The 72,089-nt window shown below is 36.8% G+C and overlaps 4 protein-coding genes, 1 long non-coding RNA gene and 1 pseudogene across 12 annotated transcripts in view; 4 read left to right on the top strand and 2 right to left on the bottom strand.

Annotated features, from left to right (window-relative positions):
* Positions 1 to 2,628, top strand: part of LOC18431986 (ABC transporter A family member 7) — a 12,907-nt gene extending 10,279 nt beyond the window's left edge. For 2 of the 4 annotated variants that reach the window (XM_088868261.1, XM_006842097.4), the window contains 6 exons: positions 308 to 417; positions 663 to 747; positions 888 to 1,016; positions 1,379 to 1,484; positions 1,685 to 1,773; positions 2,103 to 2,628. In XM_088868261.1, coding sequence (XP_088724387.1) covers positions 308 to 417; positions 663 to 747; positions 888 to 1,016; positions 1,379 to 1,484; positions 1,685 to 1,773; positions 2,103 to 2,402 — 819 coding nt within the window. In that variant the 3' untranslated portion in view covers positions 2,403 to 2,628. Of the gene's footprint in view, positions 22 to 307; positions 418 to 662; positions 748 to 887; positions 1,017 to 1,378; positions 1,485 to 1,684; positions 1,774 to 2,102 lie in introns of all 4 variants that reach the window. The other 2 variants (XR_016056444.1, XR_016056443.1) reach the window with 2 other exon arrangements.
* An 11,121-nt stretch (positions 2,629 to 13,749) lies between these two features.
* Positions 13,750 to 17,144, top strand: LOC18431987 (amidophosphoribosyltransferase, chloroplastic). 2 transcript variants are annotated; one of them, XM_020665853.2, is made up of 2 exons: positions 13,750 to 16,007; positions 16,488 to 17,144. In XM_020665853.2, exon 1 carries the CDS (start codon positions 13,886 to 13,888, stop codon positions 15,695 to 15,697), a length of 1,812 nt encoding a protein of 603 aa, XP_020521512.1. In that variant the 5' UTR covers positions 13,750 to 13,885; the 3' UTR covers positions 15,698 to 16,007; positions 16,488 to 17,144. The 2 variants fall into 2 exon arrangements, with proteins under 2 accessions (XP_020521512.1, XP_020521511.1); XM_020665852.2 differs by having other exon boundaries at positions 13,750 to 16,043.
* A 2,885-nt stretch (positions 17,145 to 20,029) lies between these two features.
* On the top strand, positions 20,030 to 23,667 carry LOC148782146 (uncharacterized). Its single transcript, XR_016056442.1, has 2 exons — positions 20,030 to 23,374; positions 23,483 to 23,667. It is a non-coding gene; the product is annotated as an uncharacterized LOC148782146 (long non-coding RNA).
* A 6,855-nt stretch (positions 23,668 to 30,522) lies between these two features.
* Positions 30,523 to 59,108, bottom strand: LOC105420473 (large ribosomal subunit protein uL2-like; annotated as a pseudogene). Its single transcript, XR_016056441.1, has 2 exons — positions 58,621 to 59,108; positions 30,523 to 31,386 (listed from the first exon to the last, which is right to left on the bottom strand). The product of XR_016056441.1 is annotated as a large ribosomal subunit protein uL2-like (transcript).
* A 488-nt stretch (positions 59,109 to 59,596) lies between these two features.
* On the top strand, positions 59,597 to 64,720 carry LOC105420474 (WD repeat protein). The gene is made up of 2 exons (XM_011624217.3): positions 59,597 to 60,205; positions 64,218 to 64,720. Exons 1-2 carry the CDS (start codon positions 59,801 to 59,803, stop codon positions 64,428 to 64,430), a joined length of 618 nt encoding a protein of 205 aa, XP_011622519.1. The 5' UTR covers positions 59,597 to 59,800; the 3' UTR covers positions 64,431 to 64,720.
* A 434-nt stretch (positions 64,721 to 65,154) lies between these two features.
* LOC18431988 (uncharacterized) lies at positions 65,155 to 69,060 on the bottom strand. 3 transcript variants are annotated; one of them, XM_011624258.3, is made up of 4 exons: positions 68,918 to 69,060; positions 68,498 to 68,668; positions 66,454 to 67,756; positions 65,155 to 65,580 (listed from the first exon to the last, which is right to left on the bottom strand). In XM_011624258.3, exons 3-4 carry the CDS (start codon positions 67,552 to 67,554, stop codon positions 65,215 to 65,217), a joined length of 1,467 nt encoding a protein of 488 aa, XP_011622560.2. In that variant the 5' UTR covers positions 67,555 to 67,756; positions 68,498 to 68,668; positions 68,918 to 69,060; the 3' UTR covers positions 65,155 to 65,214. The 3 variants fall into 3 exon arrangements, with proteins under 3 accessions (XP_011622560.2, XP_088724385.1, XP_088724386.1); XM_088868259.1 differs by lacking the exon at positions 68,498 to 68,668; XM_088868260.1 differs by lacking the exon at positions 68,498 to 68,668 and having other exon boundaries at positions 67,655 to 67,756.
* Positions 69,061 to 72,089: the final 3,029 nt, after the last annotated feature.

Here is a 72,089-nt window from a genome sequence, read left to right as displayed (position 1 = left end):
TTAAATCATCCAAACTTATGGGTGAGTGGTTCCTTAAATATTTAATCGCATCCAACAGACCAAATTAGTGGGAAAGTCCAGAGATTTCAAAATTGCACGGTTTTATAGGCCATCTGAAATGTGGCTTTGAGTTCCTTTTAGTGCTCTGCTATCTATTCTTTTGAATGTCATGGGCTTACAGCTCAGTTGCTGTATTTATCATATTCATATCTCTACATTGTAAGCTTAATGTTGTAATAATTTCATATTGTTTTTCATTTTAGTTTGTTTATTATCAAAGGTTCTGATGAAGGCTACATGACTACAGATGATTGGGCTTATGTCACCTAGTTCTGGCCATGCTTATGTGGAGGGTCTGGACATACGTACTGATATGGATAAAATATATACAAGCATGGGTGTATGTCCACAGCATGAGTAAGCATGACTATCCCTAGACTCTTAGTATGGAGAATGTAAAAGGGATGAAATGCTGTGTGTGTGCGTGCGTGCGTGTGTGTGTGTGTGTGTGTGATAGAACTGGGGAATATGATAAAATCAATTGAATGAACTATTTGTAAAACTTGGATGATCCTTTTGAGTTTACTCTGATTTGGGTTTTTTGCTTGACTGATCAGAGTCTCTTTTCTTTCTTGAGTTCTAATGGTTTACTTGTGATACAGCTTGCTCTGGGAAACACTAAGTGGTAGGGAGCATCTGTTGTTCTATGGTAGACTAAAGAACCTCAAGGGTGCCACCTTAAAAACTGTAGGAACCCAGTCCGTTGTACTGATTTATGGTTCTATCACTTGGGATGTATGTTTAATTCTTGCAAAGTATGAGTACATATGTGCATGTGCATGTGCATGAATTCACATTTGGATATATGATATTCTTTCTTGTTACAGAATGTGGAAGAATCATTGAAGAGTGTAAATCTTTATAATGGAGGTGTTGGGGACAAGCAAGCTGGTAAATATAGTGGGGGTATGAAGAGGAGGCTGAGTGTTGCTATTTCACTTATTGGAGATCCTCAGGTATGCATAATTGTCTTAGTAAGAGGAATGGCATGTTTCTTGACATTCATGACGTGGTCCTTGCCTTGTCATACTCTATTCACTTTCAGAAATTTCTCTCATTTTCACAAAAGGAACATTTATTTCAGACATAAATACTCAGATTGCAATTAAATTATTGCTAAGGTTTAGGGCATTTGGGAAATAGATGTTTTCATGCTGATAAATATGTACATGTTTTTATCTTTCTATTGTCCTCACCCCGTTTCTTTCTTCCTTTTTTGTAGTCCATTTGATTTTTGAATAATGTCTTGGCGACGAAGCTTTCTATCATTTATAAGAAGAAAGTGAAATAAAATCTTTGTGACGTCTTATATTATCAGGTTGTATATATGGATGAGCCGAGCACAGGACTAGACCCAGCTTCACGAAACAACTTATGGAGTGTAGTCAAACGTGCAAAGCGAGATCGGGCAATCATTCTTACAAGTAATATGCTTATCTACCACTCTTTCCTTTGTCTTAGCATTGCATATCCATTTTTAAAAATTCTTTTCTGATACTCCTCTCATAGGTTGTCTCTTACAGATGAAGTGTGGCATCCTCCTCTCTCTCTCTTTCTCTCTCTCTCTCTCTCTCTCTCTCTCTCTCAATCCCAGTAATACTTACTCTTGGACATGTAATTACAGCACATTCCATGGAAGAGGCGGAGGTTCTCTGTGATCGACTGGGCATCTTTGTTGATGGCTGTTTCCAGTGCCTAGGAAACGCCAAAGAGGTAAATTCATGTGCCTCTTTCCATATGCACATATTCATTACACCTAGTATATATCACTTTAAAAACTACCAATTTAAGTGAACTTTTGGGATATCTAAAAGAATGTGGTTTAATCAGATATTAGAAAAGAACCCAAAGAATTAATAGCATCTTTGACTAGCTAGTATTACACGTATATATTTTGTCTTGTATAATCATTTGTTTTGTTGTAGAGTTATGTCATGGATATTGGTTTGTATGAAGTCATTTGTGCACAGTTCCATGAAAACTCTCTCTCTCTCTCTCTCTCTCTCTCTCTCACATACACATCTCTACCTTTTATGAAACAGCTGAAAGCTAGATATGGCGGGTCATACATATTTACGATGACAACATCTGCTAGTGAAGAGAAGGAAGTGGAGAATTTGGTGAGCCGTCTCTCTCCTAATGTAAACAAAATATACCATCTCTCTGGGACCCAAAAATTTGAATTGCCAAAGCAAGAGGTTCGGATTGCCGACGTGTTCCAAGCTGTAGAAATTGCAAAGAAAAAATTCACAATCCAAGCTTGGGGATTGGCTGACACCACCCTTGAAGATGTCTTCATCGATGTTGCTCGTAGTGCACAAGCTTTTAATGTTCTCTCATGATAATGCCACTACAATCACAAATTAATGCATGGACTTTTTTCAAATTTTTATGTATTTTATTTCAATTTTGGGTGGTGAGATCTGATGATTGTTAGTCTATAATTAGCAATGGGTGGGTTCCCATAAATCGAAAATATCATTGTATGTTATTGGACTTGTGGTCATAATGCTTGTATACAGTACTGTTTATTATGTTTTGTGAAAATGAAATACCTAATTTCATGCAGTCTTTAAGGGGTTTATGTACGCCTGAACATATAATATGGTGCCATATCATTATTCTGTCACTAGGTTTTCAGTGGAAGAGTGGGAACTTGCCCGGGTTGAAAAGGATTGACTGTTAAAAATCTAATATCTTTGTAAGCCAAAGGGCTTATACTGTATCATAGGCCAGATGACCTAGATTTAAGGAGAGGAGGCGTTCTAGGGAGTCATGAACCGGATACATTTTGCCTCACATTTTCTGTGTATTTATTTTTTTAATTTTTAGGAAACTTCTTGTAAATATCTCCTTAATTTTGCAAAATTTTGAAAGTGCCCCCCAATATTTCATATTTTACGCTCTTGTTCCCACTTTTTTAGGGCATATATTGCATTTTGCATTTATTTTTTTTATGCTTTATATTATGCTTTAATTTTGATTATTCATACTTCTCATCATCATGCAACATAAAAATTTAGAAAATGACAATTCGAAATAAATAAACTGACCAAAATGATGAAAATACCCCTAAAATTTTTATACATATTGATATTGTAGTCATTTTATTTTATTGAATCATTTTTTATATTTTTTACATGTTGCACATGTATGCCAAATTTGTGGTCTGGCACGCTTTACCCTTGGTTCATTTATCGATCCTTCAATCTGTAGATTGTCGGACTTATAGTACACCATTTTCCAACCTTTTCTTCTTTTTTTTTTGGAAATTGTGGTTAACTAGGACTTTCTTGGATGAATGGGTTAGGAAGATTGGGATATACTAAAGGGCCGTTTGGTTCCCTGAAAAGAGAAAAAAAAAATGAAATGTGAAGAGTAAGGCCTTTTCATAGAGCAAGTTCTTTATCAATCATTTTTTGTGGGTAAGTCAGTAGGAGAGAAGGTCCTACTTGTTTTTCATTAGTAGAAAAAAAGGTCAAATATTCATAGTTTAACAACCCTATAAGGAATTTGTGCAACATCAAGAAGTAAATGAAGGGTAAGAAAATCTCGCGTCTTGCATGCCAAATAATGGCATTAAAGAAAACCGTAGCTTTTTTGGCAAGAGTCTTGGCCACCATATTGGCCTCACAAAAGATGTGTGAAAAAGATTGCACACGGTTAGTGAGCTTATGTTGGTAGTTGGCAACAACAATGTGGAGCAACTATGGCGCCCTACACCCTACAACGACTATAAATAACATCAACCAACATAGACGAGTCAATCTCTGCAGTGGGAAACAGTCAAGCTGTATGGCTAGGTCCTGCTTTCAGGGCATAGAAATCTGCATAATTATTAGATGCCTAACCAAGGGGATGCGCAAATGCTGCAAGAAAAAATCCATCATCACCGTGATAACTCCGCCTCCACCTACGAGCCTTGGATTATGGAGAGAAGCACCATCGACATTAAGTTTGAAGTGATGAGGGAGAGGGAAAGACCATGCAATTGGGAATCATGTTTTAGTTTGTTGCTGACACCCATGTAATATGAAGGTTGTTTGCCATGACCTTTTCTGATAAATGAAAAGATCAAGACTTAAGATCCGCAAGCTCATTAACATGGGAAATAATTATTTTGAGAAGATGCTCATGTTCCCCATGAAAATGCTATGGTTATGTTCTTCCCATAGTAACCAAACAATGGTGACAAAAGTGGGAAAGCCCAACTGATTTGAACCTATATGCAGTGCATCTCCTTTATATAGCTGCCATGGAGGGGTTTAACTGAAATCTCTTACCACATCACCAGTTGATTTCTAAAGCCTCTTCGAGAAAGTACATTGACGGAGACCAAATGTTGTCATCATTGTTAGGACAAAAAGGGCATATGGAATCTAAGACGGCCCCTCTCTACAGTAATAAAAAATAAGTAGGGAGACGTTGATGAAGGGCCAACCAAAAAAACCATTTTGTTCTTGAATGAAAGCGTGAAGACCATAGCACTCTAAAGACGCCTGTGGGATACTCCCATGTCTAATAAATTCCCATGGCATCTTTAACTGAGAAGATATCATTGCTAGAGCGAGTCCAAACTAGAAAATCTCTCTCAGGTTTTGAGTGGAAGTGAATAACCTTCACCTATATCAGTCCATGCATGAAGGAATAATCATGAAACAGTATTCAAAAACTTGTATTTAAATCATCATTCACATGAGAAATTCTATAGTACTTATACTGTTTTTTTTTCTTTTTTTTTTGTGTTTTTCGTATTTGTGTCATCATCTTGCAACAAGGCCCTAGCTTTTAGAAATTTTCTATATGTAATAGAGTTCAAAATATTAAGGTTTTCTTAAATGTCACATTTTATACTAAGTCATATAATTTAAATGATATGCTTCTTGGACATAAAAAAATTGCTTAAAGAGGTAAAAAAGGAGTAATTTAGCCAAGGGATTGTATACAATGAGACAATTTATCTTTGATACAAGAAGGTCACAATTATTATTGGGAGACATAAGGTATGATTTTGTTCATGTCCAAGTATATGGCATCACTACTAGCTGACTTTTAGGACGCATTCGGCTTCATATGTTACACTGGATTTTTCCAGCACCAATATAATATGGATATGTACGTTTATAGTCTATGTATTTTTTAACACATTAAGGACACAACACTTGTGTTTGACACTTATAGATTTAAACATTTCTTAATTTTTATTATTAAAAACTCATTAAAAAATTGCTCATGCCAAATAAAATCACACATCCCCCTCTTTATGGTACACTAATATGTTGTGTCGGATGATTAATAAATTTGAAATTAGCTTTTCTAACATTCATATATGTGTCAAATGCTGATATTTGTATCTGTAGCTATGTAACATGGTGAACAACCTAATTTTATAGATTTTTTATTTTTATTTAGTCTAAGTTGTATTATTATTATCTATACAATATAGTGCCCTATTGGATTGTGTAAACTTTGCTATTCATTATTGGACACCACCCGTTGCACCCAGCAAATCATCTCCACCATCTACGGTGGGGATTCAGCGTGAATACTAGTTGCATGGATCGTGTAGGTTCCAACGTTCAGGATGATTTGCCTTAATTTTCATGTCCACTTGAGATCGCAAAATGTATCTTGGTGATTTTTTTAATGTAACAATGGGGCTGACAACAGGCTGGGCCTAACCCGTCCCAAGCCCCTAGAGACCTGGGCGGACCGGGGCTAAAGGAGCCCTTGGCTTAGGCTTCACCTGGGGCCCTTGCTAGGTAACCTGACCTAGCCTTGGCCTTATTCAGGCTCCAATGGAAGCTTTGCAATAAATAAATAAATAAATAAAAAGTAACATAAGTAGAAGACTAGGCTGAGCTAGGATTAGGGGTGGCAACGGGTTGGGTCCAGTTGGGCTAGGACCCAAGTCCAAGTTTTGGATTCAGATCCGACCTTTCAGATCCAAATTTGGACCCATACCCAGACCCCAGGTCCGGTCTACTCGTCGGGTCCTGGATTTTGTCATGTCCATTGCCATCTTATAACTATGAGCTTTTTCTTTTTATATATTTTTATATAGCCAAGGCTCTAAACAATCAAATTAGAGCCCACCTAAAAAATTTGATTAGAGGAGGTTGTTTTGCTGTTCAAATATCTTCAAATTGATAGTCTCAACATCAAGATGCATGAACATGAGAAAAAAATGGATTTCAAGTTTTGGAAATAATGTATCTTGTAACGCATTGTTGAACTGTCAATTTCCAAGATTTTCAAGTTTTCATAGATTTGCTTGATCTACACTAATTTTCAAGCTTTTAACTTTTATAATTAAAAATACAAATATATTTTAAGGCTATCTCAAAAATTTCTAGTATTGAAACCACATTTCTTAATACTATTTGAAGGTGCGCTTTACTTTTTTTTTGCCCTTTTTTTACCATAATATACCTATATTATTGGCAACATTTGCAGTATTGCACGACATTTATGAATACCCACATATTATATATACTCACATTTCTTATTGTTTTAGGTAATAACTGGAAATTACTAAAAACAAACGTATTGGCAACATTTATGAATACCCACATATTAACCCTGTTATCCAGCTGGAGCATAAAAGTATTCGGGTCCAGTTTTTTACCCGAACCGACTTTTTGAGTCCAAAATTTGGACCCATACCTACACCCAAGGTCGTGTTTGCCTATTGGGTCTCGAGTCTAGTCGGGTCCATTGCCAGCCCTAGCTAGGATGAGGTCTAAATGAACTTTTGTAATTAAAAAAAAAAAGAAAAAGAAAAAAAGAATAGGCATGACGGGGCCTGGATAGGCCAGCCATGGCCCCTGACCTTTGGACATGCCAGGGCCGTGGGCCAAATTTTGTGCCCATGCCCTATTGTCAGCTCTATGCTGTGACCAAAACATATTTTCTTGAGCCCCAGTTCCTAGAATGAGCAGGATTTTACCAATCCTTTCATCTACTTTAATTGCCTCAAAAAGCACACGAAGTGGATTAGGTGGTCCCAAGGGTCCAAACCCTTCCTTCAGATTTTATGCAAACCATGTTTATAACTCTCTAGATAAATTAAAAAAAAAGAAGAAAAAACATTTAATGCGTCCACATCAAAGACTGTTTCAAGGCTGAATCTGCACCACATATTTTGATGGATGTGGGATCTATGATATTTTGATCTCAATTTTAACATTTCCAGCAATCTTGGGACATCTTTCAACTTTCTATGACATTTCAAGTGTTTTGGCATGTACAAGTTGGTCCCGTTGGACCACCATATATGCCCCTCCTGGTGAACAACGTCCACTTTAGAATATTCAGTTCATCAGTTTGCCAAAGTGTGGGCCATGGCAATACAGATTCTGAATTTCCATGCATTTTATTACGTGGTATAAGATGAATCCCACTGGGGACATAGTTTTTTATAAAATGTATATCATAATATTTTGGTATAAGAAGGTTACAATTGTTTACAACTATTAGATGTGACTAACCGAACGTAAAACCAAAAATAAAATTTTTTGCATATTGTGATACACTTCAATCTATTACATAAAAGTGGCAATGAGTCGGGTCTAGTTGAATTTTTATGGATCAGGTCTGGCTGGATATGTAATTTACACATCTAATAGCTAAAAGTGATTATGACTTCGTTGTACCAAATTTGCATGGTCGGCTACAATTACAGCATTTATCTATAAGATTTGAGCTAAAGCCTTAGGACGTCTTAGCCTTACACTGAGTTTTTCGTTAAAAAATACTATTACATTAATTTATGATAAAATCTATTACAAGCTAGATTTTCTCAAAGAAAAAGAAAAATATCCTCATGATTCTAACCTCAAGGATATAAAAATGAACTAAGATCCAAAACAACAAGAAACAAGCCTATCATTATATTGTGTTGGAGTTCGAATGTCATTGAACATTTAGCACCATGAAAAATGGGAGGCTCTCTACATTGCAATGGATAAGGTCAAACGTATCCTTGCTTGAAATAGAGAAACCTATAAATACCAATCTCTAATAAATCATGTTTCTTTTATACAATAAATAATCGGAAAATATCTCCTTTATCACCTACCACGTTCCCCTTCCCCCCAAAAAAAAAATTCTCCTTATCTCTAAATCCCAAAATTTGATTATTTTAAACCAAAAATAAACATTTACTGTATTTCTGGTTTTGGATCAATTACCTATTAGAAAGATTGTTAGAGGTTTTCATAGACATATAATTTATAATATTTGATATTAGTTGGTGTTTGGTATTAATTAATCAAATGGTTATTACTCAGTCGAGAACAATGTTCCAATTAACTCCAATTGTTCTTGTTAAGACCACTAGTTTTTTGTTATATTATAGTCGGCACATTGAGAGCCATGTAAACAAAAATCGAACAATAGTCAATTATAAATTATATGTATATAAAGACACATCAAAAACTTGTGCACTAGGTACCATTTAGGGGGGAGAATTTACTAGTCCAAATTTGACACCCTAAATTTGGATCCTATTCGGTTCCGGGTATGGATTCAAGATTTGGATCTAAAATTTAGATCCAGATACAAATAGTAATACGGGTTAGATCTGGGTATAGGTGGACCCGACGCGGTTTATTAAAATAACACATACTATTTTGAGTAAGGATCTTATGAGACCTTCCTACACCATGTGTGTAGGAACCCAAAGGATCAGCATTAAATTTGGCACAGATATCTAAAAAATTATCACATAGGTGTGGGACGTGATTTTCTAGAGATCTGTGTCAAATTGAATAGTAATCCTTTGGGGTCCTACACACATGAGTATGGGAAGGTCTTATAGGATCATTATTCTACTTTTATATATATATATATATATATATATATATATATATATATGAAGATACTACAAAACACATATAGGCGAAAATAAACAGTGATTTCGCCTACTTTAATCACCATTCAAAGTTCATCGCATAGTTATGCTTGTCCGGTAGTGTTTCATTTTTTTTACAAATTGGAAATACCTGAAATTTCGAGTGTATGTTCATAAAAAATAGGCGAATCTCAGAAAAATATCAAAAAAATATTTTATATGAAACAAATTAACCAAAATACCCCTGAAAAGTTTCGGGGGTATTTTGGTCAATGTGGCTTTCCACAAATTACTATTTTTATATTTTTATTAGATGTACCTCACTAAGATGTACACATGCTCCAAATTTCAAGTCATTCCGATTTGTAGAAAAAAAAATGAAAAATGAAAAATGAAACACTTTTTTAATCGTGACAGTGCGATAAACTTTGGACGGTGATAATAGTAGGCAAAATCAATGTTTATTTTCACCTATAGGAGTTGGAAAAACTTTTCCATATATATATATATATATATATATATATATATATATATATATATATGGAGCAATGATATCATGCAACGATTGTATGGTAATATGATGCAACAAGCTCAAAAAACTATTTTATAACCATTTGTTTTATCCAACTTTTGAAATATACAATCTTTTTATTCTAATGAACTATCACAAAAAAAAAAAAAAAAATTGAAAACACAACCTAGAAAGTATTTTATTAGCCCAATTAACATAGGCCGTTCATTTTGGTTAGATGCTTAGATCTAGGCCTTAGAAGGAATTTTTTATTTCTAATTTTTTTGGATGGCTTTATTATCATTAGATGAACAATGATAAAAAAGAAAAAAAAATGATTTTGAGTTTATAAAGGCTAAGATCTTGAAATTTATAAAATGAATGTTCTAGATTCATTTTTGGAGGGGACTCATTTTGACCATATCTAGGGTTCAAATTGAAATTTTTTTTTCGGCAATTGATTATTGCGACGAAGAAAGTGTGTGCGCAAATTTTGGGGTGATACAAATATCACAAACATGGTTTTCTAGAAGTGCCGTTGCATTATACTATAATACAACTGTTGCATTGGATCATTGCTATATATATATATATATATATATATATATATATATATATATATATATATATATATATATATATATATATATATATATATATATATATATATATATAGGAAAAAGCTGGGGTTAGCTTACTAGCTCATATGAACATATTAGCCCAACGGCCCAGATTTATCTAACGATCACGGATGTCCGGTAGTTTTTGAATTTTATTTATTTTTCTAAAAATCTAAATCATTTAAAGTTTTAGGCGTATGTTCATAAAAAATAGGCGAATCTTTGAAAAATATCAAAACAATATTTTACATGAAATAAATTGATCAAAATACCCCTAAAAAGATTTGAGAGGTATTTTTGTTATTTTTTTCGAAAATAATTTTTTTAAAATATTTTTATTAGGTGCGCATTGATGAGAAGAACACATACCTAAAATTTCAAATGATTTGGATTAGTAGAAAAATAAATAAAATTCAAATACTACCAGACATCCGTGATCGTCATATTGGCCCAGATTCAATCTGGGCCGTTGGGCTCCTATGTCCATATGAGCTAGTCGGCTAACCCCAGCTTTTTCCATATATATATATATATATATATATATATATATATATTAGAATTTATATATTTATTAACTTATATAGATACTATATAATTATTATAACTTTCACAATTATATTTTAACTTTATCATATACAAAATTGGAACTGATTTGGATCCGAATTTAGATCCAGATCCTAGATATAGTTTCAGATGTGGATCCAAATCCGAATATTCTTGATCCGAGTGGATCTGGATCGGATGTATATTTTTGGATCTGAAATTGGATTTGGGTGGATCCGAACCTGATCCAAAAAATTCTCAAGTCCTAGTACCATTGGAATTCATCTTATTTTTCTTATTTTTTTGAAGGTTGAACTAGAGTTTCCCCAAGTTGCTTCCTAGATGTAGAGATGAGGGGTTATGAAGGTTTAGAAAATATTATAATGTAACGGATTGGGGCTGGCCCGTTACCATTTTATAGTGGTAACGACCATTATAAAGGAGGGTCCCCTACCCAAGCAGTATCAATTATCTTCATATAACTTCTTATTTAAGTTATAACGGCCAGTTTTTGATCCTAGGTTTGATTCCTCAAGTTTGACCAAGAAATAAATAAGGTAACTTTCCCAATAAGGAAATACTTTTTTCAAAAGAAAAACAAACCATGTCAATAGGAAAAAAATATGAGTTATTATGAGAAAATGACTTTTTTTTTTTATACAAAAAGTTAAACAATACATTTTCTTGTTTTCTTTTATTCAACGTCATTCGTAGTCCTGTGTGATTTTCCTTAATTTATCGGTTTTTTCCTTGGAGAAATTTTAGCTAATATCCTGTATAATTAGTGGTATTTAATAATAGGGATGGTCCTATAGGGAAAAGTTTATATAGAGCCGAGGCTCTAACTATCGCATTAGAGCTCACCTTAAAAATTTCACTACAAGATGTTGTTCTGATACTCAAATATCATCAAATTGATCATCTGGACATCAAAATGCACAAGTTTTGGAAATAGTGTGTCTTCTAATGTATTTTTGGACCGTCAACTTTCAAGCTTTTTAAGTTTTCATAGATCTGCTCGATCTACACTATTTTTTAAGCTTTAAATTTTATAATGAAGGATGGAAAGATATTTTAATGCTATCACATAGATTTCCAGTATTGAAACCACATTTATTGATACTATTTGAGGGTGCGTTTTACTTTAATGGTTTAGAGCCTTGGCTCTATACAAACCACGCCCTTGTCTATAAAGAGACCATTTGTTTATTTAACATAGAGGTTATAATCGCTTCCCACTCATTAGATGTCAAATTGGATAGGTTGGAATGAGTCACAAAGTTCGAGAATTTTTTTTTGGAACTTTATATCTATTCAATAACACTCTTATAACCACCCATTTTGAAATTCAAGGGACAAGAATGATTGTGACTTCTATGTATAAAAGATAAAAAAAAATTGTTTCATGCTAGCTGGATTGCATTTCTACAATATGCAGTCCCAAGGTATAAAGCATATATCTTAAAGATGGATGCAAATAGGTGGTCCATATTAAAACAATTGAAATTAACAGTTCAAATATTTTCTTAATAGAATTATTATTTATACTTTTCAAATTTTATTTATTTTTTCATATTCATGATCTCTATGTTAGAGATTACATGCCCTTAAAAATTAAGTTAAAAAATCCATCTCAAAAATAAATTTTACGAGGTGGCTCATTTCTACATGGACTCATATAAACTGTGTAAAAAAAAAAAATGTTCTCTTTGTAGACAATCCCGTAAAAATGATCACCATATTCTATATTTTACCATGGCGTCCATTTTTATTGTGTTTTTTTAATTTTTCCAAAATAGGACATGGTCTCTATAAGTCCATGTAAAAATGAGTCACCTCTTAAAAGTTTATTTTTGATATGGATTTTTGGATTTAATTTTTAGAGAGATGTAATTTCTAACATGAAGATCATGAATATGAAAAAATAAATAAATTTGAAAATTAAAAATAATAATCCTATTAATAAAACATATGCACTCTTAGTTTTAATTATGTTTAGATGGATCACCTATTTGCATCCTTCCTTAAAATGGATGCTTTATACCTCGGGTACACAAATGTAGAAATGTGGTTCCCCCCTCATGAAACAACTTCCCCCCTCCCCCCAAATATCCTCATTTTGGAATTACAAGTTCTAAAACGTGGGATTTTTTATTTTAATTTATTTTTCTTTAGTTTTCCTTTTTCCCGTCTATTGTTTCTCACACTTGAAACTCCGATTTTCAGAATATACCGGTTACAACCGTTATAAAACAGAAATGAAATGGGCCTCCCGTTTCGTTATGTTCTCGAAAAGTCTAAAAAGGCGGAGCCTTTTTGGCCTTTCGGGAAAAATTTGGCTGAAACTGCCTTTCAACCCTAAAGGAGCTCAACTTTTTCGTTTTCTATAGCGCATGGCATACTCCCAAACGAGCACATTGTATACTTACTCACTATCACAAAAATTAGATTTTCTTCATATGAAATTTTGAGATCCTCTTTAATCATGATATATAAATTTTTTTTATTATTAGATTTTTGTGTTCGGCTAGACTTAGGTGTAACCCTTGGATGTGTATATTTGTTTTTATAAAAACTAGATTGAGTTCATAAATATTTAAATCCGACTATCCAAAAGTTGGGGTATCGAATCCAAGACATTATTTATTTATTGGAAAAGTATATAAAGATTTATTTACTTTTAGTAGAGACAAAACACCGTCATTCTTGTCTTTTAGATTTCAAATTACGTGGTTGTCAACATGTTATTGACTAATTTCAAAATTTTAAAAATATATTCTCGTAATTCGTAACACACCCCAAGCCATGCAATTGAACATCTAAAGGCTTTCAAAAATATAAAATTAAAGTATTATTTCTAATGGGGGTAATTGTGACCACTTTATATAAAAGGTAAGTGGTCTCATATCTCAATTTCATACGCATAATTCTTTCTTGGTTCAGTAGTATAAAATTGAGTTATCATTTCTTTTTGTTTTTGCCTCATTTCAGTAATAAATCATGTGCGCTTGCCTTTTTCACCCCCATTTTCTTTTTGTTTTTGGAGGAGCTTACGTTTCCAAATATTGATATACAGAGTTTTACTACACAGGGTTATTACGAGTACTATATGCTCCCGCGGGATCATATATTAGTTTGGCTCCTAAAAGTATACTCTGGTTTTTTCCTTTGCCTCCACCGTTTGGCGCGCCTCTGTCGCTCTCTAAAAACGGGCAAAAATCTCTGGTTCTCTCTCTCTCTCTCTAAAAGGCGAAGACCTCTCGTTTCCTGTACTCGGGCAAGAATCAATAAACAGAAATGGCTGGCGTTTTCTGTCCTCTCTCATCATCCAAATTCCGCTCTCTCTCCTCAACTAACCCCACCTTGCATCTCTCTAAACCTCACCTTCCTGCAACTGCTTTCCCGTGTTCTTCTCCCTCTCTCTCTAAAACTTGCCCTCCAGCTCTTCATCCCTCTAAAGCCCATCTCTCTTCTGCAACTCTGTCTAGAACCCACAAAGCAAACCCATCAAGAATCCGGGCGTTGAGTCAAAACCCATTAGAGGAGCCCGAAAATCCATCATACTTCTGTGAAACTGAAAACCCATCTCCAAAATCCTCTTCTCCCAACAACCCATCTCATGATTCCTCTCAAAACCCATTTTTGCAGAGACAGCTTGTGGAAGATGATCACCCGAGAGAAGAATGTGGTGTTGTGGGCATCTATGGCGACCCTGAAGCATCGAGACTTTGTTACTTGGCTCTCCATGCTCTTCAGCACAGAGGCCAAGAGGGAGCAGGCATAGTTTCAGTCAACAACAATGTTCTCCACTCGGTTACTGGTACTGGTTTGGTTTCTGATGTCTTCAGTCAATCAAAGCTTGCTCAGTTACCGGGTTCATCAGCCATTGGCCATGTTCGATACTCCACAGCTGGTTCCTCCATGCTCAAGAACGTCCAGCCCTTTGTTGCAGGCTATCGCTTCGGCTCAGTTGGGGTAGCCCACAACGGAAATCTCGTCAACTACCGAACCCTTCGAGATACTCTCGAGGACCAAGGTTCCATCTTTAACACTTCGTCTGATACAGAGGTAGTTCTCCATTTAATTGCCATCTCTAAAGAAAGGCCCTTCTTTTTGCGCATTGTTAATGCCTGTAAACAATTAGAAGGAGCTTACTCCATGGTTTTTATAACAGAGGATAAATTAGTAGCTGTTAGGGATCCCCATGGTTTTCGCCCCCTTGTTATGGGCAGGCGCGAAAATGGGGCAGTTGTGTTTGCCTCTGAAACCTGCGCTCTGGACCTCATAGAGGCGAAATATGAGAGAGAAGTGAATCCTGGTGAAGTTATAATAGTCGATAATGCTGAAGGAGTGAGTTCCCTATGTCTCCTCCCCCATAGAGAACCCAAGCCTTGTGTTTTCGAGCATATCTATTTCTCTCTCCCCAATTCAGTAGTTTTTGGAAAATCGGTCTATAAATCTCGATATACAATTGGCCAAATTCTAGCTAAAGAGGCACCAGTTGAATGTGATGTTGTTATAGCAGTTCCTGACTCTGGTGTGGTTGCTGCATTGGGCTATGCAGCCATGGCTGGTGTCCCATTCCAACAAGGCCTAATTCGATCTCATTATGTTGGTCGCACGTTTATCGAGCCCTCTCAGAGGATTCGGGATTTTGGGGTCAAGCTAAAATTAGCGCCGGTTCGAGATGTGTTAGAGGGGAAGAGAGTGGTGGTCGTTGATGACTCAATAGTGAGAGGAACCACAAGCTCTAAGATTGTTAGGTTGATCAAGGAAGCAGGGGCTAAGGAGGTTCATATGAGAATTGCAAGCCCACCCATCATTGGATCTTGCTTTTATGGGGTTGATACGCCGAGCCCTGATGAGTTGATTTCTAATAAGATGAATGTTGAAAAGGTTAGAGAGTTTATTGGGTCTGATTCTCTTGCATTTTTGCCATTGGAGAGCTTGAAGAAATTCATGGGGGGGTCAGAGTTTTGCTATGCTTGCTTTTCTGGGGATTATCCGGTTCCTCCAAGGGATGTGAAGATAAAGCATTTAGGCGACTTTGTTGATGATGGATTGAGTGGTAAAGTAGATGAGGGGTGGACTCATGCTCCAAGTAATTAGATAATTGGATTGATGGGCTGGTTTAGAGTTTTATTAATTGATTCTTTATTTGGGATGAAGTTTATTTATGAATTCGCTATGGTTGATGAAGTTATAAAACATGGTGAAAGTTCAATACCTTAAGATATAAGATTTGGTAATGGATGGATGACTCTCAATTATCAAAGGAGGAAAAGAAATGGAAGAAAATAAGGGAATGCAGATCGTAGCGCTCAGTTTTTCTATCATGGGATCAGTACATGCATTTATAGTGGCAGTTCATGCATGTTTTTATCAAGTGGACTGCAGCATATGAAGTTTCCTCATTAAGGTGGTTTCTTACAGCATATGAAGTTTCCTCATTAAGGTGGTTTCTTACAGTTTCATTTTGTGTTCCTTTTTGCTTTCTGGATAAGCTCTTACTGACGGTTTTGTTTTGAGTTTTTTTCCCGTTAACAGCAGATATCCTGGTTATTTTGTTCTTGTTGAGAGAGAATAGTGCAAGCTTGATTTGGAAGAATTAAATGTTTTGTGGCATCCTGCTTTAGGGAGTTATTGATGTATCTAGCTAGGGTTGTTTGCTGCTACTTGAATTTATTGAGTTCAAGTTTAACCTTGTGTAGTTAACCGAGGTCTTTGGTCTAATGGTGAGGCACCCTGTTTGCATGAGAGAGGTCTAGGTTCGAACCTCCCTCTTGCAAACAAGCAGACCTACCAAAAAGACAGTTGCAAATTTTAGCCTTATACTGGGATGTAATTATGTTAGATATTTGGTATATACTGCAATGCTGATTATTGATGTCCTCAACAGATTCTTTGTCTTGCATGTTACCTATGATGAGCTTGGTGTCCATAAAGTTATACCTGATTCCACCTTCTTCAAAAGATGGAGCCACAAAATTGAAGCAGTTATAACACATGGTCATGAAGATCACATCGGTGCATTACGTTGGGTAAAGTTTTCCACCTCTTCCTAACCCGAGCCAGACCCAAATTGTTCAAATTTGTTTTCTTTTGCTTCCCTTGATACATGAATGAAATTCTAATATACAAATCATACAAAAATAATTAATCACAGAAAAATTATCTCTGAGTCTCTATGGGTTGATTGAGATCTCTCTCTGTGAACGTATCAGTGATTACCTCATGATAGCCAGGCCTTCATATTCATTGGTCAAAATATGATATAAAGATCTTTGTTTGCTTTAGGCCTTCTAGCATCTCTTGGCCAAACAAGGGTCCTCTATAACTCTTTAGGGCAACCCCTTTTGCAATTCTAATAATTTAGCCATGACAGTCGGGACCAGGGTTACCTTTGGCTGTGTACTGAAAACTCATTTAAATGGTACACTTGGTGAGTGGCTTCCAATCTGCTTGTGATTGAGGTTCAGTTTTATGCTCGTGTTATTGTGATTTGTGATGATTTTAGGTCTTCTATCCAACTTTCCAATTTATGTCTTTATGAGTGCAAGATATGCTGTGCCACCTTATAATATCGATCAGAGTTTATTTCTCCCGTGCTTTGCATCGGGAGACATGATTGTTTATTTTTCTCCAAATACAACAAGAAAGTCTTCCAACTTGAAAATTTCCCGTTCTTATTCCACCTCATGCCTTTTGAGGCCTGTAAAACACAAGATTCCCAGACATATACTGAGGTCATAGTTTTTCATTTATATTCTCCACAATTTTGGTCTATTTCAGAAGAAAATTTTAAGTTCTTTCCTGAGGTGGCCAACCAAAACAAGTATTCTTTATTGCTTGATAATAGAATAAAAGAACTACTTTCATTAGTTTCTTTGGTCTTGATGGATTCATATATGAAGGATGTACCATATGTGTATACTGTTTTTCAGAAGTCAATTTGTAGCATTTCATTGGTTTATATTCAGAGTTCAATGCTTAGTACTTTGGTTTTCACGTAAAAAAAAAGAGCGAAAAGTAAAAAGGGAAAAACATCGTATTGATTTCTGATATTTCTTTTTGTTTTTTCTGTTCTTTTTTGCAATGGATCAGTCTGGGAAATTTCTTCATTGGTATATACCGAGAGGTGAATGGGTTTGCATTTACTCAGTTCGATTCACTGTTGCTTGTTAAAACATTAAGCCAACAACGTAGATTAACCAAACAATGGGGTCTCCTACCAATATGGTGGTCCAGTTGTACAAAGGGAGGGAATGGCTCAGAGGAAGTGTGTTGTTGTGATTTTTAATACGGGTTGAGAAGCATAAAAGCGAATGCAGTGCAGTTGGTTAGTTGGGGGGAGGCATGATTTTGAATTCTCAAATTCATTTTTCATGAATTATGAGTTTCCAATGATTAATGTATAGTTAATATGGGTTTTTTGTATTAACAAAGCTGAGAATAAGTCTCTCCCTAATAGGGTTACATGTTTTACTAGATGAGCCAGTGTTTGGAGGAAGTGTATGGCTCTGTAATACTCACATGAAGAGTTAAGCGTACAAAGTGAAAAGTTGGAAGTAGGTGTCTAGTTTATTATTTTTTTTTTAAAAAAAAGTACATTAGGTTTTTTCTTTTGTTCTTTTCTCTCTGTTTTTTTTGTTTGGTGGTTTTGGGGGGTGGGGGTGGAGATTACAAAAACCTAAATTTTTGTCTGGAGATGAATATCATATGGTATATTGAGTTTTGGAAAGCTACTAGGTGCGGGAGCGGTCCTTAAATGGTTAAGATCATATTATTTTGAAATTTTCTTAGGAAATCAAGATCATTATCTGTGTGTTGCAAGAAGAATAAGTTGGATCTGTGTGTTGCAGGAATTTTGTATATGGGTTGTATTCTCACTCCCAGAATTAACACCTCCTTCCAGATATTAATAATAATACAAATAACTTTTGGTAATTTCTTAAAATTTCATAGTTGACAAGCTTTATTGAAAGGAAAAAAAAAACTTCCTAGATGATAGAATTCTCTTGTCTTGATTCTATTCCCGCTGCCTGGGCATTATTGATATCCAAGGCTATATGCTACCAATTAGAGATAACATTAGGAAATTCAGTAATCTTAATTAGTCTTATCAAGTAAAACTTCGATGTTCTCTAGAATATTCTGTTTCTCTTACTGACTCTTGTAAGACTTCAGACTTGCAAGAGTCATGCAAGAAAAATTAGGAGTATCCGTGCTTCACAGACTCGCATTACTGGATACTTGTGTATTGCGTACTAAAAATGAGGTACATAAAAGAAAGGAGAAGTATACAATAAGATGAAGTATACAATAAGACCATTTACTTTTAGTATACGGAGGTCACAAATCTTGCTGACTATTAGATATGAAATTGGACGGTTGATGCTAATGTCACTGAATGGGTACAAAGTACAAAATAAAATTCTTTGAACTTTGTGATACACTCCAACCCATCAAGTTTTACATCCAATGGCTAGAATTGATTGTATACTTCTTGTACTAAAAGTCAATGGTTTTGTTGGGAGTCATTGTAATCGAAGTTGTTTATGACTCAGGCAGTGAGAACTAATTAGGCTGGGAACGTAATATCTAATTATTTGGGGTGTTAACTTATAAATGATAATGAGGGAGTCTCCTCTCTTGACTTCAAGACTGTTCTTTCTTAGCAAATCTGTGTGATGAACTGATATGTCTCTGAAATAGGAAAAATAAGAAACAAACTCAAGATGGTAGTTTGGATGACTCAAGACTGCTCCATGACTTATGGTGTTGGCTAGAGAATCTCAAGGAATTAAGAAGGGACCAAATTGTCAGAAATTATGAAATATAGGGAAAAGGTGTAAGTACCTCACTGACATCTTGGGTAATCACCTCAATTTTGTTATATATCCATATGAATTCTGATCTTGGTACAGACGTACAATTAATCTAATGTGTCAATCTATTACCACCTACTGATATTATAGATACTTATCAATACTGGTATGAACAGATATTAGTATATACTTAACAAATTCTGGTTCTATTATCAGATTAACATATATATATACACACACGCACACACACTACACAACGCCTATGGGTGAAAATGAACAGTGTTTTCGTCCATAGGCTCATCACTGTCCGAAAAAATCAGGCGGCGTGCTTTTTTCGATTGCCACGAACCTAGTATATCCATGGTCGTACCATCACTGATATACTAGGTCCGTGACAGTCAAAAAATCACACAGAACCGCAAAGGGCGGCGCGCCGTCTGTTGCGGGTCCGTTCAATAAACTGTCATGGACATAGCAAGTCCGTGGCGGTCGCAAAATACTGTAGCACTTTGCCTATAGCCAATTTTAAGGTTTTTCCTATATATATATATATATATATATATATATATATACATATATATATATATATATATATATATATATATATATATATATATATATATATATATCAATTCGGTTTTATGCCAAATAGGTCAACAACTGTGGCTATTTTCCTACTTAGGCAATTGATTGAGAAGTTCAGGGAGAAGAAGAAAGATTTCCACATGGTCTTTATTGATTGAGAGAGAGCATATGATATGTTATCTAGAGAGCTAATTTGGTGGATGTTGGAAAAGAAAGGAGTATCTAGAGGATATATTGACATGGTTAGAGATATGCATGAGGGAATGCTAACTAGCATGAGGAGAATTAGTGGAGAGGCGAGTGAATTTTTAGTGGGAGTAGGCCTACATCAAAGGTCAACATTGAGCCCATATCTCCTTGTTTTGGTTATTGACAAGTTAACTAGGCATCAACAGGATGAGGTACCGTGGTGTGTTTTATTTGCGAATGATATAGCTTTGATTAATGAGACTAGGGACGACATCATCGTAAAGTTAGATCTTTGGAGTGATGCTCCAGAATCTAAATGTTTTAAAATTGAAAAAAGTTTATATGAGGTTGACACCTTAAAATGTAAAATTAAGGTGCACCTCTATAATCCTTCTCAAAAGGTTGTTTTGATGTTGGAAAAAAGAGATTTCAAGTCCCAAAAATAATATATCTTGCAACACATCATCTGGATTGTCTATTTTCAAGATTTTCATGCTTTTTTAGATCTGCTTGATTTGAACCATTTTTGGAGTTTAAAGTTTATAATTATAGGTAAAAATAAGTTCTTGGGCCATCCTAAGAATTTTAAACACCAAAATTGCATCTTATGACAAAGTTTGGAGGTGCACCTTTCTTTGATTGTTTAAGGTTGCAACCTTATGCAAACCACGCCCTTTAAAATTAATTGTACTAAGACAATATATAGAATACAAGTTTAGTATTAGTATGAGAAGAAACGAGAAATTAGTTAAGATTGATGGCCAAGAAGTACCTAAAAGAGATTATTTCTATATCTTAAGTAATAATCCATGAGAATAGAGAGATTGAGGAATATGTCGATCATAGAATTAGAGCTGGGTGGACGAAGTGGAGAAGTGCTTTTGGAGTCTTATGTGATCATCGTATACAAATGAAACTGAAGGGGAAGTTCTATAGGACGGCTGTAAGACTAGCCATGCTTTATGGGGCAGAATGTTGGGTGGTCAAGAAACAACATATCCATAGAATGAATGCAGCTGATATTAGGATATTGAGATGGATGAGTGGCAAGACAAAAATTATAAAATTTGAAATGAATACATGCGAGAACTTAGGGGTGGCTCCCATAGGATGAGAGAAAGTAGACTTAGGTAGTATGGTCTTGTGCAGTGTCGACCTAGAACATAACCGGTTAGGAGGGGTGATTTTCTTTAAGTGGAAGACTATAAAAGGGCAAAAGGGAGACTCAGAAGGACATGGATACAGTGAAAAGAGATATGGCGACTAATAGTCTGACTAAGAGTATGGCCCTTGGTAGAGTGGAATGACGAAACATGATTTGTATAGTTGACCCCAACTAGTTGGAATAAGGCTTGATGATGATGATGACGGCCACATATATAGGGCATTTCTATGCTTGACAACCTAAAATGCATAGGTTAGTTAGAATCGCTTATGAACCGAACCACCTTTTTACCCCCATTGCCCTCATATTACTAGAAGACTAAAGTCTACATGCAAGGGCAGTTTGGACCAGTTCAAAAATTGAAAAAATGAGGGGGTTTTGAATTTTGAGGGTCTTTCCCTTCCATCATCTCTCTCTCTCTATCTCTCTTATCCCACTGTCCCCCTCTCTCTCTCTCATGCATTTTGTTGGAGGATTTCTCTCACACCTTGCTCACCCCCATCCTCTCTCTGTGTGATGCATTTATTGGAGGATTTCTCTCATAGGTGGATCAAGAGAAGGCCTATCCCATTGCCCCTCTCTAGCACACTTTACCCTCCCTCATCTCCTCTCTCTCTCTCACTCAGAGAATGGAGATCCTATGGGGTGTATTGGTTGCAAGCTGTTCTTATAGTCCATTGTAGTTATAATAGTTACCTAGATGCTTCTGAGAAAGCTCGTTTACCCAGATGACGCAATAGTTGGAGGCTATTGGTTGCAAGGTGTTCTCATAATCCCATTGTAGTTATAATATTTACCTAGATGACTTCTGAGAAAGCTTGCTTACCCAGATGACGCAATAGTTGGAGGCATTGCCTATTGCCTTCCCGAAAGAGATTACCTCTTTGAAAACCCATTATTTGATGACAAGGCCGTTCTCAAGATCTGGATTTTGAAACAACAATATGTCCTCTCACAATGATTTGGGGCTATTTTAGAAGATTATTTATTGGGGAGCACAGATGTTCCAAATTTACTAAAATTCGAAGCTATCAAAGCTTGATGAACATGGAATGATGGTGATTTTTTATGGGAAGATGGTTTTTTGGGTTGTAGAGATATAGGGATAATCCATAGATGGTGGTATGTGTTACAATGGAGGGGAGCCCAAGGCCTATTAAGGCCATAGCTAGAATGGGGCAAATAGTGGATGAAACCATAAAGAACATTGTTGATAGATAGAATAAGGCCGTTGTTCGACAAGACTGCTCTCAAGATTTGCATTTTGAATAAAATATGAATTAGTACTAAGGACTTAGGAGACAGTTACATATGGTGAAGAATTAGCAGGTTAGTACTCTCTCTCTCTCTCTCTCTTCTTCTCCTCTGAATCACTCTCTCTCTGGGCAGTGGCCCGCATGACAAAGCCCTGCTAACTTTTTCTAGTGCGTTGTTTATGTGATTTTTGGGAAAAACTTATGATCTAAGCTTTGTATTTACTTTTTTCAATGTTGTATTTACTTTTATGTTTACTTTAGCTGCAATTCTAGACCTTGGAACTGGTTCCTGATAGCCCACACAAGAAAATATCTCCCTTTGTGTATTTTGAAATGAATTTCATTGGGACATTTTCATTCTTGCTTATTGGTTTCTGATGACCCATTAAAACTTTATTATTTAAGTGGCCTTGTGCATTGCCATTTTCATTTTTCATGTATCATTTATGTAAATGGCCTGGTTATTGGTTTCTGATGACCCATTAGAAAATTTTATTATCTATGTAAGTTTTTATCCCCACTAATGCATCCTGCTGATAAAAATCCTGAAAATTGTCTTGGGCATACGAACTCTTTTTGCTTGACTTACTGTGAAGGTTTGAATCTTTATGTGGTCAAGTTTTTCTTCAGAGTACTTCACTTTTCTGGATTTTTTTTGTTTGTCTAGTTCATGGGTTTATTATATCTGTGATATTCTGCGCGCGATTCATTTAAGCGTGTTTACCACGTTGACAATTCTCAGAGCAGCCGTTGACGTGTTGTGGTAAGTCTACTGTTATGGGCATGCTTAATATATTAAATTTGTTTTTATGGAACTCGGATGATATTATCGAACAAAGATTCTTAACTCGGATTATATTATCGAACTCAGATTCTTTTACGAGCTTAACCATGGAAGATGATGGAGTTGAGATTTTGTCAATGCTAGTGGGAGAAGGATAAAGAGAGTTGGGATTTGCAGGCATGAAGAGTGCACTGGATAAGATTTCAGTCCCAAAAGTGGGAGAGAGAGAGAAGTTGCTAAAATAAGGAGAGAGAGGTCGCTAAAAATAAAAATAAGAAGGTTTAATGAAAAGAAATGTATATAATAAAGTTATTTATTTTTTATACAAGGAGGTCACAATCAGTGATAGTTAGATTTGAAAATAGGCGATCGATAATATTATGTCATTAATTGGGCATGAAGTCTAAAATAATATTTTTCAAATATTGTGGTACATTTTTATTTATTGGATTTTACATCCAATAATTACAAATGATTGTGACGTTTTGTATAAAAAATAAACGGTCTCATAATATACAATTTTTAAATGAAATACTAAGATCGATACACGGTAAAAGAAAGGTTGAAAAAAACTAATACACCAAGTATTGAAAATCTGTTGGATCGCTTACCCATATTTCCTTCCTGATTTTTTTAAGAGGGAATTATCTATGAATTGAACATGAGTAATTTTAGCCCAACCATTGGATTTCGAGATCAAGCCTCCCCTTGATCCAAAATTTTCCTGATGCTGGACGCACAAAAATTCAAATACCTGTACTTTCTCCCCCTATTTTTTTTCATGGTCTCTCTCTTGATTTCAATCTCTTTACCCGTTTAAATTTTCGTTTTATTCTATTAAGAGCATACAGGCTGTGGTCTTCTCCTCCCCCCCTTCTCTCTCTCTCTCTCTCTCTCTCTCTCTCTCTCTATATATATATATATATATATATATATATATATATATATATATATATATATATATATATATATATTGAGATTCGTTCATTAATTCATATGAATATGAATCCAAAGGCTCAGATTGAATATGAGTCGATTTGACAATCACAATTTTATTTCGTTTTTTAATTTTAATTTTTTTATAAATTCAAATAATTTGAAATTTTAAGCGTTTATTCTTCTCATCAAGGTGCATTTAATAAAAGTATTTTAAAAATAATTTATAAAAAATAAATTGATTAAAATACCCTCGAAATATTTTAGGGGTATTTTGATCAATTTATTTCTTGCAAATTGCTTTATGATATTTTTATTAGATTCTTCTATTTTTGCACTATCTCGATGTTGAGATGATCAATTAGAGGGTTTTTAATATTAAAACAACATTTTCTGATAGATTTTTGAGGTGCATCTTTTATTATAAGGTTGCAATCTTATATAAACTTTTTCTCTATCTTTATATATATATATATATATATATATATATATATATATATATATGGGTGTGGTTGTAAGGTTGCAACATTAAACAATCCAATTAAGGCGTGCCTCCAAATTTTAACATAACATATAATTTTGACGTCAAAAATTCTTAGAATTATCTCAAAATCTATTTTTATTTTTAATTATAAAATTTTAAATTCCAAAAATGGATTATTAAACATATGAAAATCTTGAAAATGGATAGTCCAGATAATGTGTTACAAGATGTATTATTTATGAAACTTATTATTATTATTATTATTATTATTATTATTTTGATATTTATACATCTCGATGTTGAGATGATCAATTAAAAGGTTTTCTAACATTAAAATAACTTTTTTCGATAGATTTTTCAGATGCATTTGTATTTCTACATTTTACAGTAGCAACTTTATATAAATCTTTTCTTTTATATATATATATATATATATATATATATATATATATATATATATATATATATATATATATATATATATATATATATATATATATTCTATCTCCTTATCTCCTCTCAATTTTCGATTTATTCTGTTAGGCTTTGGACAATAATCAGTGACTATGACTGGAACCTAGGCTTTCAAAACAGTGGGAGACAATTCACCCTGTATATATGTGTCGGATTGTTTTATCAGATATCGGTGATCCAGATTTGTCTAAATCAATGATCTAAAAAATATTTAAAAATAAAAATAAAGTAGGGGTTTGCAGGTGGGGATTTAAAGGGACTTAAGAGAACATTAGATAAACTTAAAAGCATAAAAAAGTAAAAAAAAAATGCTAAAGGACTTTAGGGGGAAACCGACTGGGACTGATGCTTCTTACACTCGGTCCGATCTTGATGAATTCCCAGTTTGGATAGGTGATTCCCGATCTAGATTGCTAGGTTGCTTAAAACAATGGTAGCCATAGAAGCTCATCACCCTTCCTAGTTAAAAATGAGGTTGCATCTCGTAAACCTTGAGGTATCTATTCTTAGCTTTGGGGTCTCTATTCTCACACTTGGGCTTCGTTGTTGTTTTTTTTTTTTTTTTTGGTTTTGACATTTATGTTTGAAAACAATCTATATAGGGTGTTAACCTTATCACGTAGAAGTAAGGTCCACTTTAAAAATCTACCCAAAAAGGTTGTTCGAATACTGATCATCTCAGCTTCAAGATGTATGCATATGAAAGAACAATGATTTTAAGTTCTACAAATAGTGTATCTTGTAACATATTATTTAGACTATCTATTTTAAAATTTTAAGTGTTTATAGATCTGTTCATACTGCATAATTTTAGAGTTTTAACTTTCAAAATTTGGAGTCAAAATATATTTTAAGGTCATCATAAACAATTTTTTGGGTAAGTAAAGTAGTAAGTCAGTGGGGATTGTGGCCCTTTTAGTAAGAATGGAGTCAGAGATCTCACCACGGGACTTGGCAATACTACCGCCAAGGCCCATGCCATTCTCGCCATCATAAACATTTCCAACACAACAACTGCATCTTTTAGTAAAATTTAAGGAAAATTACAACCCCCCCCTTAAAATGTACTATTTATGCAACTTACCCCCTAACTAACCTTTCCTCTCACTTTTTTCCCCACAACAAGTTTTCCTCACAAAAACCCCTCAAGGTAAAAAGTTGTTATTTTTTGGACAAAAATGTTCTTCTCATACAAAAAAATTCAACTGGTGATCCCAAGTTGCGTATTGCTGAAGCGTAGAATAACACTGTCAGAGTGTTTTGTAATGATTACCGGATCGGAATAGGTACTGTTGGAGTGCTGAAAACCTTGTCGAAGTGTTGTGGCTCTAGCTACCCTATTGCCAGAGTGTATTCATAGAGTGCCGGAGCGAAATGTCTCCAAAAGGTGTACTGCCAGAGCAAGATCACGTAATGCTGGAGCAAATTCGTCTACTGTCGAAGCGAACTACCACACTGTCGGAGCGTTGTGGCTCCAGAAGGTGTACTGCCGGAGCGAATGTCTGCATCGCCGGAGCGCATTTTTGTACCACCGGAGCGATGTAATCAACCGCTGGAGTGCACTGGCTCCAGAAGGTCTACTGCCAGCGCGAGTTTTCGTATCGCTGGAGCCCGTTGTCTTCGTTGCCAAAGCGAGAGAGAAAGAGAAGGCGTGTGAAAAAAGGAATTTTAGACTTTTTCTTAGTTCTTTTTGGGTTGAGGGGGTGTTTTTCGAAGATAAGTTGTTTGTGGTAAAATGTGAGAATAATTTTGGATGGAGGTTAGTTGACTAGATAGTATATGTTGGGGGGTTTATGTAATTTGCACTAAAATTTGAAAGTGCACCGTACTTGGATCGTTTAAAGGCGACACCTTATACAAACTACACCTTTCAAGTCTTTTAGTTTTCTTCCTTTTCTCTCTCTAAGTTCGCAAATGTTATCTATCCTTTCACCTTACATCTTTCTCCGAATTCTTTCTTTTAAGTTCTTAAATGTTTTCCCTTTAGATCCTCTTGGCATAGGCTTTGATTTTTCATATTCTCGTTCACTATATCACACGTGGATCTCCCTCTCTTCTTATTTTCTCTTTTCTTCTTCTTTTTTCTTTGTTTTTCTTTTTTTTTTTTTTTTTTTTTTTTGAATGTTAACGGTGAGCTTTCATTGAGAGAGTGAAAGATTACCGCAGGAAAAGGAAAAAACAAAAGAAAGGCCTAAAAGAGAAGAAGGAGAGAGAAGAGAAGGGAGGAGAAAGGATAGAAGAACAGAGGGAAGAAAGCAGAGATCCGTAATTTTGCCAAAGCATCAGCATCGTCATTTTCCTCTCAATCGATATGTTGGAACCGAACTTCTTTCGAAGATAAAGCCAAACAAATTCCATGCATAGGTCCATGTCCAAGGAGTTGAAGAGAGTTGAGAGCAACATCGAATAACATTAGCTGAATCCCCTTCAATAATAATATGATCATGATCCGGTGAAAGCCGAGATACCGCTTGGTTGATGTCGCAGATGGGTTACTCCCCAAAGAAAGAGAATATTTTGGTATTGTTTTCCTTATGTGAGTGACAGGTTCGAACACCCAATTTGAACCTCTCACTAAAAAAAACTTAAGCAAAGCAAGCAGGTTCAGACATTGTCTCAACCCGTGAACTTCTGTTTCTTAAGTGGCAGGCAAGTTCTGATGCCCAATGTTTGAATTGTCTCGCTTGAAAGAAAATGTGGGCAAGTTCTAACTAATGTTTGAAGCTGCTCCATTGTGATTTTTTTTAAGGTGAGGCAGGTTCAGACTTAAGATGTTTGAACCAACCTACTAAAAAAAAAACTAGTTACCATTTTTTTTTAAAAAATAACCCTGATTCAAATACTAGATAATGCGAATTGGGAGTAATTTGGGGATAAAAAGATAAAAATTGAAAACCTTTTAAATAATATATAAAATAAAAGAAAAAATTTATATAAGGTTGCAACCTTAAAATGTAGAATTAAAGGTGCACCTAAAATATCCATCATAAAAGGTTGTTTGGATGTTGGAAAACCCTCTATTTGATCATCTCAACTTTGAGATGTAATACTATGAAAAGAAAACAAGATTTCGAATCCATGAAATACTATATCTTGCAAGAAATTATCTGGACCATCCATTTTCAAGATTCTCATGTGTTTATAGATCTATTTGATTTGAACCATTTTTAGAGTTTAAAATTATATAATTAAAAATGAAAATAAATTGTTAAGCCATCTTAATAATTTTTTATATCAAAATTACATTTATGATAAAATTTAAAACTGCGCATTAATTGGATTGTTTAAGGTTGCCACCGTATGCAGACCACACCCATATATAAAAGGGGCAATAATCGAATCACATCTGAGATTTAAATTATTTAATATGTTACCATATATTTTTCTCTAATTTCAAATAGCTCATCAGTCTTTTAAATAAATCTCAAACAGCCCATCAAATGACACCAAAATGAGTTTTAATATCAAATGAAGTCTAGAGTAAATTGTTAAAGGTGTATTTTAATAAGTTTCCTATTTCAAACATGCAAATTTTCAAAAACACATTTTATAGCAAGATTCTGGAAATTTCCCCTTATATTCAAGGTTTTAAAATTTCAACCAGCCAAATAACTAAGGCAGCGTAAAATCAGTTAAAATCAAGATATTTCAACAAGCATATGACACTACTAGCTTTGGGCATTTCCTAACAAACTAGTTAGATAATAAATATTAATGGTGCGGCTTCTAAGGATGCAACCTTAAACAATCCAATCAAGGCGCACCTTAAAATTTTATCATAACATGTAATTTTGTTATAACAAATTCTTAGTATTATCTTAAAAAATCTATTTTTCATAAAAATTTTAAATTTCAAAAATGGTTAAAATCAAGTAGATCTATAAATATACGAAAATCTTGAAAATGAACGGTCTAGATAATGTGTTGCAATATGCACTATTTTTGAGACTCAAACTTTTTTTTTCGTATTTATACGTCTCAATGTCGAGATGATCGATTAGAATGTTTTTTCGACATTAAAACAATAATTCCAATAGATTTTTGAGGTACATATGTGATTCTACATTTTAAGGTTGCAACTTTATATAAACTTTTCCCAAATATTAAAAGGTAACCATGGTAATTCAATAAATTAGTCCAATAATTTTTTGACATAATTCGACCACTTTAATAATGTTATCCACCTTTTTTTCTTTTATGATTGTTTGCCAGGATGGTAAGGATCCCAAAATACGAGTCAAAAAATACTCCTAGGTCATTTATTATCTGAAAAGTCTTTCCAACGACTATAAGCGAAAATGAACAGTGATTTTACATACCCTCATTACCATCCAAAATTCATCGCAAGTCCACGATTGTATGGTAGTGTTTTATTTTTCATTTTTTTTCTACAAATCGATATGATTTGAAATTTAAAAAGTGTGTACATCTTAAAGAAATGTACCTAATAAAAATATATAAAAAAATAATTCGTGAAAAAAATAACCAAAATACCCTCGAAATTTTTCAAGAGAATTTTGGTCAATTTTTTTCACGTAAAATATTTATTTGACATTTTTCGTACATTCACCTATTTTTTTATGAACAGGCGTTTCAAATTTCAGATTATTCCAATTTGAAAAAAAAAAGTTAAAAAATAAAACACTGCCAAACAATCCTGTTCGTGCGATGAACTTTAAACGGTGATGAAAATAGACAAAATCACTGTTTATTTTCGCCTATAGGCGTTTCATAGTATCTTCCTTTATTACCCGAATTAACAAAGAGAAATATATATAATCATACCATTACTTTTGGGGTTGAGGTTTGTACAAGGTACCAACCTTAAACAATAACAATAAAGTGCACCTCAAAATCTTGTTATCATATTTATTTAAGGTGTCGAAACTCTTTTGACCACGTTCAAATATATTTTTTACTCCTATTATAAAATTGAAAGCTCCAAAAATAGTGTAAATCTATCAAACCTATGAATTGGAGATGATCAACTGGAGGGCTTTCTAATAAAGAAACAACCTTTTCCGATGAGTTTTGTACAATATAAGGTTAAGACCTTATATAAATTTTTTCCTTACATTTGATACAAGGTCACAATTTACAACATAAAGGTACAGACCTTATATAAAAATTTTCTTTACATTTGATACAAGGTAAAAATTATCATCGATAGTTAGATTTGAGGTTAGGTTCATCGATAGTTAGATTTGAGCTTAGGTTGTTGAGAGTGTCATTCTTTGGGTACAAAATCCAAATGAATTTCTTGAATGTTATAATACATCTATTGGATCTAATCCTATGGTCAAAAGTATCATGACCTCTTTATACAAAAAATAAATATTCTCTCAAGCAAAATGTATATTTGCACCTGCTGGAGCACGAAATCTTCATGTCACGTTACAAAAATCCTTTCATTAATTTCATTGATTCTCACCAATGTGTGATGCGTTAGGGGCCGTCTCTCGTGCAAATGACATAACTAGGCTCTCTCTGGAAAGCTCTCTCAAGAACAGGTAGAACCACAAGAATTCTCACTGTAATATTCTACTGAATTTGCAGAAGAAATGAGAACTTAATAAATGCTCTCGGCTCACACGAAGACCAAAATGCTCCTAATCTCACGGCTCTCTAGCTCATATGAAGACTCTCTCCCCAGCCCCCAAAAAATCAGAAATCCAATGGAAGTCATGAATTTGCAGAAGAAATAAGAACCAAAATATGCTCTGGAGCTCATATGAAGATTTATTCCCCCCCTCTAACCTCAAGCCTTATCAGCCTTTGCAGCCGTAGCAGCGGCCTGCCCTCAAAGCCGACCAGTCCTCCTAGCAGCAATGGGCCCAACCTTTTGACCAGGAGGCGCATCTCCCCACTGTGCTTGCATGACCTATGTGCTGGTGGTTACCACCTCCATGAGGGTGCTGAACTGGATTTATGGCCACAACTCAAACCTTTGGCCAATAGTTTCTCTTCACTCTATTTGTGGTAAACATTGCCTGCTTTTAACAATGGTTTCTCTGTCCTCCCACCTCCTGCTACTTGCCCTATTATGGCCCGGAAACCACTTGGAACCACCTTTTTCACACCAGAGAGAAGCTTGATTCTGCGGTCAAATGTGCAAGTGAAGTTGGTACTGAAGAAAGAGCGAGAGAGAGAGAGCAAGTGAAGTTGGTACTGAAGTGAGAGAGAGAGAGATGTTCTCAAGCATCAGGCTTATAACGATGCGATGAGAACCAGTTGTAATTTACTTTGATTATCCATTTTTTCGAGCTGCAGCGCTCGATCATTTCAGTGTAAACAGGAGTTGCAGAAGATAATAGATGGGATGGGACAATGTATATGATTTTGTTATAGAAAACAGATTTAAACCGTTGAACCTGTTGAGTATCTATTAAGGGCGTGTGTGATTATTGGAAGCTGCAGCTTCTGGTACTGTAGCACTTCCCATGTTTGTTAAACATGAAGTGCTACGCTGTTTGGAAGTCATACCTTCCAAAACAGCACCAAAAAAAAAGCTTTAATTTGGGTAAGCTGCAGCTTCCAATAATGGGGAAGCTTCCGTAGCACCCGATGGAAGAGGCGGCTTTGCCTCTTCCACTGATCAAACACGCTCCAAATTTTTTATCCATTTCTTATATAAGTTCCGAGAACTTCATCACAGGTCACAAAGACCATCCAAGTGCTTCCACAGTTCTTCATTACTAATTCAGTTACACATTATAACATATGCTGACGAGTCATGGAGATTGATAATAATAACGAAAAAGTTTAGAGGAGGCAACCTTCTAATGTAGAACTACGGATGCACCTCAAAAATCCATCGAAAAAAGTAGTTTTAATGTTGAAAGATCCTTTAAATGATCATCTCGACATCGAGATGTATGATCATAAAAGATGAAAAGATTTTAAGCGACAGAAATAGAGCATTTTACAGCATATTATCTACACCGTCTATGTTCAAGATTTTCATATGTTTATAAATCTACTTGATTTTAACCATTTTTAAAATTTAAAATTTAAAATTTTATAATTAGATATAAAAATAGATTTTGAGATAATCCTAATAACATTTTAATCAAAATTATATACCATAATAAAATTTGAAGGTGCACCTTACCTCTACAGCTACGGATGCATCCGTATGCCAACTGCACCGTAATAATAATTACAGTGCGTATACAATGGTCCCGAGGTGCATACTATACTTTTATTCCCTTGGGGAAAAGACATTGTAGGATTTTTTCCATCTCAAATTTTGGGGAACAACCTAATAATCAAAGGAAAAAATTTGGGGTGGCAATGGGTCGGGTCCAGCTGGACCCGTACCAGTACCTGAAATAGCCTATACAGACTCGGACCCGGACCCGTACCCGTACGCGTACAGGTCCAATTAGACGTACCCATACCCATATCCGATGGGTAGTGTTGCATTTCTTTGTGGCTTGTATTTCTGTCCGAAGGCTCTGCTCTTCAGGGAAGACTATCTTTTTCTTCTCTCTCTAGAAAGGGAAGAAATGGTTCACCACCATCGCCACCATCACCAGCAGCAGCGGAGCAAGTGTGATGAAGAGGCAGCAGAGGCCCAAGCCTTCATGGATTGCGCAAACCTCTGCAAGAAAAGCAGGCCCCGCATTCTGAGGCTCCTTCATCTTTTCTATTCTCTTGTGGCCTCATCTTTTCTCCCATGGCGCCCTCCTTCCTCTGTATGTTCCCTCTCTCTCTATCTCTTTCTTTCACTAGAAAATAACTTTTCTTTCTCTCTCTAAATAAATAAAATAACTTTGCTCTGTGGGTTGAGAAAATTTTTTAGTCCCACATTAAAAAGATTTAGAGAGGTATGTGAGGGGGTTTGCTATAAAATAAAAGAAAGCTAGAGTGAGAAAGCATACGAACTTGGGTGGGTCAACCAGTTTTTGGGTCCCTGGTCGGGTACGGGGCGGGTCCAACAACACCCATACCTGTACCTGAAATTTTTGGGTATACATTGTGGGACCCAGACCGATACCCACGGGTCCAAATTTGGACCCATACCTGGACCCAGTTCGGGTATACCCACAGGTCCGGGTCCACTGTCAGCCCTAGAAAAACTTTATGGTTGCAACCTTAAAATGTAGAATTCAAGGTGCACCTCAAAAATCCATTGTTTGGATGCTGGAAAACCTTCTAATTGATCATCTTGACATCAATATATATGAATATGAAAAGAAAAAGCCACTGCAAGAAGAGTTTAAACCATAATGGCCATTAGTTCTAACAAAGTGCCAGCATGTCAATGATTGGCACAATAGGAACTTCGGTGAAGCTCTTGAAATGTTCGACTAACATGTTCATCCCACAAACAAGAAGGAGAAGCTGGTCTAGGGACTGAAAAACAAAGGAGCATCCTCTTGTGAAATCTTTCTACCAAGCTCTCACCCACTCGACCATGAGCTAAGCCACTTCAAGAAGAGTTTAAACCCTAATGGCCACAAAAAGGGTGGTCTATTGGATGATTAGTAGTTGCGAGAAAGTGCCAGCTCAAAACCAAAACTGAGGTGTTGAAATACCAAATCGAAGAGTATTTGACAAAATTACCAAAAGTACTCATTTTGTTTGATTAGTGTTGACCCAATTTTATGTGTATAGGCATAAAAATATACACACACACACACACACACACACCACAATACATAAATCATCAACACCATCATCATCATCGTCATCATCTGAGCTTTTTCCCAACTATTCGACATCCGCTACACGGATCTTGTTCCTCCATTCCGTTTTATCAAGGCCCATACCCTTAGTTAGACCATAAGTCACCATATCTTTTCTTACTACTTCCATCCATGTCCTTTGGAGCCTTCCCCTTATCCTTTTGGAGCCTTCCACTTGAACCAATTCACCTCTCCTAAACATTGTTGTTCTACATCGAAATTGCACATGCTAGGCGAACAAGTCTACTTTTCCTTATTTTATCGCCCATTGGAGCTGCTCCTAAGTTTATTCATTCCGAATCCTATCGTTGTCTTGCCACTCATCCATCTCAACATTCTCATCTCAGCTGCACTCATTCTACGGATATGTTGTTTCTTGACCTCCTAAAGTTCCATCCCGTAAAGCAAGACTGATCTTACAGGTGTCTTATAGAACTTCCCCTTTAGTTTCATTGGTATGCTATGATAAAATAAGACTCCAGAAGCACATCTTCACTATGTCCACCTAGTTCTAAATCTATTAATAACATCTTTCTCAATTTCTCTTTTCTCATAGATTATCGACCCAAAATATTGCAAATGATAAGTTTTTGGTACTTCTTGGCCATCAATCTTAACAAATTCCTTATTTATGCTCCTATTAATATTAAACTTACATTCCATATATTTTGTCTTAGTCCGGCCAACTTTAAAAGCTTTAGATTCTAAAGCATCCCCCCAAATTCTAGCTTTCCATTTACGCTATCTCTAATCTCATCAAATCAAAACTATACCAACAGCAAACAACATATACCACGGGACCTCATCCTATAGATGCCTAATTAACTCGTCTATAAATAAATGCCTAGTTAACTTGTCTATAAACAAGGCAAAGAGATATGGGCTTAATGCTGACCCCTGATGTAGGACTATTACCACTGAAAACTTACTTGTCTCTCTACTATTGTCCTCACATTAAGTAATGCTCCCTCATACATATGATCTAACCATGTCAATATATCCTTTTGAGACTTCTTTCTTTTGTAGCACCTACCAAATCAACACTCTAGGCACCTTATCCTATTGTATGCTTTTTCTAAATTAATAAAGAGCATGTGTAAGTCTTTCTCTCTTCTCCCTAAACTTCTCAAAAAAATGCCTCAATAGGAAAATAGCTTTAATGGTTGACCTCACTGACCTAAATCCAACTGATTTTCTAATACACACACACACACACACACACACACATATATATATATATGGAAAACCCTAAAAAACACCTATAGGCGAAATTGATAGTATTTCGCCACGCCACGAACATGCTATGTTTGTTGCGGTTTTGCCTTAAAAACCGCCATAGATCTATGGGAGCTGTGGCTGTTTCCCGAGTTTTTTTACGTGAAAAAATACCGCAACGAACATGCTATGTTCGTTGCGGTATGCTATTTCTGTTGCGGTACCGCAATGGACATAGTAGGTTCGTTGCAGTCTTTAAATCCACACCGTCCAAATAAATCGGACGATGCCGAGCTTATGGGCGAAAACACCGTTCATTTTCGCCCATAGGCATGGCGTAGTGGTTCTCTCTCTTTATATATATCTATATATCTATATATATATATATATATATATATATATATATATATAGGAAAATACTATGCAACGCCTATAAGCGAAAATGAATAATGATTTCGCCTACCCCCATCACCGTCCAAAGTTTATTGCACGGTCACGATTGTCCGGTAGTGTTTCATTTTTCATTACAAATCGGAATGACCTGAAATTTGAAGCGTGTATTCGTCAAAAATAGGGGAATCTTTGAAAAATAAAAAAAAATATTACATGAAAAAAATTGACCAAAATACCCCCGAAACTTTTCGGGGGTATTTTGATCAATTATTTTTTCGCAGATAATTTTTTTTATATTTTTATTAGATGCGCCTCAGTAAGATGTACATATCCTCTAAATTTTAGATCATTCCGATTTATAGAAAAAAAATGAAAAATAAAACACTACCGGATAATCGTGACCGCACAATGAAACTTGGACAGTGCTGAAGGTAGACGAAATCACTATTCATGTTCGCTTATAGGCATTAGGAAGACTTTTCCATATATATATATATATATATATATATATGAAACCATATAATAGCTGGGCAGCTATAATGAATAGTAACATAGGTGGAATGGGAGCCCTCAAATCTTCATCATGTGGTTCAAAATGCATATCACTATATGAATTTTAATATTTTTTCTAGAAATTGGATCATAATGAAATTTTAGACGTGTGTACTAAAAAATAGGGTGCACAATTAAAAAATATTTCCCAAAATATGTAATAACCGAAATACCCCTAAAATGACAGGGGTAATTTGGTCATTTTAAATTATTGAAAATAAACTTTTTATATTTTTGTATGGCACGCAATAGTGTTAGGTATATACACCCAAAATTTCCTCTTAATCAAATTTATAGAAAAAATAATAAAATTCATATAGTGATATGCATTCTGAACCACATGATAAAGATCTGACGGCTGGGATTCCACCCATATTACTATTTATTATAGTTGCCTATAGCCGGCCAGCTATTGTTAGCTTTATCATATATATATATATATATATATAGCACACACACACAAAAACTATTTATGGTCCAATGTCATTTTTGAATATATAGGGGGCCTCCTGGAATCCACAAATGAGCTCGCCTCCATGGACAAGCTTCACCACTTGCAGGTTCGGAACAGTTTGGCCATTATCAGAAAGGCCAAGCTCCTTCAAGGCTTCAACTCCTATTTGAAGATCTCAAAGAAACCCTAGCCCCACTGCCCCCTTCTTCATTTCTATGTTTTAGAGAACTTCTCGACACAATTTGAAAGGCGAAAAACCTCATAAATGAATGTAAATCAGGCAGTTGAGTATGGAAGACCGAGAGAGAATGAGAGAGAGAAGGCGGGTAGAGAGAGAATGGGAGAGAGAGAGGGAGAAACTTGAAGAGAATGAGAGAGAGGGTGGGTACAGAGAGGAAAAAAGGTATTTTTGTCCAAAAGTTCATTTGACTATTTGACTGGGAGGGTAAATATGAGAAAATATAGAGTTGGAATTTAGGGTATAATACAAAAAGTATTGGGGGTAGGATGTGTAGAAAGTTAAAATTGGGAGGGGGGGGGGATCCACAAGTTTACCCCATATCTTACCCCTATCGACAAGAAGACAAAACTTGGTCTGCAAATGTGCCATGATGACGATGACGAAAAAAAGGCCATGGAAAGAATACCCCATCGCAACGAAGTAGGATCTCTGATATATGCCATGTCAGGAGCAAGACCAGACTTACTCTTTGCCATGAGCATGACGAGCCGGTCTAATGCAGCCCGGGGATTGAACATTGGAAGGTGGTTAAGAGAGTCCTAAGATACCTAAACGGAATTGAAAAGTATGCGTTCACATATGGAAGGGGATAAAAAATTGTTGTGCAAGGTTATACAGATGCGAGTTATCAAAGGGGACCCTCATGATTTGAAATCTACATCTAGATACATGTTCATGGCTTGGTGGAGGCGTTATTTCTTAGAAATCAAAGAAACATGATGTTATGGCATTATCCATCACGGAATCAGAATAGGTGGCATGTTGTCAAGTAGCCAGGGAGGTTCTATGGATAAAGAAGTTTCCCAATCAACTACAATTCGAGCCCATGCGATGCACATGTGTAAGGAATTGTGACAATCAAGCCGCAAGTTATGTGGCAAAGGAGCCACAATTTTATAAGAAGTCCAAGCATATCAAGTTGTACTACTACCATGTTTGGAATGAAGGACGACATGGAGAGATAGAGGTTATAAAGGCAATGTTGACAAACCCTTTGAGAAAGGGGCTAGTAGCAAATGTTTTTATTAAACATGTACATGGGATGGGGCTGAGAGAGAGTAAGGAAAAGAGATTCTAAGGCTTTCAAAGGCCATGTGGGAGATGTTGGGAGTTTGTGGCCATTTAAAGGTCTTAAAAGAGCATGTAATGAATTTTATAATAATAGAATAATCAACTCTAGTGGGGGTATCGTTCAGAGAGGCCAAAGTTGGCAACATTGATTCCAAGACTCATACTAGCTTGATGCGCTAAGCCGATTGAGTTCTAAAACCCTATAGACCTGGGCGTATAACACAGCCGAAAAGGTTTTGCAAGGTTGGCCCTTGATGAGGTCGGGAGATGCCCAAGATTGTTGGCCAAAGGATTTAGTGACCTTTGTGTGTGAATGGTAGGCCTGAAAGGACAAAAGCCAAATCCTCATCATGACCATTGCAAGGCAAGTACATACAATAGCCGTATTGAGAAGTGTGTACTATTGAGGGTGTGACATGTACATGTACAAGAGATTGCCCGCATGCACCAATTGCGATATGTGTACATCAGTGTATCAAAAAGCGCTAGGTGGGTCCTAAGCGGCTTGGGGGATCCAGGCCGCCTAGTGCCTAGGTGGCCGCCTAGGCGGGCGCCCAGTTGAAAAAAAAGTAAAAATCCCAACATACCATATTCCAAGTTGAAAAAAAAAGAAAAAAAGCTAGAAGTCGAGAAAAGAATTTTGATAATCCATATTGTTCAAACAGTAAACCGTAAAACCATACAAGTGTACGATATAAAAGTCAACACTCAATACAACAAAAATATACAGAAATTTAGAAAATATACATTCTAACAAAAGTCAACACTCATGACTCAACACAACAGTCAACAGACTCAACACTCAACAGTCAGCACCAAGACGCAAGAGTCGTCAATCATCATCATCATCATCAACAGAAGGAATATCAATAGGGCAAGCCACATCATATACATCAGAGTCGAGGCCATCATCATCAGAGTCATCTCCTTCTTCAATATAACGCTTGTCCTCCTCTGTTTCTTCTGAAAATGCCTCTTCCTCCTCTTCTTCTACCTTCCTCTTATTAATATGTGCAGTCTGTGCAGAAGAGGCCCTAAGAAACTTGGTTGCTTTACCCTCTTTTTTGTGCTTCTCTAAACTCAAATATTGTATAATTTCCTCCTTGGTAGCCTCAAGAACATTTTTACACGGGGCAACATCCCCCGTCATACTGGCAAGGTGTTTTTTAAATCGGGAAATGCCCCTATTAGTATCTTTTCCACAATAATTACATTTAATACGATTTTTATCACTTGGATTCGGGTTACAACCATACTTCCAACCCGGATCACCACTCCGACTAGAAACTGGAGAACAAGGCTTACTTTCATCCTTTTTGGTTCTTCGAAATTCAGAAGATGTCTAATCTCATCTCGAACTGCTTTAGGAACCTTTGTACAAGACGCAACATTACCTCTAACACCAGCAAGGTGTTTTTTGAATCGGCTAATACCCCCATTGGTATAAATTTCACAAAACTTACACCTTATACAATTTTTATCATTTGGGTTTGGGTTGTACCCATACTTCCAACCCGAATCACTTTTTCTAGAAGTAGCAGAAATAGATCTATGACAAGGATTTTGTTCTTGTTTTTGTTTTCTATAACTTAAAAATTGCTTAATCTCCTCCTTGATAGCTTCAAAAACATTTTTACAAGGGGCAATATCCCCCTTAATACCGGCAAGATGTTTCTTAAACTAGTTTATGCCTCCTTTTGTATTTTGTTCACAAAAATTGCATCTAACACAATTTTTGTCATTTGGATTCGGGTTGTATCCATATTTCCAACCCGGATCTGGACTCCGACTAACTCCTGAAGAAGACATCTCAAAATAAAACAAGCAATCTAAAAAATGCACTTACTTTGGTTGCTTGAACTCCAAACTTTGAGAAACACTTCGATGATTCGATCCAATGAAATGTAGTTTTTTGGAGGTTTCTGTTACTCTAAAAAAGGTTCTGGTGGGTTTAGGGTTCAAATGAACCTAAAAGACATCATTCTTAATATGGAGATGGAGTACCTAAGTATATTGGCATTTTTTCTTAACAAAGTTGGATCCAAATCCCATCAAATAATTTTAAAATGTGTAAATTTTATGTTAAATGATTAAATGATATTTAGAACATTGATATGAATTCTTAAATAGCTTTGGATATTTTTACTTTTATCAAAATAGATTTTAAAAGGGATAAAATTGATTTTTTAAAAAAAATAAAGTATTCAAAGAGAAAAATAAAATATCTTATGCTTTTTTAACCATCATTTTTATTGTTTAAAATTTTATTTTTTTGAGATAAGGTTAACTTATTGTTTTAAAATTTATTGCTTTTCTAAAAATAATTTTTATTGTTTTAAAATTTATTTAAATTTGCGAGGGCACAAAATACAATGTGGCCCACCATATTAGGCCCATTTAGAGGGGGCGTGGGGCCCACTATGGACTCCATAAGTAGGACGCCCCACTTTTTGCTTATTTACTCATTTTCTCATAGTGTGGCTTGATGAAGAAGCCTCATAGGTTGATTTAAAATTTGAAGTAAAGGTTTATGAAATGAGGGTTTTCACAATAGGAAGGTGTAGAGGTTGATTGGAATTAAATAAGAAATACATAGAATATTTCTCTACACAAAACATTTGATGCCATTAGGTTAAGAAAGCTGAGGAACAAGATTCTAGCACCTTCCTTTAGATCATTACAGCTAATCTAAGGATTGTAAGGCTAAGATCTCTCACCGCACAAGTCACCAATGATATACGGTCAAGATTGAATCTCTATAATGATAGCTAACCCTAATTCCCAAAACCCTACACTCAAAGTTATATATACATCACATTAGGGGTCCATTCTCTACACCCCTAACTTGCTCATCTCTCTCCCCCTTCCTCCTGAGGTGGCACGCCACTATCCACTCTCATCTCTCTCCCCATCTCAAACACTTCAAAAGAAAAAGAGGGGCGCACCTAATATGCTTGTGAAGGGGGCACGCCCCACATAGTAGTGATCAAGAGAAACCCAATACTTTTTTTTTTGGAGTAAAGTTAACTTTTGTATTGATAAGAGAAGTTACATTATAGATGTGTGGTAGTCCGAGAGAGCCCTCTAGGCGGGTCTCTCAGTAAATAATAGATAAGCAGACCTTATACAAGAAATGGGCTTATATACTTGCCAGATTACAAAAGATTTACAGTAGGTTCACAAAAATTTGGGCTTATAGAATTGCCTGATTACAATGAGATGTTCTACGTTGTGTGCCCACTGTGGTCCAGAGTAAAAAAGAAGATGGGCTAGGCGTGGTCTTCTTCTTGGGTCCTAGCCCCGCCTTTCGTCAGAAGATCGACGAACTCGTTGGACGTCCTCCAGATATGCTTCCATGGGATGACCATATCCTAGCAAATTTAAGCAATTTCATAAAAAATCGAAGCTAGGTACCATGGAGGTGGTGTCATCCAGGTTGCCAAGGAGATAATATTGTGTGCGTCTCCTTCCATTAATAGGTGTGGTCCCAAGGAATGGTTGAAGCTTTTGAGACCTAACATGGCTTTAGCGTATTGAGAATCTTTATGGCCTAGATGCTCAAAATAGGTGAAGAGAATATTGCGATGATGGTCTCTAAGACACCTCTGGCTCCTGCAGGGCCGGGGTTTCCCAGAGAGCAACCATCGAAATTGAGCTTGATGGTGCCCTCTGGCGGTGGCAGCCAGTTGTTAGGTCTTTGCACCTCTCGTGGTTGGTGGTAGAGTATGTTTTCCCATTGGCTTAGAAAGGTGTTCGCTGAAATGCCAGAGAAAATCCTGTAGTTGGATGCTCAGAATGTTACTAGAGAAGTAACCTTGTGACCTTGGAATATTATGGTATTCCTAGCAGACCAGATCACCCATATGGAAGTGGCGATGGTGGCCTTCCAAAAGGTTCTTCCGGCCTTCGGCCAATTTGATGCATGTTCCGAGGAAATTAGGGCCTTGACTGTCGGTGGAGTAACCCATTGGAAATCAAACAGCTGCAATAATAGACTCCAAAGGTTGTGAGCTAGCTTGCAGTGGATGAAGAGGTGTGGATTCAATTTTTCCTTGCTCAAACACATGGCACATCTGTTGGGGATTGGAATCCCTCTCTTTTGAAGCTGGTCCACTGTGAGTGCCCGTTGAGAACAAGCAATCCAGTTGAAAGTCTGAACTTTGGGAGGGGCAATTGTGTACCAGACCTTAGAAAGGATAGAAGTAGGATTAAGAGGAAAGGTGGGGGGGTTAGATGAGTCTTTTGTAAAACAAGGCCACCGAGAAAATACCAGAGGAGGCTAGAGTCCATACCATGGAGTCCCTCCCTTGTGTAAAGATGAAGATGGAATGTAAAGCTGCCGAGAGTGACAGGAAGTGGCTGGTTTCCTCGTCTGAGAGCTTTCTTCTGAATGAGGGGTTCCAAACTCTTCGGCCTCCTGACAGTACCATTTCCTTTGCAATGGTAGAGTCTTTGTTCGAGGCAAGAGAGTAAAGGGAGGGAAAAAGGTTCCTTAGGGGAGTGTGTCCTAGCCAGAGATCTGACCAAAAGCGCACTCTTGTTCTTTCTCTTGGATGGAATCTAATAAATTTCTTGACCTCTGAGAGGGAGGAGGCAAACGACTTCCACGCTTCTGAACCTCTACTCTGCTGCCTCCTCTCAGGCACCCAAACTCCTTCCGAAATCCTATATTGCTGCGTACGACTTGAGCCCAAAGGGAGTCTGTCGAAGTGGCTAGGTGCCACCACCATTTCCCTAGAAGGGCCAAGTTATATTTTTTAAGGGTTCTAATCTCTAGCTCTCCCTGGTATTTGGGTAAGTAGATCTTGTCCCACGGTATTAAGTGGTATTTGTTTCTCTTGTCCTGTCTTGACCAGAGGAAATTCCTCATACACAGCTCAAGGCGGTTGGTCACCGAGGTTGGCATGTGGAAAAGAGACATGAGGTAGACCGGAGCATTTGCTAAGGTAGCTTTTATCAAGGTGGTACAGTCAGCCATAGAGAGGTATCTCCCTTTCCACCCTGCAAGACGCCTGTCAACCTTGTCTATCACATGAGACCACCGTCTCTTTTTTGGTTTCCCCAATCCCAAGGGTAGACCAAGGTAAGTTGTGGGAAGTTCCTCCACTTTGCATTCCCAATTTGGGATAATCGCTCTGATTTCAACATTCGGGAGTGCCACTCCCATCATCTTCGATTTTTCCATGTTAACTTTGAACCCTGTAACCACTTGGAAGCATTTGAGATAAACCCTCAGATTATCAATTTATTCTGGCGAGGCATCAAGGAACACCAAAGTGTCATCTGCATATTGCAGATGAGACATTGTTGGGCTTTGGGGACTACTCTTGAATCCAATGAGGAGACCTTCCAGGTACAAATGGGAGATTGAACAGCTGAAGACTTCTGCTATAATCGCTAACAGGAAAGGGGAGAATGGATCCCCTTGGCGTAGCCCACTCGAGGATGGGAAGAAACCTTTTAGGGTTCCATTGATGAGAATCGAGAAGTGAGGATGAGAGTAGCAACCTCTGATCCACTTTCTCCAAAGGTCCCGGAATCCCATTCTAGCCATTGACTCATCCAGAGTCGACCAGTCAACATGGTTGTATGCTTTCTCCCAGTCTCTCTTGAAGATAAGACCAGGCTTCTTGGACATGTGCTTTGAGTGAAGGCACTCGTGTGCTACTAAAGCTCCGTCTAGGATTTGCCTATCTTTGATGAAAGTTGTCTATGACAACGAGATGATTAAATGAAGGACTTGTTGTAGCCTTGAGGCCAGAACCTTGGCCAGAATGTTGCAAGAGGAATTGAGCAGGCTGATTGGACGAAAGTCATTTAGTTCTTCCGCCCCTTCGACATTGGGGACTAAGGCTATGAAAGTGGCATTGATGGCTTTGTGGAGGATTCCCCGATGGAAGAATTCCTCGAGAAACCTTAAGTCTGGAAAGAAGGTTTCCCAAAAAAATTTAAAGGGTGCTATGGGAAACCCGTCTGGACCGGGGGCTTTGTCTTTGGCTAAGCCATCAATAGCCTTTAACTTCCAAGAAAGGTCGCTCTAGCAAGACTGCCCGGTCCACAAGAAGGGTTAAGAAATCAAGAGTCGTCATCCTCAGTCTTGGGCCCGAGGGGTAGCATATAGGGCCTGGAAGAAATCAAGGATGGCCAACTCGATTTCCTCAAGTTGTACCACATAGCGATTGTCCACTTTGATTATCAAAATGGTATTGTCTCTTTTGCGACAATTAGCTATCCGATGAAAGAAGCCCGTATTTTGGTCCCCTGCTTGCAGCCTGTTAACTCTTGACCTCTGGTACCAATACAGTTCGTCTTTTTTTAGGATAGAGAAGTATTTCAATTTTGTTTTGGTTCTGAGGTTTGATTCTGTGTCTGTTAGAGGTCTGGACTCCTTAGTACGATCTAGGTCTTGGATGGAATTTAGTAGAAAGGACTTGGTTTGGGAGTAGTTACTGGGGATGGACTTACTCCAAGTTTTGAGGGAGGCTTTGAGGAGTTGGATTTTGGTTTGGAGCCTATAACCTGCTCTTCCCGAAACCTGGCCGGAAAAGATGTTCCACCAAATTGGAATCAGGGTGGGGAGACACTCCTCTTGAAGCCAGGCTAATTCGAATAAAAAGCCTAACTGCTAGGATGTCCATGAGGATGGGGCAGTGGTCAAAGGTGGGTTTAGGTAAGGCCATGGCATGAGAGCCCGGAAAGTGTTCCTCCCAATTCAAAGAAAGAAGGAATATGTCTATTTTAGAGTCCGAGAAGTCCCTCATTCCATGAGAGATTGTGGGATTGGAGTTCCTCTCATGTAACCATCTTGTGATGTTGAAGTCCCCACCCATACACCAAGCAGGATGGGGTACGGAAGCGACGTGGTCCAAATCTGCTCAGAGCCGTAGTCTAAGAGAGGCTGAATTAGGGCCGTAAATGGTCGAAAATTTCCATGGGAGATCGTCTGATATGCAAGAGAGAAGTACGGTGACAGAGAACTCCCCTAGGTGGGAAGAGAGGAGGATGTGTTCTGATGGGTTCCAGATCACCCATATACCCCTTGATGCCCCGTCCGTAGGCAGAGAGACCCACTGGCAAGGCCTTCTACCCCAGACCTAGCGAATGAGTTGGAGGGTGGACTCTGGTTGTTTAGTTTTTGTGAGGGCAAGTATCGCGGGGAGGTGTTTTAAGGTCAAGTCCTAAACTGCCTCCCTTTTGGACGATCGTCCCAAACCTCTTACATTCCATGTAAGAATCTTCATGGTTCAAACGTGGGGGTGAAGGAGGAGGCTAGTCTAGCAGACCTCCTCGGATATGGAGAGGTGGTTGGGGCCAGGAGGCTGTCTAAAGGCTGTCCCACGTAGGAGATTGAGGAGAAAAGGTTGAGAAGTTCCCTTTGTCCTTTGAATCTCACCTTCAGCCGGCTCTGCGCGTCTGCGAGTATAAATTTGGGAGCCGGTCCTTCAGGGCCATCGTGTTGGAACCCCATGATCCGGTAAATTTCCTTCATCCTGTCCAAATCGTTGTTTTTCCCATCCCCGTCTACCTCCTCTAGGTTGTCATTTGCCGAAGAGGGAGAGATGGGCAGGGTTGGTGCCTCAGTCGACTGAAATTAGGCGCACCCTGAGGAAGAGAAGGAAGAGAGACCCAATACTTTATTCACATGCTCTCATGTTTTAAGAGAAGGTTTTAGCCAAACTTCCCATTTCCTGAATTCAAGAAAGAACCAAAGATCTTGTGCGTCATTGCTGGCGGAAACCCGATGTACTGTGTACCAAGTCCATTAGAGGTAATCTTTTGGCAAACTGCTTCAATATGTTAAGTTGTGCTTTTCTTGTGTTACGAATATCCATTTATGTATTTTTGGCTATGCAATGAGAAAGGTGGAAACAAGTGAATCCTTTTCTTGGATTTTTGTTTACTTCTGGTATTGTAAAAGAAAATTTTTAACTATACATATTGTGCTATTTCACGTCGTCCACTTCCACGAAATGCTACATAAATTTAGTCATGAGTGTTTGTAACTATCAAGGTTCAAAAACGTGGAGGTGGGCGCCTAGACACAAAGGCATGTATTGACTTTTTTTTAAAAGTTCAACCCCCCACACCTTCCTCATTTAATGGCATACAAAATTGTCTTTTTTTTTTATAATGAGTAAGTTTTGTACATAACATAGTTGTCTTTTTTTTTTATTTAATGAGTAAGTTTTGTATAAAACATATTGTTAAGAAGTCGGTACATATCAAACATAAATATTTATGACTTCAAAATGTAAAGGAAATAATTAGAACTCAAAAGGAACATTGAAATACACCAACCTTCTTGAAGCATAATCGATATCGGCCAAACCAAATGTTTGGGTTTCCAAATCTCCTCTTTTACCACCACTGTAAGCCTCAAAAAGATTGGGGATGAATATCCTTTAATTTCATGATCATTCGAGAAGGTCGAAAAAAATTTCAATCTATACAAATCTGCAAATCTTGCTTTTTCAAGTTGTTTCTCACTCTAAACTTCACTAAAAATGCTCTTTGGGGCAAGAATGACCCCCAAAACCTTTTTACCCCTTTTCAAGGGGTAAAATGATGATTTTAGATATTGCCCGAATGGCATTTTCCACCACTAGGCCAGGCGGCACCTAGGTGCCTGCCTTTTATGCCGCCTAGGCAGACACCTAGATGGACAATGCCTAAAGCATGCCGCCTTGCCTACGACTAGGCATTTTTTAAAAAAGGCCGGCTAGGCAGCAAGGTAGCAGAATTTTTGTTAATTGGTAAGTGTTTTCCTATATATAAAAATATATAAAAATATATAAAAAGATAATCTATAATTCACAACCCTTAGTAGTTGAAATTACAACGGTTAATGGGTAGCATGAGTTGTGAAGGGTGTATTTACTAACTATGTAGTTTCTTTTTTACAAAAGTTTCTTTTGTGATATCTTCCTCATCAAGTAAAGGTGGTTGTGTAATTATCACTAAAAGACAAGAGGTACTTTTGTCATTTCATAAAGGATAAAGTTGAAATTTTTACTAAAAGACAAAGGTACTCAAACAAAGTTTCGGGACACTGACTTTCAAAATACCATTGTACTTCTTTAAAAATTTCAAATATCCCCTTAGTTAATGATTAAGTTACCTATTAAAATAATTTTTTAAACAATAAGTAATGATTCTTTGATAAATACAGCCATCAGAACCCATTCTAACATTACACCTTCTAAAGTTACTCCATGTGGGTTTGTTCAGGTTAACAAACTATCAAAATACCAAGGTTAATGTTAGAATATGTTGTGATAGGCAAATTATCAAAACTTCATTATTTTTTGTTTAAGTAATTATTTTTTTATAAGTAACTTATTAATTAAGAATATATTTTGAAATTTTCACACAAGTACAATGTTGTTTTGGAAGTCTGTGACTTGGAACTTTATTAGTACTATACGATCATTCTTCAGTAAAAAATTCAACTTCGCCATTTTAAAGATGACAAAAGTACTCATTGTCTTTTAGTAATAATTACACATTGCTTAATAAGTAAGCTCCTATAAAAAATAACTCTTTCTAAAAACACAAAGCAAATAATTAGTAAATTCACAATTCACAACCCATTCTAACATTAAGAAATCGTATTTCCAAGGGATGCGAATTATATATAAGGAAAATTAGAAAATTATATATTGCCCCCAAATTCAACTTTCTAGACATCCTACCTCCCATAACATTTTGTATCACACCCTAAACCCCAATACTATTTTTCCTTATATTTATCCCACAAATCAAAAAGTCAATAACTCTCTTCTTCTCTCTCATTCTCTAGTAATGCGGTCTGGCACATAGGGTGCCGAACCAAAAAAATTTTGCAGTCCGGCACAAAAAAGTGCCAAACAGCAAAAAACATTTCGGTCTGGCACTTATCTCAAATCTACTCGGTCCGGCACACTGGCTGTTGAACCGCGTTACAAGCCACATTACTAGAACTCAATGCGGTCGCATTATCGTGAATAAGAGAGAATGAGAAAGAATGAAAGAAAGAGAGAGAAAGAGAGAGGGAAAGAGAGAGGGAAAGAGAGAGAATGGGTTTTTACTTTGGGAGAGAGTGTGGGTAGAGAGTCACGTGACTCCAAAAGGGAGAGAAGAGAAAAATGGCATCATTTTTGTCCTAAATTATTGACTTTTTGATTTGGGAGGGTAAATATAAGGAAAAATAATATTAGGGTTTAAGGTGGAATACAAAACGTTTTGGGGGGTAGGATATCTAGAAAGTTGAATTTGGGATGGTATCTATAATATATATATATATATATATATATATATATATATATATATATATGCAACACAAAAGGAAAAGGAGAGAACAAAATTTTTCAATATAATTCAAGGCCAAATACCTATATATATATGCAACACAAAAGGAAAAGGAGAGAACAAAATTTTTCAATATAATTCAAGGCCAAATACCTACAATTTTGTTCCAGGATGTCATCTCCTGGCAAAATGCTTCCAATTTTGTTTGGGAATGTGATCTCCCAGATCTGGTTAAGCCGACCCTCTTAGACTTCCTGCCTTGTACCATGCCAGGAAAAACCCTAATGCGTTCAGCTGTGTGTGTGTGTGTGTGTGTGCAAGTTCAGTTGGGTGTGGTTAAGGTTTAGTTGGGGTTAGACTTTCAGTCTCTAGAATGAGAACCAAGTAAAGCTGGGTTCGTGGTCCCACACATCATTGAACCCCAATAATCGAAAGTCATTTAGTAAGTGGTCGTGATCCCTTGGAGGTATCAAAGTATACTCTTCATGGCTTGCCAATGCTTTGGACCCGGATTACTCTAGTAGCAACTATGAAACCCTAAGGCATAACTTATATCTGCTCTCCTACATAGATTGCCTATTGCACTTGCATAAGGTACATGGGACATCTTTCCCTTTCAACCTCCATCTTTGGACAAAGATTTAGACTAAATGTATGACTATTCTCAACATGAGGATCAAAGGACTTAACAATTGTGTATCGTACATCGCTTTAAATTTTTTCTAATGTAAGTCGCTTGAGACAAATGAAAGAGTCTCGTAGATAGATTGCGCTCAGGAGTATGAAATTTTCTGCATAGTGTTTGACTCATACACATAGGTCCTTTTTAATCGTTGAAAATCCATAAGAGCTTACAACTCAATAAAGTTTCATGTATCACACTGTCTAGAGAATTCATCATCATCATCATTATCATCAAAGCCTTATCCCAAGTATTTGGGGTCGACGTCATAATAAGATGTGGCAAAGTTTTATATTGGCTTCCTACCTAGCACAACCCACCTCCTTTAGCAGGACTTGGAACGGGTTAAGGGAAAGTTTAAAGTCCTCACCCTTATTAGACCATGTCAGGAGAATTGCTCAAGTCAATAATGGACTTGCAAACCTATAAGCTTTCTACTCTTGCCCATGGACCTCATAGTCCTTCAGTTGTTCCATGAAAATATTTTCCTGCAGGTTTCATTAAGGAATGTTGTCTAAACATCCATTGGGTAAAGCTACAAATTCATGTACACCAGAATGGCAAGTATAGGTAAGTTGAGGTTAGTCTGACCATAGAGGAGAATGTCTGCTCATAGTCCACGCCTTGGACTTGGGCGAACCCCTTTACTACCAAACAGGTACTTACCTATGGCTCCATCATCCTTTCTCTTAATAATCAAGATTCACTTGTTCCCAATTGACTTCCTTCTTAGGGGAAGATCCACAAGTTCCCATACTTGGTTCTTTTATATGGACCTAATCTTCTCTCCATCATGACAATCCATTTGTTTGCATCAAATAAACTCAATGGTTCTTGAATCTTGATATAAACCCTGCTCATCCTCATCAACGGAGATGCATGTCAGACCTTCCCCTTTAATCGCAAAATGTCTCCAGGGAACTTTGACATGTGCACTCCTACAAGGTTCAGGAAAAATAGTAGCTCACCGCCTCACTCTCAATGTCCTCAATGACCATGGGAACACTCCCACTGCCATCTTCTAGTGGAGGAATCTCCTCGCCATCGTGCATTCGAGGTTCAATCATCTCATAGAGGTCTAGAATCATCCAAGACTTGCTTCCTGTTAGGGAACTTCAACTCAATGAAGTCCACATCACAAGATTCTCTCTCTCCTAGTCCACTTTCTTGAAACTGATAACAAAGGACATACCCCGTGGAATTCTCAAGATATCTAATTAAGGTACATCCAATGGACCTCTTGTCAAAATTAGTTGGCATCTAAGAAATATGAATGAAACGACTAGACCCCTAAGGACAGAAACAGGTCGATTCCGGTTTTCTATCAGCCCATAACTCAATACGATGAAATTTTAGGTGTGATTATCTAATAGGCATAACTTTGTATGAGGGTGTTAGAGTTGGACATAAAATATTAAGATTTTGGGGTAGCTCAAGAAGTAGAACGCAGTTAGCAAGGCCATGCTTGCTGATTATGCTCTCTAGATCATAAATTCTGCCATGAAATATTTAGTTTTCTTTACGACACCCTTTGTACAAAGTGAGCCCCTCGGCCTTCATGATGAGCCCATCTGATTTTGGGAGTTGCTCTAAGTAGTGACCGTTATTACATTTTGCCTAATAGTAGGATTTTGCAACAAAGATGCAAATACTCACTTGATCATGAGGGCTAAGATCTGAGCCTCTAAATCTTACTAAATGAAGATTACTAGCATATATAAGACAGGATATGCAAAATCTTCGATTTGAGTTGTTTTCGAGACTCAAAACTGTGCAAGATTCAATGATATCATATGTGAATGTGTAATAATAGGCTAACAAACTATTTCATCCATACAATTTATTGTGATCATTTGTTTCATTCACAATCAAAGACTACAAGGGTACCAAAGAACATAATTGCTGACCTTCTCAGAGGAGAGAAATTGGACAACAAGAATGACAATATGCGGCTTTGTAAAATCCAAAACCTGCTAGACGAGTAGAGCGTGTATGAGCACTTGATCATCATCATAAATCCCCCAAGGAAATGTGACCCATGTACATGGTTAGATGAAAGCTTACCAAGAGTGGCTTAAAAAGGATCATTGTGCATGCTTCACTACATTCAACAACATGCGAAACGACCTGATTGGGCAGCTTGAGAACTACCTGATCGCTAGGAAGAGGTGGTATGCATTGCAACTCCAGGTCGATGGCACTTCAATCACTAGATGCAGCTAGAACTCAAGATATACAAAATGTCACCAAATTTCTCTATGACAGAGTGCTTGACAAACATGTCACAAATGATATGGGACCTGAGTGCACAACTTGTTAAGTGATGAGTAATGAATACTGGTTGTGCTTTAAATCACTTCCTCAATGCTAGAAGAAAATGAGTTTTTCAAGCCGAGCAAGCCCAAAAGTAGATCGACCTCTATGGAATTATATTTTTTGTTATAGGTGAAAAATGAGAATGCATCTTTTTAGATAAAGTTGGTTAGTTGAGACCCCATCCAATCTTGAGAAGATAATTTCATGTGGTTGATTAATTTCAATTTGAGATAGGACAATCACAAAGAGAGAGAATCAAAGGAGTAAAAACCTTTATATAAAGGTTTATAGAGAGAGTTTGAATGCGAAGAAAAGAGGCACATACACCTCCCCCCCCCCCTCTCTTTCTTTACATAGAGGTGCCCACTCCCTTAATTTCCTCCCTTTGTGGCTATCCTATATAAGAATGAAATCAATCCAATTAACCATATGGACTTGTCTACTCAAGATGGATAGGATCTCAATGCCCAACTTAATCCAAAAAGATTATTACCCATTCTTCCACCCATAACATAAAATATAATGCCAACGAGGTTTGCCCCACCTACAAGAGGCAGATCATCCAAATCGAACATCTCTCACTCATCTCACAACGGGAGCACATAATGATGTTAGCCCCTCTTTAGCAATACATCACAATGCAAGAACTCTCCCATATACCATCAAGAAAATGTTCCATATACCTTACGAAGCAATGCATTTTTGCAAAAAGAATTGCATTAGTCAGTGCTACATAGACACTCCATTTTCCCTTTTGTGTCGTATATCAATACATGTCAACACCTGGACATGTGTCGACATGCCTAGACCTTGCCCAACACATTGTCCGTAAATGTCAGGTGATTTTATTGAATTTCAGTACATGCCTACACTTTATATAGAAGTGTCATCATTCTTTTTACAACTAAAGGATCACAGTCCATTTGGAAGACTAGATGCTTTTAAGATAAGAAAACTCCATATCAGATCCTATAGTGTACTTATTTTTAGAGTCTATTTTCAAAAATATATTAAACAATTGTGTGTTTTCTTAAAACATAAATAGTATTAACATGATTGGGACCCATGATGTGTGGAGAGTGGGCGGTAAGGCCCATCACCATGTGGACCAAACAAATTTGTAAATTGTTAACAAACAATTAACTATATAAAATATATATAGTTGATAGAAATCTCATTTGATTGAAAAAAAATGTTTTAATAGAAGAAATCAATTTTGTGCAAAGAAATGTCCAAGTTTTTGTACAACATTACTTTAAAATTTAAAATGTTTACATACTTGGTGGGATTTGAGCTTGGAATATTAATAGTTCTACCAACATAATTATCCAAAATATTCACAATGCTAAGCAAAATACTATTAGTATCCTAGTTATCAAGACCAAATCAGACCGATGGTTTGACAGATCGGACCATCGACCAGTGCCTTGGCTGGTCTAGTCTAAAGTAAAAACTAGGTTTGGTAAAAAACCAGTCAAAACTAGTATTTGATTCATATTGGCCGCACTGATCGGTGTGTTTTGACCGAGCAAACAAAGTTGTGCAATGTCATTTTCTAATATATTATATATTTTAATTATTATTCATATTTTTCTTTATATTTTAAAATCCAGACAAACTGGTTCAACCGACATCGGACCTATTTTGACTAGACCAATCCCCTCACCAGTTCGATAACTGGTCCAATCCTGATAGCACCGATTAATACTACTAATAGATTTTAAAAGCATCATTTTGAAAATAAAATGGAAAGTTCTTTTTATCATTTCTTGCATGCAATAAATTTCTATTTTAAAGTTGATAGTTGCTATGTTTTAATTTTTATCTATTATACATAAAAAAAAAATTATGAGAATCTATACATACATATATAAATATACATAAATAAATAAATAAATAAATATATATATATATATATATAGCGTTATCAGGATCACACAACCACCGAACCAGTGAGGGGTCTAGTCCAGTCAAAACCGGTCCGACTGTTGGTTGAACCAATTAGACCGGATTTTAAAAATATAAAGAACAACATGAATAATAGTTTAAAAATAAATATACATAAGAAAAAAGTTGGCCAACTTTGTTTAGTTGGTTGAAACCAGGCCGTTGGATCAGCCAAAGCCAATCTAATACTAATTTTGACAAGCTTTTTCACCAAACTTGGTTTTTACTTTGAACCAGACCGGCCAAGGCACCGATTGATAGCTCGCTCGGTCAAACCGCGTCCATCCAGTCTTTGATAACTATGGTTGTACAGAAACGTTGGGGCCATACTAAATTTTTATGCCAAAGTACTAGACATGGACTAGGCACGACACCTTTGTCCATGTCCATGTAATACTAATGTGGAACACCTCTTCTCTCCTACCGAAAACAGCTTTTGCCTGCCTTAGACCTGCTTGGCCACAATGGATTGAGTATCTCAAATAATCTCTCACGAGCCCTTTATGCTCAAGCGACTAGCCTACCCCCTCGTGCACACACACCTAACTCATCCAAGAAAATGTTGTCCTCATCAAAGACCAATTGTGCTTGATCTTAACACCAAGTGCCTAATGTGTCTCGCACATGTCTTTCATGTCAAAATTAAATGAAAACCACTACTTGGTGTCATCAACCATCCACATACAATGACATAATTATGAAGCTCTCCTTATGGCCTTTGAAATATACGCAATGGTCTCCGGCTCAATCATTGACAATCCATAATAGCCCACAACTCAATAAAATTTAATGCGCCACTTTTTATAAGAGCTCTTGAGTCCACAATTAGACTTGAAAAGTTTACAGTTACAAATTTATGTTTTTACCAATGGACCTCATGGCCCTTCGTAGTTCCATGTCAATCTCTTCCTCCAAATTACTATTAATGGAGACGTCTTTAATGCCCATTTGGTAAAGCTCCAAATCTAAGGAAACCATAATGGTGAATTAAGGTCATTCTCACCATAAAGGAGAACATCTCATAGTCTTTGCCCTCAACTTCAGCGTATCTTTATGCTGCCAAATGGGCCTTTGTAATTATTTATAATTCCATCATCCTTTCTCTCAATTGTTCACAACGGATTTTCCTCCTAGGGGAAGATCCACGATTTACCAAGACTCAGTTCATCTCCATGGAACTGATCTCCTCAACAGTTGCGGCAATGCACTTGCCTGCATCAGTTGCTCTCAATGCTTATGATATGAACCCAGTTCATCCTCATCAAATCAGATGCATGCTGGTAGCCCTTACCACGCACTCACCACATGTCATGGGTTCTAATCCTTTCCATGGCATTTATATTTTAAAAAAACCTATATGATATATATTTTTTAAAACCATTTTAGAAAAATGGTACACTATAGGATTTGATATGGAGTACTCTTGTCTTAGCATCCAATGGGTCTCATGACCTTAATTGTAAAAAGAAAGGAGACATTTTTATATAAAATGTCAGCATATAGTGAAATTAAGTAAAATCACCTAACACATACAGACACTGTGTATGGCAAGTGTTTAGGTGTGTTAACACGTCTAAATGTTGACACATATCAGCACACGACAAAAGAAGGAAGATGGAGTATATATTAACACTACCTTTTGCTTAAACAAAGAAATCAAATATCCTTCTTGAGAGAGTAATGGGGACTCGACATAGGCTCCTCATAGCAGTAGCATAAAGAACAACATGGAGAATCATGATCCAAGCATATTGAAGATGTAAACAATAGGTCCCTCCGCCCACCACATCCTCGGATACGTTATTTTCAATGAAGACCTACACAACTGCTACTAGAACTCAATGAAGATCCATGAACACCTCTGCATGCCTTGCTATGTGTTTTGTCAGTCCTAAATCCGCAATCCAACCATTAGAAAGCACACGAGCAACTAGCACCTCTATGCACATGTTTGCAAACTCAATGGATGATCAATTTGTACCTGTAGGGATGGGAATGGGTCAAGGTCAAGTCCGGGTCAACCCCGACCCGACTACGTCAAAGTTAGACCCAATCTTGACTCGGAGCCAGTTTGGGTCAATTGGACCAAGACCCAACAAGTATGTAAAAATTATTTTTATACACTTTATATACTCTTTTGTTATTTATTAGTATTATTTATATGTAATCTATATACTCATACTCAAGTCGGGCAGGCCTCAACCAGACCAGATAAGATCCAGCTTGGATCCAGATCAAGTTAAGTCAAGTTTAAATGGACCTAGACCGGCCCCTCGGCTCCATTGTTTGGGTCCAGACCCATTGGGGTTGACTTGTTAGGTCCACAGGTCAACCCAACCCAATTTTGACCCTTATGTACCTGCTTCGGCTTAGTGCATTCATGAGTGATGTGACCAGTCATCCCGTAGTTGTAGCCATAATTATCAAGATTTAAGACCAGATTGGATCGCTTTGTCCAATTGGTCGGATTGCCAACTTTTACCTAAGCTGCCCAGGCCCAAAGCAAACTAGGTGTGGTAAAAAATCGGTCAAAACCAATGTTTGATCAGTTTAGCTAGTTACGAACCAGTTTTGACCGAATGGACCAATTAAACAAAGTTAAGGATTTTTTGGTAATATATCTTATGTTCTTGAACTATTATTCTTTTTTGTCTTCTTTTTTTTTTCCATATTTTGCCCAACTAGTAGATAGTGGATGAACCGCTTTTGACTAGACCAGACCCCTCACTAATTTAGTGATCAATATTATCCTAATAACACTTGTTGCAGCGGCTCAACGATGACTTGTCCGTGGGAGCATTGGGCTTACCGCCCCCTTCACTTGGTATTAAACTTGCCCTTTTGCACCCTCAATCTCCATTTCCTCTTTCCTGGGAGGATTGTTGCCCTTGGAGCTTCCCTTGGTTTCTTATCACCCTTGGGCTTGTTTGGCTCGGCAAACATGGCGAGCTTGCTATCAATAGCGAAGTGGCACTCTACCTCCAACTCTGGATGATGAGATAGATGAACAAATATCTTGACATTTTAATCATGCATCATCATTATCTTCATTTGCTCCAAAGATTGAGGAAGTGATATAAGCACAACTGAACTATGTTGCTCATCACTGAACACATTGCTTGTTGCACTGGAGTCGTGTATCATTTATGATATCTTCCTCAAATGCTCTGTCATGGAGACATTTGGTATGATTTTGTACGTCCAAGGTTTCAGAAAAAGTTAGGCAGACCCTAAACAATTGGCCTGGTGCCCAGAGCCTAGTAGGCACCCAGAACCTCAAGCGCCCTGTAGTATAAATTCTTCAAATATATACATATATGTCATATGGAAACACACATTTATGCATATATTTGTGTCAATTCCGTAACTTATTGCATTTGTATGCATTGTAACATACTTTTTCAATACAGACATATTTCATGTTAAGAATAAACCTGTACAAAATTTAAAATTTTAAATCACAAAAAATTAAAAGAAGTTAAAAGTCTAGTCTATGTATTAGTAATAGTCTCCAACTCTCCATGCTCCATAATAACATGGTCCTATTCTCCAACCTCTAATAGTACCCTAAAAATAATTCCAATGAGAAAGAAAAGTTTAGGATGCTTCTTCAAACCGCAAAAAATACTTTTGATTCCTAGAAATAAGTATAGCTAAGAGATTTAGGGCTTATGGGAGTGTTCTTTTAATTTTGGGGCGTTTACAATGACCCCATAATCTATTTAAACTTTTTGGCGGTCAAAATTACTGCATTTGCCCTTTTAGGCATCTTTAAAAATTAAAAAAAAAAAAAAAAAAAAAGGCCACGGCCTTGGGCACCCTCCAAGGTACAACCGTCCAAAATGGGGTGCCTAGGCCTAGGCGACGTGTAGAACGTATTTTGAAACTGTGTGTCTCAAATGCCAGCATGTGTATGCACAACATGGTGGCTGAAGTGCCAGCCAACTAGAGTTGCAATGCATGCCCCATCTCCTTGATCGTTAATTCATTTTGAATTCAATAGAGTGAAGCAAAATGAATTCAATAGAGTGAAGCAAACGCAGCAATCCCTTTTAAGCCACATTTGATAAGCATCTATCCCATGATGGGCTTGGGCTATATGCCCTTAAAGCAATTCATGCAGATGGCCAAGCTATATGCCCTTAAGGCGATTCATGCGGATGGCCAAGTGTTCTAGTACTCTCTATTGTTTAGTGAGTACTGGATCTTACGATGCCACATCTTAATCCCTAACCTCCAATTTCATTCCTCTGAAAAAGTCGACAATCACATTTTTTATGCAATTGAAATCTCTGTCTATGAATGAACAAAAGATCACAATAAATAGTTCACAAAATGTCACACAGTCACATATAATATCATTGAATCTTGCTCTTGAGTCTCCAAGGTTCAAATTAGTTAAAACTCTAAAGCAACTTGAATTGAAAATTTTGCGAATCCTTTCTAGTCGATGCTAGTAATCATCATCAAGATTGAGAGGCTCAACATCCTAATCGTCGTCATCGAGTAAGTCTTTGCATGCCTGATGCAAAATTCCACTATTAGGTGTAATCTAATAGTGTAAGCGTAATAGTGGGATTTTGCAACGAGTGCCCAGCATGCCAATGGGATTTAGCCTAGAGAACTGTGCAGGACCATCATGGTCCAACAAGTGCCCAACATGCCAAAGGGCCGTGTGTCCCTAATGCTTGCTGGATTCTTGAGGCAACCCCTCGCACCATCTATTTACATACAAGACTATGAGATCCAATTGAGGCAGAAAAGCTACATTCCAGGTGGTAAGCTAGGCAACCTCCATGAGGAGTGTTGATTGTGATTATTCATATTCATTGCCATGCAGATTGTGCTAGCAACTCACTATCAACATAAACTTTGCATCACCAATGTACCCAAACACGAAAAACTTTGCATTGTTAATGTACCCAGACATGGAGACTGGTTAGTTGAATTTCTTATACACTAGGATAGTAGCACTTGTTATGGAGGACAACCACATTATGTCAATTTCTCCTGATGGAAAATTTGCTCATTCAGTCCTTAATGTTAGTTCTACCATAGAATTGGTCCCAATTCTTATTTAAACATATGTGGCACCGATGTTGGATTGTTTCTAGAGTTTTGCTTTTTTTCTCCTCCCAAAAAAAGCAAAAAATAAACTTTGCATCACCAAATATTAAATGTTTCTCCTCTTTGCCATAAAATAACATAAAATTCTCTCAAAGCAACATTAAGAAAGGATAAACCCAAACTCCAGATATAAACGAAAACAAAAAACAACAAGTAGTTTACCAACAAAGTGTAAAAGAAAAAGAGGAATAACAAATCAATCTAAACTAAAAATGCATAAAAACCAATGAAAACCACTTCCTACCATAAACTGATGTCAGCATTTCAAAAAATGAGATGCATTTAACGATCAGAACAAAAGCCAGTAAATATTCAATTAAGATGCACAAAAATTCACAAAATAACTCAATCTTTACCTTGTAGTCCCATTATCTGGGTCATGACTGATGGCGATCACGTAGTCACCCAAAGCCCTTGCAAAAACCCCTCAATCTCCAACATGGTGCTCTACATTACAAACCACAGCATCCTTCGGTATCGATCTCAAAGGAAGTATATTTCCCACAATTAAATTCGTCTTTTTACCACAGTAAAAAAACTGAACAGTGTACATTTCCTCGGCTGCGACAAAGAGCTCCTTAGAAGCTTGCATCGAAATGGATGCCTAAATGTGACTTTACAGAGAGGGGCTCCACGACCTGGATCATGGATCATGTCAGTGACCATCCCTTTTAGGTATCCATTTCTGTCTCCATAATCAAGGATATGAAACGTTGCAGGCCCTTTGCGATGATGAGTGTGCTACTTGAACACTGAGACAGCTTCCTTTCTCTGAGCTCTGATCAAACAGCCCATGACTGTAATCAGAAATCTGTGAAATTTGGGCTGGAGAGGGACGGTTTATCAAAAATATGTGAAATTTGGGTTTCTCTCTATAGAATGGAGAATAAATCCAACGTAACTCTCTCTCTACCACGCGCAAATCTCTCTTACTACCGCCAGGTTTCCTCTTTGTCTCTCGCTCTAAAACACTCTCTCACTCCCTGTGAGAGAAGTTTGCTCTCTCTCTCTCTAGAACGCGCACGCAGTGTGCCATTTTGAAGGGGTTCAATCTAGGGCTTGATAATCATGGACGAAAAGGCCCCTAAATATTTTTCCAAATGACGAGACTAGGTTCATGATAAAGCATAAAGGGTGACAAGTATGAGTATATGGAACATGTGGTCTTAAGGTTCATGAGCGTCTATAATTTAATTGAACGACGATGACAAGAGAGTGTAACGAAGTTCATTTTGGCGGGTCCTAGAATATCTTTAGCCACGTTAATGCGTTGATTGACAGTGATGAAGCGCATCACGATATGGTTTATGTGCACCTATGGAGCATCGTATTGCGGCCCGCTCCTTCTACATTCATATTGCAATTTCTCTCTCTCCTCTCTCCCTCTCTCTTCATATTGGAGTTTCTCTCTCCTCTCTCCCTCTCTCTTCATATTGGAGTTTCTCTCTCCTCTCTCTCTCTCTCCATTCATATTGCAGTTTCTCTCTCTACATTCATAGTCTCTCTCGATCTGTTTTTGTTGGAAAACTTAGTACAATGGTTGAGATTGAGGACATCACGGACGAAACCAAACCCAATTCAAGCTCCGTCGAAAATCAGGGATCAGAAGAACCCCAATCCTCTGAGAAGCAGACAGAGACTAGGTTTCCAGAGGTGGAGGAATCCTCTGACAAGCAGACGGAGACTAGGGTTCCAGAGGTGGAGGTCCACCTTTACAAGAGAGGTAAAGGCCCCAATGATGTTTTCAAGTCGAGCTTAGGAGGTTGGGATCAGGACAGGCTTGAGGTCCATGACATTTTGGAGAAATACTCACTGAAATCGATTTATGCGTTCAACCCATCTTCAGGAAGAGGGGTTCCGATTCGTTTCAACCCAAAAAATGGCCGATCTTTGTTACCTTACAGAGATGGGGCCGTAGTCTTCATCGATGGAGAACCTAAGGTCTCTCTCTCTTATCACAATTTTTTTGGTGATTTTATGAATATTACTACATCTGAATTCTAATGCGTCGTCAATATTTATGTTTTAATCTTTATTTTTAACAGAAATCCATTAAATTATGTCTGAATAATTATGAATTTAATATGATCTATGGATGTGGAGAACTAATTAAGTTAACCGGATTATTTGGATTGGAAAACTGGAAAGGAGAAAAAAAAACTCTTTCTTGCCCTAAACATTCACTAACATGAGGTTTATAGTTTTAAATAAATACTGGAACTCTGAAAACAAAATATCTTTTCTTTTTAACGCCCAAAACATTGATACAAGGCTCATACCCTATTACTGATACATGTGTTACTTTTCTAATTAAGTGTTATAATAACATGAACTAAACTAGTATTATTGCTTTTCTTTTCAGTAAAGGTGACTGTTTTAATAGATAATAGAAATTTTTTTATTAGCTGCAACCCAAAAATTTAGGGAATTATGTTGATTTTTGATGAATGCTTGCAAATTTTGCATTGTTTGTTGTGGAAAGTATGGGTTAATGAGATCACCATAGGCCTTGGTTAATGCCCATATCAATGATTCGGAAATTGCCAGTCCGACATGGAATAAGTCATATTGGAAATGGCAGGTGGACGATTTCGGATGGAAGATCCCTGGAATCACCGGATTCTCCCAGTTTCCTATGCTTTTTTCTCAGTTTCTTTGTAAGTATTAGTCCTGTTCGACTTGTGATTTGCCTGAGTTGGACCAGGAGAATTGGAATCCGACCCCTGCCGGGGCCAATCCTATTTTTAAACACTGACCCACATATAATAGCGTTGAAGTGGCTACAATGGACATCATTTGTTATAGTTTGTGACTAGTGTAGTGAGGCTTAATTAAAACAATTCACCAAACATTGCTTCTTACTATGCTTTTGGTTCTTCCTATTCACCATTATGATACTACTTACTTTCCAGTGAAGTATATAAGCTGCCATATGCAGCATAAAAATCAAATACCAAAAAGTTGTCGAGTACTAGCTGTGGGTGTTGAGTGACTTTGAATCTAACTTTGGTAGTTTAATAAATCATAAACATTTTACTCTTCAAAAGGATAGTTCAGATAGATAAATGATTATTGTCGACAAGTCCTGAATGAAGTAAAGATATGCACAGGAAATTTATTGGGTTATGCAATCTAGTGAAGGTACATTTGCTCCCAATGTTGCATTTATGGGCAAAAGAAAAGGGAAAAGATTTCCATGTGACCCCATCCACATATATTGTATATGTGACCTCTTATCTCAGCCGTCAGATCTTAGCAGATGGCTTAGATGTCTTGAATCACAGTGTCACAAAGCTGGCTCCCGAGCATCAGACCTTGATCTGACAACTTAGAGTGTTTTATTTTTACTCTTTATTCTATAAATTATTTTGCAGCTAAATTTGGGGCATGCATATATCTGACACGGGTGAACATGATAAAAATAATAAGAAAACATTTCTTATTATGAACAATTACCAGCTTACCCCTGAAGCTTTAATGGGTATTTTGGGAATTTATTTTCGTGAGAAATGTTTTTTGTATTTTTTCTAAGTGCACCCAGGGAAGGAGATGGGATGCTCTAAATTTCAGGCAAAATGGTTTTGTAGAAAAGTTAAAAATCAAACAATGTTTTGGCATGACATTGTGACATGAGCAATCCTCGCTGTCTACTCAGATCAAATGGCTGAGATGTGGGGTCTCATATAATTTATATGTGGCTGGGGAGATACAGAAAGCTTTCCCAAAGAAAAGAAACTGGCCATCAATTATAAAGTTTAGTAAACATCTCACCACCTTGGATGAGAAGATCCACCTAATTTCACTATGGATATCAAGGCAGCATGTTAGGAGAGGCTAATGAACCTAAAGAAGGTGATAGTGGACCCAGTGCTCGGAGTTTGGAAGGTAAGTTGTGGGGGTGAGCAAGTGTATTTATGATTTGAGTATAACAACTTCAAGGATGTTGATTTCAGAAAAGCAACTTCAAGGATGTTACCTTGTGAGAAGAAATCTTGCCGAGCTCTGTTTCGAAAGAACTCCTTTTTCATGGTTAGCCTTTAAAAAATTGAAGACTCGACTTGGGATTCACCAAATTCGTCTCAGGTCCAGGTGCCCAAGGAAGTCCGGAGGCAAAACCTTGGCATTCGGCCATATCTCCCTCCTTACCCAGACTTCTTTGTTTAAAGATATCTAGTAAGACTGGGAACTGACCCTAGTCGGACCGGGTGCCTTGGGATCCGGACCATGGCAAGTCTCAGCCCATGCCCATGCTTTTAAACACTGCTTACAGTTCATGGGAGCTACTAAGAGTAGAAGACGAGTGAGTGAGCTCTATCAATCAAGAGGTGCGAGGGGAGGGGAGAGGAGGAAAAAGAGGCGGGGAGAGGGGAGGAAAAAGAAAGGGGGGGGGGGAGTTAAGGTAAAAGGAGTGAGTGAATTCTAATTGGAAGTATTGGGCCTATGGGCATTGACCCAGCTTTCAAGGCGTTGAGGCCTATTGTAACAAGTTAATAGCCACCTTTAGAGGAGCAGAATCTTTGTGCTATGTTTGGTGGTCTACGATTGATTTTAAAGTTGATGCATGCACTCTAAATGAGCTTTTGAGGTGAGGTGGCTCCACTTATGGCAACTTCATTGAGATTTAAATAATAGAGGCAATGTTGCTTTGTTGGTGATGATGTTGGGATTTGTTTTGAGAAATAGTTTGCTCAAATACAAGGCTTATCTCTTGGTGTTAAGGTCTGAAAAATAGGAATATACTCAAATATAAGGCTTATCTCTTGTGTGTGTGCGTGCGCGTGCCCGTCGATTTGACAGTCACGATTGCATTTTGTATTTGATTGTTTAGCTTTTCTTGACAGTCACTTTGGGTACCACCCCAACCTCCAGGTCACAATCACCCCTAGCCACACAACCTGACAGTCACTTTGGGTGGTACCACCCAAACCTCCAGTTTCATATATGATAGCTAGGGGTGATTGTGACTTTTTTGTACCAATGATAAGAGATCTTATTCTATACTTCGCCTTATGTTATAATACTAAGTGATCATTCAATGCTGCTTCTCCTATTGAGGTTTAATATCAAAATATTCATAGAAGTTTATTCATATAACTTGAGTTGTTCTTGGAACTTCATGTGTCACTGAAATCTTTCTCGAAAGAAGCTTGACACCATTAAGAGGCATGTTTTTGAAAGGTCAAGATAGAGGACTAAATTGAATAAGTGCTGATTTGCCAATAAATAGGTAATATTATTTTTGTTTATAATTGAAGGAAGAAAGGTTATCCATGACCGCTCATATCTCTCAACAAATTTAACTTATTTAGATGTGCTAGAAAGCTTGTCGCTGCCTCATGGTTCATGAATGGAAAAGCTTAAAGACCTGAGTAGGAAGATGCATGTGAATCCTTGAAGGGCAAGCTTAAAGGCCATGGTTCCTTATGAGCATGCACAAATAGGACCAGTGCGTTTCTATGCAGTAGAATAACGGGCTAGTTCAATTGGCAAGCTTTGTATGTGTCGCCAAACACATACAATTTAACCGACACTAGCTAGATGGCCCAGAGTTAGCCGCTAATAAGTTCACACGTTATCTATGGATTGACGCAACCAGCTGACACCAATATGTGAAATTGTTATTTGCTCATTCCCTGCCATCCGATCAAAAACAGATGGTTGTGGTCCCCAAATGCATATAAGGTATATATGTGCAAAGACGCTAAAAAGGTTATCTGAGTTTTAGTTGTCCCGCGTTGTCAAAGTTGTCATTGACAGTAACATTTTAGCCCAGTTTGTTTTCTATTTGGACCCATGTGTTAATAGTAGTGGCACCATGGTCATGCATGTCAAATAGTTGAATGCTAGAGTTTATTGCTCCTGTTGTTTTTATAAATATTTGATAAGCTAATTCTACTACTTGTACATATGCTTGGATAAATAAAATCTTATATTTGTGGGCGATTCATTGCAGGATCCATTGATCAAACCAATAACAAAGATGTTGTTTGGTGTTGCTGCTATAACCCTTCTGATATCAATATTCGTAAGAGAAACCCCATCATGGCTTCAAAATCCAAGCTTTTTAGGGGTAACTTTTCCCCCTTGGATCCTTGCTTGCATGGTTATAGTCTTCACTCGCCTGAAAAAGAGGACTCGAGGTCTACTTCAGAAGTATGGATGGTGATCAAAGCAACTCATGGAGAAAGCTGAACATACCATATTTCTTAGGATTGTATACATTATGACCTTTTTTTTTTTTTTTTTCCATACACAAAGGTCACAAACACCTCAAGCCATCAAGTATAAAATCAGTTAATTTGAGTGTATTATTTCTCTGCACAAAGTCCGGAAGATAAGTTTTTAAGATATGAGTATGGTATGACTATCTGATTTTACATCCAACAGTTAGGGATGATTTTGAATTTTTTGTATAAACTTAGACAAATCTCATTGTATGCATGCCATATTTCTTGATGTTCTTACGTTGTTTTTATTTAATTATGCTGCGAGTTGTTCTATTCCAAACATAATATGCGCAGTGCTGGCCATGGTTGTGTTTTCATTTCAATTTATTTCATGAAATCCGCCTCTCTCTCTCTCTATCTCTCTTGTTCAATAAACCATCAATACCCTCAATTATCACACCCCGGGGAAGAAAATAATAGTCCATCTTATACATTTTTTTTTACTCTTCCTTTCAATTCTCCAAATATCATCAGAGCTATACTAATTTTTAAGCTCCAAATTCATGGATCAGAGATGGAAATGGATTTGCGGTGATTTAGAACGCGTTTTGGGTCCTAAAACCGGCGGACATGAGTCAGCAGACTCACCAAAAACTTTCCGAAATGCAAAAGCTCCCAAAAGAAAAAAGCTATACATCCATTGCACCCCCAAAAAGCAAGGAATGCAAAATAATAAAGCATCAGAATTGCTATTAAATACATGAGTAAGTGATACAATTGCATCTAACATGGGCATTCCCCAGAAAGTGGAGTAAGCTTATTAAATCTCTTAAGAACATTAGAAGCCCAACTTGACAAGAAGGTCCGATTAAACCCCACCTGTCGATCTTTGTAAAAGAAGAAGCACTCTAAATCCCCCCTTTCAGGATAAGGGCATTCAGGCCCCTCTGTGTCTCTCCATGTGCCCTCATGCTTCATTCCCATCCAATCTGCAAGCCAATGAAACACATACTGACCGGCTCCTGCAAGCTCTAACCATCCTTTTGGGAAAATTTCCATTATGTGGCTTCCCTTTGACATGAAAATCATGTTTGCTAGTTGGGCTCCATGGACTGTCGCCACAACTTGAGTCGTACTCATCAATTGCACCTGCAATATAGAGAATTTGGTCATTTCGAAGAGTGATGCATCGAGGTATCTTCATAATTTACTATATTGGTGAGCATATGTTCTCACAGTCACCGCACTTGTATAAATCTTCATAGAGTCAAGATAGATAAACAACACCCCAAAAGATAAGGTCATATATAAATGTCTTATAATAAAATCCTCATAGACATTGATAATAGAGTCCTAAAAGTAACACCCTCCACAAAGTAGGGTTATTGGTAGAATCAGTGATTTAAAAAGTCGTGAATCAGGCTTGGACTCATCTGGGTCACTAAGACCTGGTACCCTCCCTGGTCCAGATAAAAAAGCCTAAGTACCAGCAAGTCTTACTGAGCACTGGCCCCCTTTTATTTTTTACACTGAGGGTTGGCCAAGTCGGATGTCCGACTACGCCAATGAGGTAACCTACTCGAGCTCAGAACCCTAGCACGTCCTAGCCCAAGTCCTTGTTTTCAGACACCGGTAAAACTGATGTTCCTTCCAATAAGATATGAAAATAGGACACTTTGATTGCCCGACAAACTAGGGCTATTATTGTTTGTTAGTAGACAATGGAAATAGGAAACTTTCATTGCTCAAAATACAGAGCAGTAGTTTCACAGAAATAGGACATATTTTCATAGCGCAAATTATAGATAAGTAGTTTCCATTAACATCCATATGAATTAAAATACTTTCTTGTGAAAAGAACTTCTCAAATATATCCGCAATTATTTCGAAGTTTTCAAACTAAAATTACAAGACCCGTAATAGATGTTAGTGTGTTTTGTGCGTGTATGTGTGCCTGTATGGACGATAATAATAGATGCAGAAAGAGAGAGAGAGAGAGCATCATGAAAAAATAGAAGTTACCTGATCACAGAAGCTTAGACCATCAGCTCTAACAGCACGGAACCGACAACCAATAACCTTTTTGCACTCTTCCTCAAAGATGGACGCAATGATTGATTCATTCCTAAATGACCTATTTCCCGCTCTGGTTAGAAGTGTAAAATTGAAGGTGGAATCGCCCAGATCCAAATCTTGCCCAACAGCAACTCTACAAAACTGACGGGCCTTACATCGAATAATGTCAAATACCTCCATTCTTTTCTCTAATGACACATGCGAAATGCCACGCCTATATATCACTGCTCGCTCAAAGCATACAGGACCATCACCATAATCCAAAACATCAACTGGTACCATCCGACCAAAGGATGCATGCAAAACTTCAGAAATCCAAGACCCCATTTTACTAACAATTTCACCCCAATGGTAAAGCACAAATCTATCGGGCACCGCACATTCATTAAACTTGTGCCACCACACAAAAGGGACAAGGGTGGTTAATCCATGCCATAGATTCTTGTAGTCCCAGTAATTATTGGAAACAAAAGTTAAACCAGGAAGGAGAGTGAAGTTTCGAGGCAAGTGCTCTTTCCAAGCAAGGCCATAACTATTTTTGGCTCCATCAGATCTATCCCTGCCCAAAATACAGAGAATCCTCCCTTTGGAGGAGTTTGATGGAAAGTACAAATTACCCAATGTAGGGTTTTCCATTTTCTCCTTGAAACTACTCATGAACCATGTATGCCCGTCATCAGCAGTCTTTTCGAAGCTTAAATCTTTCAGAGGCAAGAATGTTATTGAATATTTTAGTTTTCTCTCCATTGCATCCATTCTAAGTAGTGTTTTTTGAATATCATTCTTCAATGCTTCAATATCATTGTTATTGCCATTAGAGCATAGGCTCCAATTGTAGGCTGTTTGGGCCCCGATGAAACTCCCTTTAGGCCAGGCCTTCCAATCAAGTAAGGACCATCTGTTTCTATCAAATGCACCAATTTGAAGAACCATGGCAAGAGCAATGAAAAGGGTAATCATGGACACGCAAGTAAACGAGAATCTCAAACTCAAAAGCCGAAAGCCAAAGAGATTTGAGATCCTCCAAGTCTTATTTTGCATGTCCATTCTTCTAAGTCTTTTACTTCAATGTTCTTATGAACTCAAGGATATCATCTCTAGGGACATTAAAGATAAGGAGAAGTCCATAACAAGAACATCAACTTACTACAAACTCCAGAATTTGCTCGCAACTGAAACCAGATCTCCTCACTTGAAGGTTGAAGGCTTTTTTCAGGGCATTGAAACCTCTAACATGGTAATGAGCAATCTACATGAAGAATAGCAATACATTGAAGAGTAAGTTTTTTTTTTCAAAGTAACCCATTATTAAATGAATAAATAGGCACAAGAACATTAATTACTAATTAAAAAAAGTTCAACAGTTAACACAATCTATTTACATAACAGTGGAAAGAAGAAGATAGCAAGACAACTTGAAAATCCCCAAAATGTAGATAAAGAAAACGTAGAGATCCAATAACATAACTAAGCATGGTACATGACCAGATCCACGAGCTTAACAAAGAGAAATCCAGAAGAATACCCTAATTTAAAAGCATATGAAATGTCCTACACCATTAAACTTGTGAGACAATATCTGATCCTCTCAGAAGAATGAGATATGGATATGGAAAACAAAAAAAAAAAATTAAGAAGAAACCTAAATATAGAAAATTCGAGTGTGAAAATATCCAATAGCAACTCACCCAATAAATTATGGACTTATCAGATAATGCCCCAAGTTACAGTACACCAATATTGGGGCTAGGGAACAGTCAAATCTCTAATTTTACCAGTTACCAAAATAAGAAAGCATTATTTCTCTACTTATAAAAATAAAGAAAAACTCATCTCATTATATAATGCCATATCTGACAATTTTTACTGCAAAGATATTTAGACATTCTGATTTTTCCAGTAAGCACATAAAAGAACACTTTTGTTTTTGTTAATTATCAACAACTGTATGGAAACCAAGCTGGGGTTATCTATGTATTCCAGTACTTACTTGACGGATAGCTTGTTTCACCAAATGAGGAAACCCAACCCTTGTTTTTAAACCAACCCTACTTTTTATGATCACTCCGAAAGTAAACACAATTGAGAAGATTTGGAGTCCCGCTGCTTAATTTGAGCTGCGTCTAAACAATACAAGCCCATAGATCCTAATTCCTTCCAACTATTGCAAAACAATATAAGTTTTTAGCTGTTTATTTGACTCTATTTTATAAAAAGAAATCCTAGCGTCAACTCCTATCATCAATGACAGAAAAATAAACTCAATTGAAAGTCTTGAAACTTCGTTTGAGCTATCATGGACTAAATGAGCACAAAAAACCCCAATCAGTTAAAAGCTTAAAAAAAAAAAAAAAAAACCAATTTTTCTCCATACAAAGAAGAAGCCCTGAAAATGGAAGTAGAGACTGACCTTTGCAGAAGCTCTGGTTACGGAACACGTAACTACGCCATTAAGAAGAGGAAAAGCCAAAAAATATGGCGTATTTGAAGGGGAGTCGATTGATGAAGCCATTGTTTTTTTTTAATGGAAGACGCAGAAACCAGAGTAGAATCAAGTGGAATGAGAGGAGCTCCCTGGTTTTCAACTGAAGTTTCAAATATATTATGGATACGTATGCTATGCTCCTGTGGGAGCATACTGCACATATACTCTGATTCAAAAGACCTTGAATTTTTTTCGAATTGAAACTTTGGAAACCACCTAAAAATAATTAGACAATAAACTTTAACAGAAAAACTTCGCATTTTGAATTTTGACTCGTAGATCTCGTCTGCAAAATTTTGTTGGTCTCTCCAATTAATTTTGAGACATTATACTTTTTCTTTGTAGCTAGAGATTTCAATTTTGAAAAAAAGTTAGTGAGGTTAGTCAATAGGTTGGAGAGGTTGCATCATCAAAATTAATTTCGAGTCTTAAATTGCTCCTATATTGGTTTTTATTAGAGAGTGAATGTCAGTATAGTAAAATCTTTTGGCATATACTATTAGGAAGGTTTAGAGTTTAGAATGTCATGGATAATAAAGTGGCGCCTCAAGAGTGGTCTCGCCGGGCCACTTGTTTACACATGGTCTCGCTTCCAAATCTCATGGTTAGGGAGGACGGTTTTTGTTAATTGTTGAGTACATTCTCTAAGTATATGTATTGTTATTTAATTAATAACTTTTCAGTAATTTTTAGCAATTTTTATTTTTGGATAAAAGGAAGTAATTTTTAACAAATTACCCAAGTAAAACAAAATAACTTCTCAAGAAAATAAATTTATATAATGGCCTATAAATTATAAGTTTACCTTAGATTTTTTTGATAGACAATACCAAACAACCTATTATTTTTTATTTGGATTAATGTCATTGAAACAATAAATTACCAGTGATAACAAGGGCATCCAAATATGCCCCACGGTGAAAATGTTTTTCTATAAGAAAAAGTATACAAAGAGACTATCTACTTTGGTATAAGGACGACAAACACTCTTGTTCGTTGGATTTCAAATTGGACAGTTGTAAATTGTCATTAAATGCACTCAAAGCTCAAAAAAAAAAAATTTTGAACTTCGTGACAATACCCTATGCCATCTACCATGACACCTAATGACTAAGAGTACATGTGACCACCTTGTGAAAAAGATAAATTGTCTCTTATTGTGCAATCCCCTATCTAATGCAACTAAGAAATTGTAGTCACCATATTAGTAAGAAAAATTGTTTCATATGGGCTGGACCGCATGATTACATATACGGTCCCAAAAATATAAAGCATCCATCTTAAAGATGGATGCAAGTAGGTGTTCCATCTAAAAACAATGGAAACTAACGGTCCAAATGTTCTTTTATTTGAATTATTATTTCTAGTTTTTAAAATTTTTTTACTTTTTCATATTCATGATCTCCATTTAGAGATTGCATGTCCTTAGAAATTACGTCCAAAAATCAATCTAAAAAATAGATTTATTAATAGGCTCGCATTTCTACATATGCGAGCTTGATCGCATAGAAAATGAGTCCTACTAGTAATAGGGAAAGGTTTCTATGCTTCCCCTACATCATAGAAGTTCTATCCTCCCTCTACCATCCAGCCGTTCAATTTTGATCGAGAGAGCCACTCACCGTTTGATCTTAGATCCGACGTTTCAAAGTATTTTATTTTTAGTTTTTTTATACAAATTGTATGAATATGAAATTTGGTACATGCCATCTTCTCATTGGGGTGCACCTATAAAAAATATTAGAAATAATTTTTCAATAAAATATAATGACCAAAATACTCCTTAAAATTTTCAGGGATATTTTGATCATTTTATTTTACTGAAAATATTTTTTTTATGTTTTTTGCTAGTGCGAGTTTAATAGAGGAATGGACGTTCAAAATTTGGTGTCAAAATAGTTTACAGAAAAAAATTTAAAATAAAATAGTGTAGAGACCTAACATTATGATTGGAACAATCTTAATCCTCCATTTCAGAATGGACGGTTGGATAAAGGGGATAATAGAACTTCTATGTTGTAGAGGAAGCATAGAAAGCTTGCCCTTAGTAATATGCATTTCCAAATACCTGTCGCTCAAAATGACATTTAAATGCATTGAAGGTATTTCAAGGGTGCTTTGAGACGTAAAAACTCTTTTAAGAAAGTGTTTTGGTTGCAGGGCTAAATGTACATTTTTGTCCATGTAGGACCAACTTGCATTTATGTTAAGAAATAATGGTCAAACCCAAAGGAAATCCTGTCTGCTCTTTTATTCAAGGAATTTACCCCCTTTTTTATTCAGGGAATTTGCTGAAACTTAAGATTTCAAAAGAGCACATGACACAATCATACAAGTACAAAAGCATTACTGAACAATAATTTAATGGTAGAAAGTCGGTGGTTTGTTAGACTCTTTGAATTTTTAATTCTCTCCCTCATTTTTTATTCTCTGATGAGAAAGAACGGAGGTTGTATTAGTTGGCGACCAGTATAAAATTTTGCCGCATCTCTTCATAAATTCTTATCCAATATTTCATGCTAATATATTAACTTATTTGTTAAGTAGAGCTTTATTTGAATTGAGAATTGCCTGATTTGCGTCTCTATCATGAATTCTGATCCAATATTATATGTTTATAAAGTTAAATAAAATTTTATTTGGATTGAGAATTGCTTGATCTTGTTATGGAAACTAGACCCGACGAATTAGATCCAAATTCTGATTTTTGAAACATTGCCTTCGGTAGTAACATGGCTTAGTAGTAGATTAGAGTGAGAATTATCATTTTCTAGTAAAATAGAATTAAGAAGAGAGAGTTACTTCAAAATTCATTAACCTTTCGTAAATTGTGGAGCCATGCTACTTCTTGTGCATCTTAAATTCATATATTTAGGGGGAAGTGCAAAGAAATCAAGAAGTTAGAATTAAAAATCAATTTGTTTGTTAAATCATACGCAACTTAGAAGTTAATTCAAAACTTTCTCCAATTTCCACTCCTGACCCACGTGTTCCCCCCCTTCTCTCTATTAGATTTCCAGTTTGTCTCTCTTTCAGTTGGAGATTTTAGGTTTTCTTTTATGTGTGAATGTGATTTCCAGCTTCTCTCCCTCTCATT

Source organism: Amborella trichopoda, chromosome 5 (genome assembly GCF_054954075.1).
Source record: "Amborella trichopoda isolate Santa Cruz 75 chromosome 5, AtrichopodaSantaCruz75HAP2 v2.0, whole genome shotgun sequence".
NCBI classification, from domain to species: domain Eukaryota; kingdom Viridiplantae; phylum Streptophyta; class Magnoliopsida; order Amborellales; family Amborellaceae; genus Amborella; species Amborella trichopoda.
The sequence above is the reverse complement of the archived record's forward strand: the minus strand, read 5'-3'. Positions and strand labels throughout refer to the sequence as shown.

What these genes read in the sequence shown, in the direction of transcription:
- LOC18431987 (XM_020665853.2), top strand. Translation starts at nt 13,886, where the DNA reads ATGGCTGGCGTTTTCTGTCCTCTCTCATCATCCAAATTCCGCTCTCTC.
- LOC105420474 (XM_011624217.3), top strand. Translation starts at nt 59,801, where the DNA reads ATGGTTGAGATTGAGGACATCACGGACGAAACCAAACCCAATTCAAGC. An exon ending in TCATCGATGGAGAACCTAAG is followed by an intron (nt 60,206 to 64,217) that starts GTCTCTCTCTCT and finishes GATTCATTGCAG; the next exon opens with GATCCATTGATCAAACCAAT.
- LOC18431988 (XM_011624258.3), bottom strand. Translation starts at nt 67,554, where the DNA reads ATGGACATGCAAAATAAGACTTGGAGGATCTCAAATCTCTTTGGCTTT. An exon ending in GTCTAAGCTTCTGTGATCAG is followed by an intron (nt 65,581 to 66,453) that starts GTAACTTCTATT and finishes TCTATATTGCAG; the next exon opens with GTGCAATTGATGAGTACGAC.